The sequence below is a fragment of the Convolutriloba macropyga genome, chromosome 9 (genome assembly GCF_964194025.1).
Source record: "Convolutriloba macropyga chromosome 9, txConMacr16.3, whole genome shotgun sequence".
In the NCBI taxonomy this organism is placed as follows: Eukaryota; Metazoa; Xenacoelomorpha; order Acoela; family Convolutidae; genus Convolutriloba; species Convolutriloba macropyga.
Genome location: NC_134476.1, coordinates 27459551 through 27520498, shown reverse-complemented (window position 1 = coordinate 27520498; position 60948 = coordinate 27459551). Strand labels below are relative to the sequence as shown.

At 32.5% G+C, this 60948-nt stretch overlaps 1 protein-coding gene across 1 annotated transcript; it reads left to right on the top strand.

The window, feature by feature from the left end:
• The first annotated feature begins 7796 nt into the window (after positions 1 to 7796).
• On the top strand, positions 7797 to 54051 carry LOC142345702 (uncharacterized). Its single transcript, XM_075397949.1, has 7 exons — positions 7797 to 8532; positions 17017 to 17298; positions 19285 to 19417; positions 20207 to 20472; positions 40144 to 40324; positions 52384 to 52604; positions 53249 to 54051. The coding sequence occupies exons 1-7, from the start codon at positions 8055 to 8057 to the stop codon at positions 53575 to 53577; spliced, it is 1890 nt and encodes a 629-aa protein (XP_075254064.1). The 5' UTR covers positions 7797 to 8054; the 3' UTR covers positions 53578 to 54051.
• The last annotated feature ends 6897 nt before the right edge of the window (positions 54052 to 60948 follow it).

Genomic DNA, 60948 nt, shown 5'->3' with positions numbered 1-60948 from the left:
TTTCGAAAAAAATTTTTAAACAATAACCGATCAAAAACTTATTTTTGTAAGCTGTAAGTCAGCCTGAGTACTGACAGGATCCCCTTCCTTTCTAATGCTACCAAAACTAACTGTTTAGCGGTTTTATCTTCTAACGATTTGTTTTATTACTTCGATTTCACAAGATTTCAAAAACAATTTTTGGATATTTTTCTATTTTTGAATGCTTTTGAAGTTTTATCACAATATCCTAATTTAGATAGCTCCCGTTGGTTAAGGGAAGACGTTCAATGGATCATAGATAAAATTTTCAAGGAGAAGCTTATGATTTAAATGGCTTCGACACTTATTTTTTGGTTTTTGCCTGTATTTGTTGTTGTTTTCAGTCATAAGTGTTGTTTTCAGTGATTGTGTTTTCAGTGATTGTGATATTTTATTGACTACCCATGCAAGACAAACATCTTTTTCCTATTATCGGGTCATGACTGAGCGTATTTATTGACATGTGTTGAAAGCTATTGAACCTATTGTCTATTAAGACTTTTAAAGTAAATATTCAAAAAAATTTTTTGAACGTCAACCAATTTTAAACTTATTGTTTTTGATTTGTAAGAAACTCTCAGTAATGATCAGAACCCCTTCCATTCTTTCTACAGCAATCTGAATTATTCTGGTTGCCGTTTTCGTTAACTCCTGGTTTTATGACTTCAATGCCACAAGTTTTCAATTTTCTTTTAAACTTTTCGATATTTTGCCGAGTTTTGGTTCCTTTTGAAGTCTTATCATATTATCCTGATACTTACAGCTCCCATTGGTTTTGAAAAGACCTTAAATGGAGTACAGATAAAAATTTCAGATAAAAGGTTATGGTTTGTATGACTGCGACACTCTTCTCGCTTTTTTCTACTTAAATTTGGTTTGTGCCTGTATTTGTTGTTGTTTTCATAGTCAATGACTTATTGTAATGTTTTATCGTAACGATGACTTGTCAATGACCAACATCCTTGTCCTCCCATCGAGGCGTAACTCATATGGCCCATAGAGCGCTTTTATTGCCTTTCGCTGAAAGCAATTGAGTTTAATGGCGTTGATACTACCGGTTTTAACATAAGTTTCGTGGTTGTAATGTATTTGTTCATATTTATTGATATTTTGAATTCACAATGAAAAAAAGTCTCATCCATCATAAATTTAATGGATGATAGAAAAGTCGTTACCGAAAAGTTATTTTTTAAGGGCTTCGACACTTTTCTCGCTCAATTTTTTTTGAATAAGCGGTTTTTGCCTATTTTTTAGATCTTTTGGTAGGCGTAAAATGCTGACCGGTCTCAAAAACTTTTAATTGAGTATTCAAGGGTTGATTTTAACCAAGGCAGTCTTTTTAGGGCGAACAGTCACAAAGATTGTGATATTATACATTTTCAATGATTTTTTGAACTTTTCAGTTTTTGTTGTTTTTTTTCGTGAACTTGATCTTTTCAAATTCAACTGTTCAACTGATTTTTATGAAACTGAAGTTGTCTAAAAAAGTGATTTAGTTGGAAATAATTAGGCTTTTCTGTTCATGTATCAATGAATACGATCAAAATAAAATGAAAGATCTTCATAGATAAAACAGCCATTTTTTCTTATTTCAATGAAAATGTTAAAAAAGGTTGATCATTAGTCTTGTGAAATGTTTGTTGTTCAAATATTCCGTGATATAGTTCGACCCGACATGTAAATTATTGTTCCGACCCCACTTGTGGGGGGAGGAACTATATACTCAATTGGGGTTTTTTTTGTTCAGACAATTTTGGCCGATCAATATATTCTTCGCAGAGAAATGTGAGTGATACCATTAAAAAGCTGGTCCAGCGTAGAATTCAAGATTAAAAAGAGTTTTTTTATTTTCGTTTTTTTTCGAGGAATTAATGAGTTTTGAAATTTCGTGAAAACACGGGATATTTGTTCACTTTTAGTGTAATTTCTTTTTCAAATTAAGATACCTTCTATAAAAGTTGTATTTAAAATTTAAAATTCTCGCCACAAAATGAAAAATTTTTGTGTTCCTAAAAGGCTAAAGGCGATAAAAAAGACTAGTTCTGGTCTTATATGGAAACTCACTAGCAAAAAAAAAATCGAATTCTAATTAAGAGCACTTTTTAATAAATTTTTTCTACTTTTTTTTGCTTTTTTAAGTGACCTAGAGGCAAGTCACTTTTCATATCAAGGTTCCGTTAATTGCAAAACTCCTCTACAGCCAAATGAAGCCCAATGAATTAAAAAAAATTGTTTTCAAGGAATTGCTCATGTTTTGTTTGGCTTCTACTCTGAGTTTTCGTAATTTTAAATGAAATTTTGAATTTCTTTTTGAGCTTTTACTTATTTTTTGGAGTCCTATGTTATAGACTCATTGGCTAAAAGTGCAATTTGTTCCGTAATGAGCTTTGAGTGGACATATCTAGTGCTTTGAGTGGACAAGTAATGGCTGTTAAGTATTAAAAATTAATTTTTTGAAATTTTTGAACATAAACCTTTCATAAACTTATTATCGTGAGCTGTTATTCAGTCTCTGTGATGAAAGCGCCCTCCCCTTTCTTATTTTGACCAAATTAAATCCGGCTAGTGGTTTTATCTTCTTACTTTTGCTTATATGACTTCAATGGCTCAAGATTTCAATAATTTTTAAAAAATTTTCGGATATTTTCGTATTGTTGGTTACTTTTGAAATCTTATCACATTATCCAAATATTGATAGCTCACTTTGGCTTAAAGAATACGTTCAGTGGATCACAGATAAAATTTTCAGAGAAAAGCTTATGGTTAAAACGGTTTCGACATTTTCTCGCATTTTCTACTGAATTTTTGGTTTTTGCCTGTATTTGTTGTTGTTTTTTGTAGTCATAAGACTGATTGTGATATTTTATTGACTACCCATGCATGACAAAAATCTTTGTCCTATTATCGGGTCATGACTGAGCGTATTTATTGACATGTGTTGAAAGCTATTGAACCTATTGTCTATTAAGACTTTTAAAGTAAATTTTCAAAAAAATTTTTGAACGTCAACCAATTTTAAACTTACTGTTTTTGATTTGTAAGAAACTCTCAGTAATGACCAGAACCCCTTCCATTCTTTCGACAGCAATCTAAATTCTTTTGTAACCGTTTTGTTTCTAACTATTGGTTTTATGGCTTCGATGCCCCAAGATTTCAAAAAAAATAGTTTTTGGATATTTTTGTTTTTTTTTTGTTCCTGTTGAAATCTTATCACCCTGCCCTAATATCTGTCATTGGTTTTGAGAAGACGGTAAATGGATCACAGATAAGGCTTTTTTAAGTCACCTAGAGACAAGTCACTTTTCATATCAAGGTTCCGTTAATCGCAAAACTCATATACAGCCAAATGAAGCCCAATGAATTTTAAAAAAAATTGTTTTCAAGGAATTGCTCATGTTTTTTTTTGGCTTCTACTCTGAGTTTTCGTAATTTTAAATGAAATTTTGAATTTTTTTCAGCTTTTACTTATTTTTTGGAGTCCTATGTTATAGACTCATTGGCTAACAGTGCAATTTGTTCCGTAATGAGCTTTGAGTGGACATATCTAGTGCTTTGAGTGGACAAGTAATGGCTGTTAAGTATTAAAAATTAATGTTTTGAAATTTTTGAACATTAACCTTTCATAAACTTATTATCGTGAGCTGTTATTCAGTCTCAGTGATGAAAGCGCCCTCCCCTTTCTTATTTTGACCAAATTAAATCCGGCTAGTGGTTTTATCTTCTTACTTTTGGTTCAAGATTTCAATGGCACAAGAGTTCAAAAATTTTTAAAAAATTTTCGGATATCTTCGTATTATTGGTTACTTTTGAAATCTTATCACATTATCCAAATATTGATAGCTCACTTTGGCTTAAGGAATACATTCAGTGGATCACAGATGAATCTTTCAGAGAAAAGCTTATAGTTAAAACGGTTTCGACATTTTCTCGCATTTTCTACTGAATTTTTGGTTTTTGCCTGTATTTGTTGTTGTTTTTTGTAGTCATAAGACTGATTGTGATTTTTTATTGACTACCCATGCATGACAAAATTTTTTTTCCTATTATCGAGTCATGACTGAGCGTAGTTATTGACTTCTGTTGAAAGCTATTGAACTTATTGTCTGTTAAGACTTTAAAAATAAGTTTTAAAAAAAATTTTTTGAACATCAACCAATTTTAAACTTATTTTTTTGATTTATAAGAAACTCTCAGTAATGATCAAAACCCCTTCCATTCTTTCTACAGCAATCTGAATTATTCTGGTTGCCGTTTTCGTTAACTCCTGGTTTTATGACTTCAATGCCACAAGTTTTCAATTTTCTTTTAAACTTTTCGATATTTTGCCGAGTTTTGGTTCCTTTTGAAATCTTATCACATTATCCTGATACTTAAAGCTCCCATTGTTTTTGAAAAGACCTTAAATGGAGTACAGATAAAAATTTTAGATAAAAGGTTAAGGTTTATATGGCTGCGACACTCTTCTCGCACTTTTCTACTGAAATTTGGTTTTTGCCTGTATTTGTTGTTGTTTTCATAGGCATGAGACTGATTGTGATGTCTTATTGGTTACCTATGCATGACAAACATGCATGTACTCCCATTGGGTCATATTTGGGCGTATTTTTTGACTTCCGTGGAAGCTATTGAGTTTAATTGCTGTTAAGAGTTTAAAGATAATTTTTCGAAAAAATTTCTTAATAATAACCAGTCTTAAACTTTTTTCCTGAACTGTTAGTCAGTTTTATTATTTTTAGAACCCACTTGCTTTCTACTGCAACTAAAATTAATCTGTTTAGCGGTTTTTTTTCTAGCTATTGGTTATATGACTTCATTGACAAAAGATTTCAGAATTTTTTTAAAAAATTTTGTTTTTTTTTTGGATTTTTAGTTACCTTTGAACTCTTATCACATTATCCAAATATTGAACACATTATCAAACGATTATTCTATTTCTGATGGCTTAGAGAAGACGTTTAGTAGAACCGATAAAGTTTTCAGAGAAAAGCTAATTGCTTAATTGTCTTCGACCCTTTCTTCTCGAAATTTTCCACTGAATTTTGGTTTTTGCTTGTTTTTGTTGTTGTTTTCATAGAAGTCAACCTTATTGTGATGTATTATTGGTTATCTTTGTATGACAAACATCTACTTGCTCTCATCAGTTTATATCTGATTGTAGTTATTGACCTCCGTTGAAAGCTTTTGATTTTAATGGCTGTTAAGACTTGATATTTTTTCGAAATTTTTTTGAACTTTAACCAATCTTAATTATTTTGTAAACTGTTGGTCAGTCTCAGTACTGACAAGAACCTTTTATTCTAATGCACCCAAAATTAATCTGGTTAGCGGTTTTATCATCTACCTATTAGTTTTAAAACTTCAATGCCAGGAGTTTTCATAAATTTTTTAAAAAATTTCCAGGTACTTTTTCTTATCTTAGAATCTTTTTGAAATCTTATTACATTGTCCTTTTACTTATAGTTCTCAATGGTTCAGAAAAGACGTCATCCGATCATAGATAAAATTATCAAAGAAGAACTTATGATTTAAATTGCTTCGACACTTTCTTTCGGCTTTTTTCTATTGATTTTTTGGTTTTTGCCTGTCATTTTTGTTATTTTCGCATAGTCAATAACATGTTGTAAGATTTTATTGAAAAAATTTGCATGGTGAACAAACTTTTTGTCCCATCGAGGCGTAGGTTAGCGTATACACTGGCTTACGTTAAAAGCTAATGAATTTATTGGCGTTGATACGACGAGATTTCTCGAAAATTTCGTAGTTCTAATATATTTGTTCATATTTGTTGATTTTTGATGTTATATTTATAAAAAAGAGGAATCCCATTGCTGTAAACAATAATAGAAAAAAGAGAATTTGTTAGTGAAAAGCTCATTTTTTAATGCCTTCGACACTTCTCAATTTTTTTTTCTTGAATTTGCCGTTTTTGCCTGTTTTTGTTCTTTACGTAGCCCTAAATTGCTGACAAGTCTCATAAACTTGTAATTGAGGATTGAATGAATGATGTTTCCCAAAGGAGTCAGTTCATAGCGAATAGTCTTAAAGTTTATGATATACATTTTCAAATGATTTTCAAACTTTTCAGTTTTTGTTGTTTTTTTTGTCAAATTGTATTTTTTTTCCTCGATGAGAGATCCCATCCAATTTCTTGTATTTCAAAAATAACATATCTACTGGTTTCATTTGGCACTGATTCTTTGTTTGATGGACAATATGCTTTTTTAAACGTTTTTTGAGTGGTCAATTTTTGTCTTTCTTTTTCTCTTCTTTCAGAACAATCGCGTAATAATAGGTGCCAATGGTTTTCAAATGTGACCCAAGTAAACATATTTAATCTCTCAGTGTAAATCCTTCAACTGAATTAGTAGAACTAACAATTGAATTAAAAATATTGGCTAATGATTTTAATGGTAGCAAAAGTTTGTGTTTTCGGAAATCATTTGTAATTTTTTTTTTTTCGTATGGCTAAGTCTAATCAAAGACAAGTCTTTTTGGTTTTATAGGGCTCTTTTAGTAATTTATCAGGGGTTATTTAGTTAAAAGCTAATGATTTTTATGACTTTTGAAATTTCTTGGTTTAAAAAATGTTGATTAATTTTTGAATTTCGCCTCATTGTTCGTTTTCTTTGTCGACTTGTTACCTGGTCTCTTTAATAAAACTTTCCATCTGCTGTATAGTTAGAAAAAAGTAAATATGAGCAATTAAGGTTTTATATTACTGCTTTTTGACGTTGTTACTAGGTGCTTTTTAATTTAGATCTTCAGTTTTTGCCGTGAAATTTTTGTTTCTGCATATTTTGTTGTTTTTTTCTCGCAGTCTTTTTACTGCCAGAATTTGTTGGTGCTGTAATGAGGCATGGCATTATGTAATTCAATTAGTAGATAGGTTGTGTAACGATTGTTTCAAACTCAAACATCTATTTTTGTTATCTCTTTATTTTGTTGACAATTAAGTCAAAAATGTAGGTGAGCTCGGGTCGAAACATCATGTGCGAACGCACATTGACGAGCCTCCTTGTTGGTAAAATATTTAAATATTTTGTATCTTTGATTTTGTTTGTACTGTCTGACTTTGATAGGAGTAAGGCTTATGAAAATTTACTCCAATGCTGAATTTGACATATTTTTTTTTCTAATTATTTTTCAATTTGATTTTCACTTTTCAAAATTTGATTTGAGTTTCCAGTGAGTTGAGTTTCCACAATAGATTTGATTAGAAATTTCATGTAATCCGGTTTATCTGAACTGACGTCTAAGTACTAATTATACTAAAATACGCGATTCAACGTCAAACAGTTACTTCTTCATTCGATTTTGAATTTTCTAATAATAAACTTCTTGGCATGAACAAAAGTTATCTTTTGCTAATGACGCGAGATTATTATGTGGCATTATATGACGCTAAACAATATTGATGCGTATTATGTATGTTTTTTGGAGCATCAATCAATGTTGCTTTCATATATTTTTAATCGTATTCAGCGCTTCAGAAAATTATAAAGTATTTTCATAATCTCTTTTTGTTATTTGATATTCCTTAACAATTTTTCCAAAACTCTTGTTTTAAAGAGCTAGCGAAACATGCCTTTTGAAGAAATGCTAAATTCACAAATTGTTTGCATGTGTATATGATGGTAACACGTTACCGCATGCGACGTTCTAAAAACTAGTGACGTTTCTTGTTGTTAGATATTTGTTGTTCATGCATTTTTAAGCTAATTGGCACAGCTCTATCAGCTTATTTTAAATCACATAAATACATCACAGATAAATAATGCAAAGAAGAAAAGTGTGCATTTTTTCTCGTCAGCTTGTTATTGTAGAGATTGCAGTTCAATGTTTTGACGTTCGCTCATGTTTTGTTAAATTTTGCATTCTTAAAGAAATCAAAGCTAAAGCAATATACAAACATCCGGTGGTCGTGGTGGTGGCCATTGTTACTTGTTCTGAAAATAGACATTTTTTACCTTCTTTTTTAAAACCGGGAGTTATCATTTGTGGGCCAGTATCGCTGTTAAAATAAGGTAATTTTCATGGAAACTAAGCAAGATAATGATATAAGCAGGCGCAATGATACTTCTAAAGACGATGTTAAACAAAACAAAAATGTTGACGGTGACAAGGAAAAAACAAAATATATTGAGAAACTTCGTTACTTGAGTCTTAGCGAGGAAACGATGAAAAATATCATGGATTGCGGGGTTCTCACAGTCGGTGGCTTTGTCCAATTCACAACCGAGGTCGAGATCTACTACGATGACTGCATGAAATGTCTGGACAAACTAATACGCAAGTATGAACAGCTGCAGATGAATACTGTGTACGATAAACAGAAAAAGAAGTTCTATTGGGCTAAAATGGAGCCCGAGTTTGTTCACACGACTGAAGATTTGGGTTTCATGAACCAGGAGGATGCGCAGAATAAGTTCAATAAAGTGGTTAAACTCGGAATTCATGACGGAGATCCGATTTGGAAGTTTTATTTTGTCAGAATCATAAATTCCAGCTCAGGTTGGTTCGTCACTCATGTCTAGTGTTGTGTGAGACATTTCCTGTGATTAACAAAAGATTTTTTGAAAGGAATAGGAAATTTGAACGAATTAGAGAAGATCGCCGTGTTTTCAATTAACTGTTATTCAATATTGCGGCATCTTTTATTAAATCTAATTCATGAGCCTTAGGATTTAAATCAAATACATAGGAAGAAGTTTTGACATCACGTGGTACTAAAAGTACGAAAAGCATGTGTCCGCAAATTTGCTATTATTCCAAACGCGTCAACTATTTTATTAATTGCTCTCCAACGAAGTTTGAATTATTCACATTTTTGTATGTGTCATTTTTCATGCAAACTTTTGGCTTGACCGTTTTGTTCTAGAACATTCATTTTTTTCGTCTCTTGAGTGAGTTTTTCACGCTTGACTTCTTGATTTTTGCGCGACCTAATTTGCTCTTGTTCAAAAATTAAGTCTGTTGCTAAAACAAATGCGATAGTAAGATTAGCTATTTTAAGGTGATGAGATCTTAGAGATTACTGCATAAGTGTTATACGCCGGAGGTCGCAGGTCTGAACCCCTCTTTGGTTAGAATTTTTTTGCACCTATGAGAAAAGTTTTTGTCTAAAATTATGAAATAAATGGCCCCGCTGTCGTTCGAGAGCAATTGTCCAACTTTAGTCAATTTTTTTCTCGAAACGGCTATGAATTTTGTAACTAAATTAAAAAATATTTGATGAATAGCCACTAAGAAGTTTGGTCCAGAGCTTTTAAATTAAGATATTCAGCGAAAGGGTACAAGACTATTCCAAAATATCGCATGAAAGAATTAATTTTTAATTTGTGCCAATGTTGCCTGAATTGCAATCATGGATTTTGGTGCTATAAAAGCATCTGTAAGCATGACAATCAACAATGGTCCGATAGAGACCTTGTGGATATTTGTGAGCGTTTTTTACTTTTTTCGGTTTTTTTTCTTCATGCCAGATATTGGTTTAAAATACATTCTTATCATCTTTATTTTAAAGCATTGGAGCTTAAATGAATGTAATTACTTGAAATTGGCCTTTTTGTGCTCAATTAGCACCATTCAGTGTGCTTTCGATTTGGTTTACCTAGTTTTTCAATTGATCAATATTGGCTCTAAATTGGTTACCTTTTTTAATTTATTTTTTTTGCATATAAGTTTACCTAGCCATAAATTTTCTGCCTTTCTACGTTATTTAACTTTTATTTACCATCTGATTAGTTTTTTTTAAAAAAAGTTTGTTTATACATCCAATATGAGTTTTGTAATGGTCCTTGTGTCCCGGATTCAAAAGATTTTTAAACTTCTCGTTGTTTTAGATACACTTTTTGGTTTATTTTGCTTTCAATGAAAGAACAACTCTGTTGGGAGGTTGCTTGAATCTTTACTCTTCATACGGATAGACAGCTATTTGGTGGATATTTATCACAGACTTGAAATTACTGAATTTCCGCTCCTATCTCCAAAAATGTTTTGGTGTTTTTTTCTGCTTCTTCAATTGTAATTACTGTGTTTTTTTTGGGCAACTTTTCCTTTGCTTGATCATTCCTTAACTGCTTTTTCAATTGAAATCTTGTTACAACTCCCTTAAAATGATCTATGATAACCACAAGCCATAGGAAGTAGGAAATTTGACCTAATTAGAGAAGATCGCCGTGTTTTCAAATAACTGTTAGACAATATTGCGTCGTCTGTAATTAAATCTAATTCATGAGCCTTCTAATCACTTTGCCTTATACTTTATTGAATCTGACTTTGAAGTTTGAAAACTGAGGTGAAATACACAGGAAGAAGTTTTGACATCACGTGGCACTAAAAGTACGGAAAGCATGTGTCCGCAAATTTGCTATTATTTGAAACGCGTCAACTATTTTATTCATTGCTCTCCAACAAAGTTTGAATTGTTCACATTTTCGTATGTTTGATGTTTTATGCAAACTTTTAGCTTGACCGTTTTGTTCTGGAGCATTTATTTGATTGGTCTCTTGAGTGAGTTTTCACGCTTAACTTCTTGATTTTTGCGCGACCTAGTTCGCTCTTTTTAAAAAATTGAGTCTGTTGCTAAAACAAATGCGATAGTAAGATTAGCTATTTTAAAGCGATCAGATCTTAGATATTACTGCAAAGGTGTTGTACGCCGGAGGTCGCAGTTCTGAACCCCTCCATGGTTGGAATTTTTAGCACCAATAAAAATAGTTTTTGTCTAAAATTCTGAAATAATTTGCCCCGCTGTCGTTCAAGAGCATTTGTCCAACGTTATTCAATTTGTTTCTCGAAACGGCAACGAATTTTGTAACCGAATTAAAAATTTTTTGATGAATAGCCACTAAGTAGTTTGGTTCAGAGCTTTTAAATTAAGATCTTCAGCGAAAGGGTACAAGACTATTCCACAATATCGCATGAAATAATTAATTTTTAATTGGTGCCAATGTTGCCTGAATTGCAATCATGGATTTTGGTGCTATAAAAGCATCTGTAAGCATGACAATCAACAATGGTCCGATAGAGACCTTGTGGATATTTGTGATTGTTTTTTTACTTTTTTCGGGTTTTTTTTGCTTCATGCCAGATATTGGTTTAAAATACATTCTTATCATCTTTATTTTAAAGCATTGGAGCTTAAATGAATGTAATTACTTGAAATTGATATTTTGGTGCTCAATGAGCACCATTCAGTGTGTTTTTGATTTGGTTTAGCTAGTTTTCCAATTGATCAAATTGTGTCAAATATTGGCTCTAAAATGTTTACCTTTTTATTTTTTTTGCATTTAAGTTTACCTAGTCATAATTTTTCTGCCTTGCTACGTTATTTAACCTTTATTTACTATCTGATTAGTTTTTTGAACAGCGTTTGTTCATACATCCAATATGAGTTTTATAATGGTCCTTGTGTCCTGGTTTCAAACGATTTTTTAAACTTCTCGGTGTTTTACATATACTTTTTGCTTTTTTTTGCTTTCAATGAAAACAACTGTATTGGGAGGGTGCTTGAATCTCTAGTGTTGATAGAATTTTTGGTTTCGCTTATTAAATGTTAATTGTGAAGGAAAGATAGTTGCAGTGTTATGATAATCGTTTAGTCTTCTCTGTTGCCTTGTTTCGATTTCCTCGAAGGTTTTGAGCTGAAAAAATTGTTGGTTCATTAGTATAATGTGCGGTTAGACAGCTATTTGATGGATGATTATCTCAGAATTAAACTTACTCAATTTTCGCTCCTATCTCCGAAAGTGTTATTGTGTATTTTTTCCGCTTCTTCAATAGTAATTACTTTGTTTTTTTTTGGCCAACTTTGCCTTTGCTCCAATCATTCATTAACTGCTTTTTCTATTGAAATCTTGTTACAATTCTTTTTAAAAAGTACTTTAATAATTACAAACCATATGTTTCAGTTTTTTGGGTCAAATGGTACATTGGTCGATTTTTGCTCTTCGAACATCTAGGCAACTTTATTAGCTTGATCTCAACAATGAACTCATTTTCTCACTCTATTTGTTTTTAATCAAAATTTTTTTGCCAAAAGTTGTTTGTAAGACAAACTCTTTTGTTTGTTTTTCAAATTTTGATAGATTTTCTTTGAGATGTCCACTTTTGTCATCTTTGTTTGTGCTGCTATAGTGCTGAAATGTTTTCTAGTTTGAGTTTTTTCTACTTAGTTTGGTAAAACTGGCCAGATGAGTGTTCAGCTACCATTTCATTGGAACATTAAAATTGAACTATAAAAAGTCTGTTTTGTTTGAAAATAGGACTCAAGTCAGTACTTTTTTAAACAATATTTCGTTACTTTTACGTATAATTAGAAAAATTCACCAGAAAGTTTTAATCGGGCATGAACTTTATGAGATTTGATCAAAGCCAAATCTCGTCCAATTTGTAAAACTCCAAACAGAAACAAAAGTGGTGAACAAAATCAAGTCAATCGTCAGCTAAATGTCATTAAGCTTGCTTTTTTATTCCCAACAATATAAGCTCTCCTAGTTTAATTCCCAACAATATAAGAGCGCTTAACGCTTATAAAACTACTAAAGCTGACTTAAGAACTCAGCTGCAACTTGAAGCTCTTGGTGTTTACTTGTTAATTCTTTTTCAAACGTTCAAAGTCATCGAGGAAATGTTTGAGTAAATTTTAAAAAAAAAGCATAGCAGAAAAACTCCTAAAGTAAGTCTCGATGGGTTTATTTAACCACTAGAGAAGATCCAGACTGGGCAATTAGACCAGTCTAACCTGCAATTAAAAAAGGAAATTAAACTATACAAAGAAGGCGGACACAGAAAGACAAAAAGGAACAGTTCCTCGAGTTCTAAATAACAAAGTCTCTTTTACAATAAATATAAATAGTTACTTCAACGAATTATTCAAAAGGCCGAAAGAAATTACAGTGTTGCTTGGCAATAAAACGATTTAAATCAACATCATCTTACCAAAAGTTTATTTTGACCATTTAGATGCAGAAAGAAAAAAATTGTTAAAAAAACACATAATTGAATAAAAATTACACATCTAAGGAAATTGTTGCTACTCTTGCTGTCAATTTATCAATCATTATTATTTATGTAGAACTGAAAACTTGGCTTTGCGCCCAAATCTTGTTTCTTTCCTTGGTCCAAGTAACAGAAGGACAAAATGCTCAAAGAAAGTGGAAATTCTCAACTTTAACCATCATTAAATCAAGCGTAAGATGTCTTCAAGTTCAACACCTTCCTGCCACAAGGAGCGGGATCAATGGTTTTTTGGCCAGTATCAACTTTGTTTACCTGACTTGAAAACGACGCTTGTGGGCAAAACTAACAAAAATTGCCAAAGAAGATTTTTATTAACAAAAATTACCTATATTTTACTGAAATTTTTTGTTAAATGCCCTAAAAACCATTTTCAGGTTAAATTTTTTCATTGACCCATCTGCACGGTTTATGGAGTTTTGTTGACCTATTTCTATCTAGGTAAATACACCAAATCACAACTACTAAAAATTAAATTTTCTAATAGTTTCTGTTAAAGTCCAACGGTTATTTAAAGTTTATAATTTTTCCCTGGTAACTTAAACTGCCAGGGTGTTTTTAAGCTGCAAGGGTGTTTGCTCTTTTACATCTGGCTCTTCAATGTTAGTATTGACAGGTCCTGTCAACTAAGGTCTTATTAACCGTCTTGGGATCAGGCCTAATTTAATCAATTCAAGGAACTCAATTGCGGCTGATGTTTTGATTGAATTTGAAACAATTTTTTTTCGTTTTTTTTTGTCTTGGAAATAGTCCTGCCCTCAGCTGTTAACTTTGTCTTTTGGTGTTTGGTGTCTGAATAAATTTGGTAAAAGACTCTGTTTGCTTTTTCGAACTCTTTGTGAACTCTTTTGTTTGTTTTTCAAATTTTGATAGATTTTCTTTGTCATCCTGCTTTGTGCTGCTATAGTGCTGAAATGTTTTTTAGTTTGAGTTTTTTCTATTTAGTTTTAATTGGTAAAACTGGCCCGATGAGTGTTCAGTTACCATTTCATTGGAACATTAAAATTGAACAAATTGAAAAATTCATGTTTTGTTTGAAAATAGGACTCAAGTCAGTACTTTTTTAAACAATATTTCGTTACTTTTACGTATAATTAGAAAAATTCACCATAAAGTTTTAATCGGGCATCAACTTTATGAGATTTGATCAAAGCCAAATCTCGTCCAATTTGTAAAACTCCAAACAGAAACAAAAGTGGTGAACAAAATCAAGTCAATCGTCAGCTAAATGTCATTAAGCTTGCTTTTTTATTCCCAACAATATAAGCTCTCCTAGTTTAATTCCCAACAATATAAGAGCGCTTAACGCTTATAAAACTACTAAAGCTGACTTAAGAACTCAGCTGCAACTTGAAGCTCTTGGTGTTTACTTGTTAATTCTTTTTCAAACGTTCAAAGTCATCGAGGAAATGTGTGAGTAAATTTTTAAAAAAAGCATAGCAGAAAAACTCCTAAAGTAAGTCTCGATGGGTTTATTTAACCACTAGAGAAGATCCAGACTGGGCAATTAGACCAGTCTAACCTGCAATTAAAAAAGGAATTTAAACTATACAAAGAAGGCGGACACAGAAAGACAAAAAGGAACAGTTCCTCGAGTTCTAAATAACAAATTCTCTTGCAATAAATATAAATAATTACTCTTACAAATTATGAAAATTTTTGTTAACAAAAATTACCTATATTTTACAGAATTTTTTTGTAAGATGCCCTAAAAACCAATTTCAGGTTAATTTTTTTCATTGACCCATCTGCATGGTTTATGGAGTTTTATTGACCTATCGCTATCTAGGTAAATACACCGAATCACAACAACTAAAAATTAAATTTAAAATAGTTTCTGTTAAAGTCCAACGGTTATTTAAAGTTTATAATTTTTCCCTGGTAACTTAAACTGCCAGGGTGTTTTTAAGCTGCAAGGGTGTTTGCTCTTTTACATCTGGCTCTTCAATGTTAGTATTGACAGGTCCTGTCAACTAAGGTCTTATTAACCGTCTTGGGATCAGGCCTAATTTAATCAATTCAAGGAACTCAATTGCGGCTGATGTTTTGATTGAATTTGAAACAATTTTTTTTCGTTTTTTTTTGTCTTGGAAATTGTCCTTCCCTCAGCTGTTAACTTTGTCTTTTGGTGTTTGAATAAATTTGGTAAAAGACTCTGTTTGCTTTATTATGTATAATGTATTTTATTTTGTCAATTTTAAAAAGCAGAGTTCCAGTTTAAAAAAGTTCCAACATGTTCTGTTTTTGGGATTTTAAGTTTAACTTGAAATTCAGATAGTACAGCCTGACTTCAAGAAGAAGCTATACTTCAAGAAGACCTAGAAAATTTGGACTTTGACCGGAGAAGAAAGGGGGTTAACCGCAGGGAAGAAAATTAGCAGAAGATACAGAAAAGTTTCAAAATTTCAATGAACCTTTTGAACACAAATTGTCTTAAAATAATTAAAACTTTAACAACAATTGAGCTCATTGAATTGTAAATTTATGTTCTTGTCAAAAACTGTTAATTATGCCGTTCTAGAAGGGTGATTGAACCTATGAATACTAACACTAAGACATCAGATACTAACACTCAGTAAATGAACCGCCGATTTACGAGCCAAAAATTTTAAAATGCTCCAAAGTTTTTCAAAATCAAAGTTCCGACGTCTCAAAAACAGATTTCAACTTCATTGAAAAAGTCTTTTTATGACTCACGCCACTGGAGCATCACATTCATAACAATTAATGATATGACGACAGAATGATCACGGAAAACGAGCAAAATAAAAAATATTTGTATTTTTCTAACACAAATGCGACCTGCCATCATTAAGAAGAACAAAAGGATGGGCTTAACTCAAAAATTCACAAAATCTTGTGAAAATCAGCTTTAATTTCCAATAAAGCAGTATGAGATAGACTGAAGCTATTATATTTTCTCACTAATGACTCATTAGAAAGTGACGTTGTTAGAACTAAATGACTTTAAAAAATGCGGACACCACAAATGTGGGCAAAATTGTGAAATTGTAGTTTTTTTCATGAAATTGTTTAGTCAAACTCATACAAATTTTTGATACATTTTAGACAACAGATTCGCACTTAACTTCAAACGCAATTTGAAAAAATTTTACCCGTTTCAAATCAAGGTTTTCACTTTTTTTTATTTCACTGATGTGACAGAAATCGCTACAGACTAAATATTAACTTCATTCTATAAAAAAGACAGTGGGCCATACATACAATTATTTTATGTTTTGAACTATGGAAGAAATCAAGAGTACTGCAAGGCAGCTATGCGGTTTTTAAAATATTTTGTAATTATTTCTTTTTTCTATGTGCAAACTTGGGTTTTTGGCGTTATGTGCATACCTTAAAAGCACGTCAACTTTTCGAGAATCTGAGTGTGTGTGTGTGTTTTCGTGTGAGTGAATGCATGCATCTGTGCGTGTGTGCGTGCGTGTGTGTGTGTGTGCGTGGTGTGTGTGTCTGTGTTTGTGCGTGTGTGTTTGTGTGTGTGCGTGCGTGTGTGTGTGTTTTTTTTGTGTGGGTGTGTCTGTGTTTGTGCGTGTGTGTGGTGTGTAAGCGTGCGTGTGTTTGTGTGTGTGTGTTTTTTGTGTGGGTGTGTGTTTGTGTGTGTGTGTGTCTGTGTGTGTGCGCGCGTGTGTGTGTGTGTGCGTGTGTGTGTGTGTGTGTGTGTGTGTGTGTGTGTGTGTGTGTGTGTGCGTGTGTGTTTGTGTGTGTGCATGTGTGTGTGTGTGTTTGTGTGTGTGTGCGCGTGCGTGTGTGTGTTTGTGTGTGAGCTGGCGGGTCTGGGTTTGTGTGTGTGGGGGGATCTTTAATTGATTTGAAGAACTTTTTCTCATTTCTCCTATGGTACCTCTTTTTATCTCTCTAGGATGCTTAAAAATTTACTCTGTGGCCTGGTTTTCACTCGTGAAATGTATTTGCGGTCGGAAACATCTCTGGGTGGTCAACCTAAACTTCTTTTAGGGAATCAGGAAATCGAATCGTCGGGTGATCACACAGATTTAATATCTTCCACTGGTAATAGTGGTTGCACCAATCAGAACGATAATAAGGGCAATTCACATCATGCATCCAACACCACAGCAGAAGAAAGAAATGGTATGATGAGATACAGCATATTCTTCGTTCTGTCACACGCTCTGGTTGATGGTATTGGCATGGCTACTATGGTCCAGGACTACTCCACGTTTGTGTGCCAGGTGCTAGAAAGAAGGAAGCGGAAATTACCAGTGTTTGTCGACGAAGGTTGGTTCAGTTATTGTACTTGTTAGCCAATAGCTTCGGCCAAAAGACTAGTTTTGACAGAATTGAACCGATCAGCAATTGACAGTATAATCGACGAAAATGATCTTTTCAATTTTTTTAAATTGACCGATTATAAGCAGACATCGCGTTGGTCTTTGGTTTAGTAGATGGTGGATTGCTCACGCAGAAAATAGTGGACTCCATTTTCAATCTCGAACCGATCTCTCCTGAACTTGAATTTAAAATAGCATATTTTTCTATCCAAAATAATGCATGTGTTCAGCAGAAGCAGCTCTACCCATCAAAATGCTGTCTTAGTTCAAACATTTTTTTTTGGTGATGAGTATTTCCGCAGTAAATTTTATGCTTTTTGTTTAGCCGGTTTTTCAGAAACGTTTAATACATTCTCAAAACGACCGCAAAAGCATGCAAAAAAGAAAACATATCTAATTTATGCTTTGACAGTGAATTTTTCCCTTTCTTTGAATAACTTGTTTTAACAATTGAGCTCTGTGAATGGCGCTAATATTAAAGAAACGGGAGAAGAAACTTTTAGGAAAGGGTTTAAATTCAGTTTGATCCTTCACCTTTAGTTTTTGAATACGTTTAATTTTAGCGTCATTCTTGTTCAATTTGTTTGCCAAATTATGTACGCGTAGATTCAGAATAATTGATAATTGGTTTTTAATTTCGCAATCAAGGATTTTTATAATCAAAATAATTCGGAATAAATTAAAATCGTTTCAAATTTTTCTACTTTTATTCATGTAAATTAGAGACAAGTAAGTTTTCATACCAAAGTTTTATCAATGACAGATCCTGTTTACGTTCAAATATATACTATTTTTTCAGAGAATAGGTCATTTTTTACGTCTTCGAGAATTTATTTGCGTAAACTTTTTAAAATTTCTTTGATTGAGTAACATTTGATTACATTTGTGGAAAGACATAAGTAATTATATCTAATGGTTTCATTTGATAACTGCTGTCTCTGCTGGTTCATATGACTTTGAATAGTTTTTTTCCAAAGAAATGGATTCTGCGCCTCTGAACCATATTTCTCTCAACATGTAATTTGGTCTCATTACTCAATGTTCCCATCATCCTTCTATTGAAACCAAAATTAATCTGTTTAGCAATTTTATGTTTCAACTAATAGTTTCTTTGATACTACCAGTTATTACAAAATTTTTGTTCGATTGGGGTTGTGACGTTTTAATTGAATAGATTATGGTTTTAGTTGCTTGTTTTTAAATGTTTCTCGCGCATTTTGTTGACTTCTTGGTTTTTACCGGTTTTTCTTGTTCTTGTCAACTTTTAACTGGGTTTCATTAATCACAGGTCCCAATTGCGTCTTCAGGATTTATGTGTGAATCTATCTAATATTTTTTAGGTTAAAAACTGATGGTTGTTATGCGCTTTCAATCCATTGGCTTCTAAAAATTTCAATGGATTTTTAACTTTGCCCCTCTTCGTTCTTCTCCTTTACCCAGCTTTATTAAGGACAGTTTTCAAATGCTTTTTAGTGATAGACAATTTAATTTGTTTATTTTAAGTTATATCTGATGCTTTTTGACTGTGTTTCAACTTTTTTTATGAGAAAGATTTTGAGTTTTGGCCGTAATTATTTTTTTGGTTGTTTTGTCTCGTCTCATTAATGCAGATCTCGTCGTCCCCCTAACTCTGCATTATATAAATATGTTAGTGGTTTGAGTTTGTAACGATGTTTTTTCTTACTCATACACCATTATTTGTGGAACAATGTGTGAATTTTTAGCAGTTTCCTATCTCTTCTTCAATTGGTAGAACGAAGTCAATAATATGGATGAGCGGGATCAGAATAGTATGTGCGAGCGCAGGTTATCGATCATCTTGTTTTCGATTTGAGTTTTAGAAAGATTTTAAACGCTTGAATAGATTTTTGAATTGTTCCTTTTATGAAAATGCGAACTGTCTATATTCGGTTATAATTTTTCCTTTTTTTAGAAGAGTGCGTGGAGGTGCTGAAAATTTGTCCCCCGTATGAGAAGTTAGTACCGAACCTGCTAGTGTACAGAATAGCCGCATTCCCTATCTGCATTGTTTCAGACGTCTGTGTCCGACTTCTCTTCAAGTTCGGGTAACTATCTATGAAATTAGATTCTTATGAAATTATAGTTTTGGTTCCTGGTATATAGAGTATATAGAACAAATGTATAGCTGATGTTTTTTGGCCTAAGATGACCTTTATTTGAACCAAATTTTTAAAGTTATTCATATATTTCGCATATGGAAACAATTCGTTTTTGTGAAACCCTTTAGATAATGTCAAATTATATAAAACAAGGTTGTTTTCAGAACAAGGTTGTTTTCAATAGTAGCTTTCAGAAAACCCAAAACACGTGCATATTTTAAAATGCCGAAAGTCTGCAGTGCTAGAAGTTAAAATGCCAAAAGTTCCTACTTAGCCAGAAGTTGACTACCGTTTACTTTCGTCATTTTAAAACGAGCGCGTTTCGTGTTTTAAGCATGGCTACGTGACTCTGCCGAAGTCACCTATAAATTCTGACTTATTATCGCGAACCGCTTCGCGGTTATCGATAAACGCCAGAAGTTTTCAGTGACCTCAAGCAGAGTCACGTAACCATTAACTAAAACACGCACGTGCAAGTTTCAAAATGTGGAAAGTCTAGTGCCAGAATTGAATTTGCTGTAATATTTCTGTAGACATAGCCAGAAGTTTATTTACTATATTTTTTTCGGCATTCTCAAATTGTTTGTTGTAAGGAAAGTTACGTGAGTATACAGAAGTCACTTTGAAATTTCGGCTTAGCATCTCGAACAGTTGCGTAGTTCTTGACAAACAGCAGATGTTCACCGTGAATTCAAACAGTCAGGTGACCTATATTTAAACATTGTATTTCTTCAGCTACGTTCCAGTGAATAGTCACGACCTCTTCAACTCAACAAGACTGAAGCCGATGACCAGCTCTATGAGCCAAGACGAGCGACTGAATGTCGAGTCCTTCCTAAGGACAGAATGCGTACGATTCACACCCCAGGAGTGGGCCAACTTCCAGAAATTCAGAAGACAGAATGGCCTCACAGTCACTGGACTTGGACTGGCTCTCTTTGCTGTGTCATTGATGAAGTTTGCCTATGAGGGACTCAAATGGCCCAGGACTTATTTGGGAGGTTGAGTACTGCCTTTTTTTAGAAAAATGAATCAGAACAGATGTTCTGAAGCGTTAGCAGCTGTTCAGTCTTCTCTGGCACGCAAAAGATCAGAGTAGATGTTTTGAAGCGTTAGCAGCTGTTCACTAGATAATATTACAAAATAACTGATCTTCAGTTAATATCAAATTATTCTTGAAAAGCGACCTGCTGAATGAATGCTAGCTGGCAACTTTTGACCAATTTTCAGAGCTATGCAAATTCAGTTTTGGTCTAAGTTCTAGGTTAATCATTCAATTAACTATAATGAACTTATACTAGAACTTAAAAGAGCTTATGTTTGATAAAACCAATATTAATTCTCTTTCTTTAATACAAAGAAAAAAGGGGGAAATTTTATTTAGCATTGATGATCCTGCCAAAACCAGTTCCCCACAAAATCAGAATCTATTAAATAGTTGTCTAGTTGTCGAGGAAGGAATCTAACTATTTCTTCAGTATATTTTTTGCAGCTTCCTAAAGTTTTTTATATCGAAGTCAAATTTGGCTAGGCTATTTTAGAGTGTTCTTAACCGATCTGAAATTAAATTTCGTTTTTTTAAAATATTTCTATGAAGGGTACTGTGTCAATTCTCCGATCTGTTTCGAATGATTGGTCGATTTCTCTTTAGATAAAAACCAGTTAATATTTTTTATTTGAAAGTTCTCCTCTGATAACTTTTTATAAGAGCGTCAGAAGTTCGTAAACGTGAAGCTCAAATACTGACGGAATTTGTTTTTCCTGCAGCTACGAATCTCTTTATTTTCCGTTAACCCACAAATTATTGCGGAAGTTGCATTTTTTGAATAACACTTTTGTTTGTGGTACTACAAACGACAACTCTCTGCTGATATTGTGGTTGTGCAAATTGCTTATAAGTTTCTAGTAGTAAATTGCTTTTCAGATATATCCGTGATTTGATAGAAGATTGAAATGTTATGGCTAAACTTCTTTTAAACAAAATCTGCGTGCTCTGAAAATTTAACTTTGCTTTCAAGTTTTACACCTAGATATTTCGCACAATTGCTATATTTCACTCTTTCCCCGTTCGAAATAATGCTTTTGTCTAATGAATGATTGGATTCTAACGGAAGTTGTTTTTTTGTGAAAGGAGTTAAAGTTTTTACTCTCAAAACAACTGGAAATTGCAGTGATATCATTTATGTGTCGATTGCAGTGATATCATTAATATGCACATTTTTAGCGATTTTTTCGTGTCATCTGCGTAGCGTTAAATTTGATTGTGCTGAGAAATTTCTGCAGTACCGTTTATGTTTATTAGGAACAAAAATGGTCCCAGAACTGATCTTTATGGGACCCAACACACAACTTTTTCGTTGACGAATCATGTCATTAGCGTACAAATTGTTCCCGTTCTTCAAGATAAGACTTGGGTAATTCTCCAATTTGGCCTCCAAAGCCATATTGGGAGCATTTGTCTAACAATATTGTGATCAGCAGTTAAGAAGGTTTTTGAGAGTACAATCCTGTTTTTGCATCCACGGCTGATCCCCTACGCAGAAAGCCGCATTGAGAGAATTTGTTCTTTAGCAAGAATGACGTCATTCTTCGTTAGATAATTTTTTTGTCACAACCTTTGACGTTTTCAGGAGAAGATTTTGGGATACTGGGTTTCATCAATGTTTTTCTTATAGATGTGGGTGAGGTATCCAGTTATGACAGGATTCTTTGTTTTCAGCAGATGGCTAATTAAAACAATATAATCCGAACCATTTCTATCAATCGCTTAATTTCAAACATAATGTCATCCTTTTTTATAGGCCTTAAGATATAGAACTGATCACACGATTTATTTTTCCTTACCATTTTTTGAGTTGGCTATTTAGTGTGGGACCAATTTTTACAACAAATTTTGTTTCAGCATCTGTTGTGTTTATTGCTTCAACTTTCTTGATCGTCATTATTTTTCAGATACCGAAAAAAACTGTTGCCATTTGAATCACTTTCTTTGTGAAAGAGTATTTCTTTTTGGTTTTCTTACTAATCTTTTTGTTTTGTTGTCTTGTAAGTGGTGTTGTTTTTCTTATTCTGGTGCTTTAGACTGCAAAATTGTGTTCCAGAGACGTTGTTTCCTTGAGCAGGCTACGTTTTTAACTTCGTTTGCTACAGAACGATTTTTTTGGAGTGATAGTATCCAGACAGCTGTTCATTTTTTTCTTAAGTTGTTTTGATAGCCCAAGAGTTAACTACAGCGCGTTAGAGAGGTTATTGAAAGTGTTAGATTTTTTTGTTTTTTTTTCGGTTCATCCACTCTTATTGTGTTAATTTGTCATTTTCTGATCTCTCCTCCAACTAAACTCTTTCGAGATTAGTAGATTTTCTGTTCCTTATTTTCTGGTTTCAAAAATGTGGACATTCCTAGCGTACAGTCACCGTTTGCCCAACCATAAAAAAGAAATGAATCTGAGAAAAGAAAAGAATTGAATGAAAAAAATAGAACTCAGTAAATTTTGTAAAAAAAAAAGTGTTTTTGTCAAAAACAAGTTTGTTTCCGGTTCAAGAATTGTGTATTTCTTCATCAAAAATTTTAACGGTTTTTTTGAATTCAATAGTTATTTTTATGATTTTCGACAAGCTTTAAGCAGCCAATAAATTTTTTTTCAACAAATTTTGTTTTTGATCTTGTTTTTACTGAGGATATATTTTTACTTGATAAAAGGGGTGAACATTAGCTGTTTATTTTGTGATTTGATTTGTATCTCACTCATTGTGTGGGGAGATATTAACCTGTTGCTGCCGGATGAGGGACTTTTTATTGTAGATGAATGATGTTTTGCAATTGACCTGTTATTCTTAACTAAGTTGCTTTATTAACATCTCATTTAGCTGATGTAAGACTTTTCCGCGCTAATATAAGACAACCATCTAGAGTTGGCAATTTCATTTTTCTAATGGTACCTAAAATGGTGACAGTCAGTCTTCCAAATAGTGTATGTGCTCAATTATAGATTTATTACGCCTATTAGATTCCCTTTTTCTTCTTCCGCTTCGTTTTTCTCCAATTCTCCTTCCCATTCCATCCACATTTTTGATGCCCAAGCAATTCTTTTTCTGCCTAGTGATATGGCGTAGGTCAGAGCGGTTGATTTATAACAGTTTACAAAAGTGTGGTATAATCGCGCAAATATGCGAAAAATTGAGTGTGGATGGTTAATTTACACGCAAAAGAAAGAATGGAGAGGTTTGTCATTAAAAATTAAGAAAAATCGGATCTGGTCTGTTTCGCCTCTCTCCAAACAGAAAACACTGGGGCGCCGATACAAAATAGATCCGAAAAATCAAACTTAGAGATAGTAGTGGGAAAAAGGTGCTATTCCGCCACTTCCTAATCGGAAGATGACTAAATACCACCTTTTTCCCACTACTCTATATACCTACTACTTGCTTATACCCCCATTTTATTCACTACTATATATTAGCTTGTTTTATCCACTACTACAAATTACCTTTATATTCACTCAAAATCTATCATTTCTTGTCTCACTTAGTGCAAACCACTAGTTTCGAGTTAAGCTGGTAACTAACTGTTATCAGACGGATAGTTCGGGTTCTATCCCCACTGACTCCAGTGGACGTATCCCAGAAACTAGTATAAAACTAGTGCGACCGTGTAACAAGCATGTAAAACCAACTTGCGAAAATTGATGTAACCACTTCGCGGATAACCTGAATAAAAAAACCAGCTTAACTCTTTTATAATTTTTAAATTTTTCTAATATTTTGCGAATCACTCTTTAAGAGCGATTCACTCTTATTCGGGGTGATCCCCCAGTAGAAAAATCGCTCTTAAAGAGTGATTCCCTCTTTTTTGATTTTTTTTATTAATAGCCGCACAGCGATAGCTGGGGCTATTATTGGCCTTCTCTTGGTTTTTTTTATTTCGTCGTCATGATTTTTGTTACGACCATATGACGTCACAGCCATTTTTTGTTCATTCGTTCATGCAATTTCAACTGAATTGCATGTGTGTCGTCATTTTTCGCTCCTAGTGGAGCGAGTTTTTTTGTTCATGCGCGTGATTAAATTTTTGGTCACACTTGACTTACCTCACTCTCAAAAATGACTTCCTCAATTTGAAATTGACTTTTATTTACTTTAATTCAAAGAGATAAGGTCAAATGGGTGTGTGTCACTCTAAATGAAGGTTATTTGAGATCAGCTAATAGAGGCAGCAATAACTTTTACAGATTTTTAATCAAAATATAACAGATCAGCCTTCCATGAAAAGACGGATTTTTTCGGTCTGTCTTTTTTACTGTTTTTTAGACTGCCGATCTACGAATCTATTGCGGCTATTTTCTGGCAATCTGCCAGCTATGTTCTTTTTATACTTTTATTTCAAATTATCTATACTCTTTAATAATTTTATATTTTCTTTTACTTTTTCTATATTTATCCCATTATTAATAAGAAATGATACAAAATTATAATATTTACACGAACAACTTTCCCCAGTTTGGGTAATAACTAAAGGACTTACAGTCTTACTTGGCCAACTAGGATTAATTGTTTTCTCACTCAAATCAGTGTAACTGCTTGGCTTGCCACGGACTTCGTCCGTTCGCAGATTTCTACTAAATCCTCTAGGCAATTCTACATCTGGATGTTGTTTCTTTACATGAGCCCGTATCCCATAATATCTCACAACAGAAGCACAATATGGACAATTAACTTTAGCTGAAGTATAACTTCTACATGTGTACTTACTCTCATCAAAATCAATTAGTGGTTTTATATAATTACATTTATTACAACTTCTAATTAAGACTTTTGGGCTAAGAATAAGGTTAGGGTTAGGGTTAAAGTTAGTGTTAAGGTTAGGGTTAGGGTTAAGGTTAGGGTTAGGGTTAGGGTCTGAGTTAGAGCTAGAGTCATAGATAGAACTAGAACTAGAGCTGGAAATAGAACTAGATTTATTTTTTAAAAAACAACCCCATGGAGAAAAATTATTAGCACAAATACCACTTAGTATTATATTACCACACATACATTTATCAGTTTTATCTTTATGACATGATTCATAATGATATTTTAAAACAGCAATGTTTCCATATTTATAGTTACACTCTAAACATTTTAAAAGCATTTATAATAGGGTAAACTATAATATTTACCTAATCATTTCGCGGGGTAATATTTAACCATGATTTCAAATAAATCTTTAGTATTATCTTTAGATGTGATACACTCTGCTAAATATTTATTTCCTAACGTATTGAGTGTATTAGTTTTACATCTCCTATCTAAAATCAATTCAAGGTCTAATTCTTTTTTATCTCTAACAAAATTTATAATCTCTTCTCTAAATTGTTCATTATTTCCATATAGTCTTGTTAAAAACTTTCCTCCCTTTCTATTAAAAGTCCCATCCTCGTCGTTTATATAATTTTCTTGTATTGCATTTCATAGATCAGTGAACGAACTTTGTTCGTGGTTTACCAAACTGCTTCGCAGATTGGGCTTTGCCCATGTTTCACTATCAGCAAAGCTACTTGGCTTGCCATATCCAACGTTTTCTAATGTATTTACTCTACTCAACATTGTGCTTGCTCCAATTGCTACACCCCCAGCATTTCTTGATATTATATCAGGATAAATATAACTAAATATAATTAAACCTGAGCTTATAATTCCACCAATAGTTGATAAACTTTTTATACCCTTTCCCATAATCATTTCTTTAGTTAAAACATCATTCTGTATTTTAATATTATTTATTTTAAGAATTTGTGAAATTTTAAAATTTAAGAATTTATTTTATTAATATAGAATATATAGTTATCGTGATTAATAACATTTCTATCTGTTGAATTTATCATGAGTGGTTTCATATTTGCTATAAGTTTATTTATATCTTCTTTTTCTAATTCACCTTTTAAATTAAGAGCTTTTAAATCAAGGAAACCAACTCTTGAATCATATATCATTGTTCTATTACTATTATTAATAATAAAAGTATTTTCCTTCTTATTATATTTAATTATACCATATCGAAGTTCATCTGACATTCCATCTGTACGATTATAATAAATAAATAGTATCACAACTCATTCTTGCTGTATTAGTTATTTGAGCTGGTTTATGACACATTACAATCATTTGAATATTATAATGTCTACCTTCAGTAAAATAATAAGCTATATCCTTATTTAACCTATCACCCATATCATCAAGTACTATTACACAATTTTGAAAGTTATGCATATTGTTTTTTGTGATTATATTTATATCACATTTATTAAACCCAGTAGAAAACTTATCAGACTCAGGATCTATCCAGTCTCTGTCATCTTTACACACTATAACTATATTTTTAGCTTGGTCTTGGTCTAAGTCTAAATATAACTTTAAATATTGTGTAATAAAATATGTTTTGCCTGTACCAGTTCCACCATAAACAATAGTATGTAATGGTGACTTTTCATATTCAAATCTAACTAGACTCCTATTCATAAATCCACCAAAGCTTTCTTCTAGTTTTGTGTATTTACTCGGTATTGAATCATATATTAAATAACAAATTCCAATTAAGAAAATAAAGATTATAACTGCGCTACCTGTCTCCATTTTTATATATGAAAACATAGATAAATATAGACTTAGACTTAGACTTATTAAATTTATATATAAAAATGCTTATCCTAACTTTTGAGGAATTCAATAATAAATTTAATATTGATAATAATGCTATGAGTGATATCAGAATAAAAGATATAGGAAAAGATATAAGTCTAACACCAATTGAAATAGTAATGAGAGATCAGACTCCAGATAACACAAGTGAACCTAACGTCAACATTATTGTAAATCTACATCCAACTGATGGTACACATTGGGTTTTAGCTATAAGAAGAGAAGGTGGTCCTGTGTATTACTTTGATAGTTTTGGTGTAGAAACCCCGCCATTACTTTTAGAAGAATATGTTGATCTAGGCTCTAATGAGAGAATACAACAAAATGATGAATCTTATTGTTTATATATGATCTATCTTATTGATAGAGGATTTAGAATTAAAAGTGCTTTAAATATTCTAGTTTATCAAGTTAAATGTCCTGAAATATATAATGAGTGTTTTTGTTTAGGTTGTAATGTTAATTAGGGAACCTGCTTCGCAGATGATAATGTTAATGTTAATGATTATGTTATTGATAATGATAATGTTAATGATAATGATAAAGATAATAATAGTGCTAAAGATAATGTTAATGATAAAGATAGTGATAATGTTAATGATAATGATAAAGATGATGTTAATGATAATGATAATGTTACTGATAATGATAAAGATAATTTTATATATCTATTTAGTGAAAAACATCAATGGGGTAAATCTAACAACAAAGAATGTCTTAGTAACAATATCTCTGTAAACAGAAATGAAGATCTACAATCATGGCTAAATGATGATGATATAATTACTGAAGCTGAATTCCCAGATAACTTTAGTAGTTAATCAAGTTAAATGTCCTGAAATATATAATGAGTTTTTTTGTTTAGGTTGTAATGTTAATTAGGGAACCTGCATCGCAGATGTTAATGTTAATGTTAATGATTATGTTATTGATAATGATAATGTTAATGATAATGTTAATGATAATGTTAATGATAATGATAAAGATAATAATAGTGCTAAAGATAATGTTATTGATAAAGATAGTGATAATGTTAATGATAATGATAATGATAAAGATGATGTTAATGATAAAGATAATGATAATGTTAATGATAATGATACTGATAATGTTAATGATAATGCTAATGATAATGTTAATGATAATGTTAATGATAATGATAATGTTAATAATAATGATAAAGATAATTTTATATATCTATTTGGTGAAAAACATCAATGGGGTAAATCTAACAACAAAGAATGTCTTAGTAACAATATCTCTGTAAACAGAAATGAAGATCTACAATCATGGCTAAGTGATGATGATATAATTACTGAAGCTGAATTCCCAGATAACTTTAGATGTATAATATCTGGTCCTAGTGAATGCGGTAAGACATTCTTATTAAAAAAAACTAATTCTGGCTAGTATATATTTTGATAAGCTATACATCATTGGACCTACTGGTGATCAATACAATGGATTGGAAAGAAACCCAAAAGCAATTATAGAATTTATTAAAGATATAAAAGATTTGCCCTCTCCCGATCAACTGCCCAAAGACTTAAAGAAACTAATGATATTCGATGATGTTAGAGTCAAAGAACCAGTTATTAATGAATACTTTTGTAGAGGTAGACATAATAATTGCAATATGATATATCTTAATCAAAACCTGTTCTCTCTGGATAGGCAGAGTGTTAGAAAGAACTGAAATCTATTTATTTTGTCTGAACAGAGAGGTAAAGTCCTAGCATCGATATATCAAGATTTTTTAATAATATTGAACTTAGTTATAATGATTTTGCTAATGTATGTAATAGGGTATGGAAAGAGCCTTATAATTATATTGTCATTGATATAACTAAAAATAAAATATTAATGGTAAACTAAGAATTAATTGGGATCGGAGAGTTTTGTAGTTAAATTATTTCTATGTCCAAGGCTATTATTATAGATAGAGATTGAACTATAACCATATCATTAACTATAAATATATTCTAAATCAAATGCAAAGTGAAACTTAATACATCGCCATTAAAGTCTATAGGTCTTCCATGCTCATCTTTAATTTGAAACTCTATATATTCTATTCTATCTTTAGTTACATTTTGATACAAGATATTAGTTGGTATAATATTTATCAAGTAACCTGGTGGTTCTGTTAGAGTAAAAGTATATAGTATGTCTGTGTTATTCCCATTATCTTTAACACCAGATATCACATTACAATGAATGTTAATAGTACTAAAACCCATAATATCAACAATTTTCTGAGATGTATATTTACCTTTTTTATTAACTATTTTTCTAAATCCTAGTAATGGGGCTATTGAATTTTCTATGTCAAAGATAATTGCACCTTGTTTTATTTCCATTAAACTTTTCATTGTATTCTTATCAGGTTCTATTATAACATTACCATTAGTTTCTTCTTTTATTAATTCTGCTATTTCGATTAATTCATATGCACCTGGTATAACAGCTAAAATACGGGTATCTGTCCATGTTTTACCTCGGGTATCATATAAGAATTGATTGTTCCTTCTATTTACATTAAACACCGAATTATAAGCAGATAATCTAATTAAATCTAATTTTGACGAGTTAAGTATAGGTTCACTAAAGTTAAACTTTGTTGTTGGCTTTATCATTCTAAAGTTAAGTGTATGTTCTTCTTTAGTTTTAGTAAGCGTTTCATGTATCTTTTGTAGTTCATATAGAATTAAGTTATCGGACATTTTTTGACTTACAAAAATGAATTTTAATTTGAACACAACTTATGGTTATAATAATGATATACACAAAAGTAAGATTATAAAAAATAAACCAAATAATCTGGCAACAATGATTACAATCAATACTAATATTAATATCATACTCAATAGAGAAGAGAATCATTTAAATTTACATGATTCGTATCTAGAGATAGAGTTTGTTGTATCAGATGATGCTGGTGGTGTATTTGCTAATGATGCTAATATCAGATTAGTTAATTATGGTATGATGGCATTGTTTAGTTCAATTAAGCTTGAAACTAGTGGTGATAGGACTATTGAATATATAGATCACTGTCATCCTAATCTATTGATGTATAAGTTATTAAATAGTATTGGCGATGAGTATGAGAGTGGTTTTGTTAGAAATCAAGGCAATAGAGATAGTCAACTTAAAGGTGACCATATTGCTGCACAACGAAGTCATATGTATATGATGATTAAGATGAGTGATCTATTTGGTTTTGTAAATGATTTAGAAAAGATTATATATAGTTTAGGATTTAAACTAATATTAAAAAGAAATAATAATGATAGAGCTCTTTTTAGAGTTAATGCTAATCCTGGTGCAGTTGCTAATGATGGTAATATAGAAATTAGAGATATATCACGGTGTGTGTGCCTAGTATTGATCCTAGTAATGATAATAGAATTATTGTGCAAAAGGATTTAAGTAAAAGAATAATGTAGACTTTAGCTATTATGAAAGAAAGACATTTTATAAGAATGTACCCAATGCTACTAACTTCTTGTTTGATCTAGGTATGGAAAGCGGAAAAGAAAGACCACAATATATTATAGTTGGTTTTGAAAATAATAATGTTAATGAACGAATTCATGATGCAAGTACATTTGATATAATGAATGTTACTGAATGTTATTGTAAGATTGGTAGCGAGTTTTATCCTGAGGATAGAATGAATATTTATTATGGTACCAATAATTATAATGAGGCTTTTAAAGAGATTGTTATCTTTAATAAGGATTATAATGGGCTACCACATAATATAAAACCGTATATAAATCATAGAAAATTCAAAATTAGTTATAGAATATATGTATTTGATACTAGATATCAAAGTGATCATATAGGTCCACAACCAATACAACTTAATTTTAAATTTAGTGCTGCAGTTGCAGATGTTATGTGTCATGCATTAGTATTAACTAGAAAAGTTATTAGTGTGAATAGTGATGGAAATAAGATGATTGATATAGTATCATAATTATAATTATAACTATGGCCCGAGTCATTATTTTAGATATATGTCTAGCTATAATCATCTGCGAAGCAGTTCCTGATAATTATAATTATAACTATTTCTTACTTGTCTTAACAAAACCCCTAGCATAAATAATATCTAGTTTCTTTTTATACTCTAGAGATAAGCCTCCAGCTTCAAGCTTAATCTTAGCCTTGGGCCTAACCTTAGGCTTAGGCTTAGGCTTAATAACAACAAAGGGATTATACTTTTTAACTTCCATTATTTTTTATATGTAGAAATGAGTCTTTTAAATGAGTTCAAAACTAATTCATTTTGCGTAGGAGGTAGACATTATAGTGGTACTAATAACATAAGTGGAGCTATTACTTCAAAAGGTACTAAAATGCTAAAGGGTAATGGTGTTAAATGTAAGAGAAATAAGTCAATGACTGTTAGTGATGCAAAAATAGAAGCTGAGGGGTTGAAAGATTTCTTTAAAAGTGTTGGTAGGGCTACGGTTAATTTTGGAAAGAAAGTTGCTAATAATCCAGTAGGAGCATTAGAAATAGCAAGTAAAATAGGAAGTGCAGCCGCATCTAGAAACCCTAGAGCTGCTTTATCAGCCGCTCCTGATTTAATTAAATTTGCAACTACTGGTGAAGGTATAAAGGTAGTACAAAAAGGAAGAGGTTTTTACTTAGGTACCAAGAAGAGATAATTGTTTGATTATGATTATGATTATATTATGTTTATGATTGTGTTTATGATTATGATTATATTATATTTATGATTATGATTATATTTATATTATGTTTATGATTATCGATAAATATTAATATTAATAATATTATTACTAAACATAATATTATTACTAAACACTATTAACTTTAGTTTAAAAAAATACTCAGCTTTTTTTTCTTGTTCTTCTTATATTCTTCATATACCTTAACTAATTCATTATACTCATCATTATCTATTTTACTATCTTTCATTGATTTAGTATATAGTTTATTAAACTTGTCGCTAAACTGTTTACTTAAAATATACATTTGTGAATACTTTATAATTTTATTTCTTAATTTAGTATTAATTGTTTTTGATAATGAACCACAAACAGTTGCCGTAGCAAAAGCTGTTGGTATAGAATGAGGTAATCCTATACCAGTTAATGCAACTGATGTTGTTGTTGCCGTTGTTGCTATTGATGATAATACTATGTCTGTTATCTCAGCTATGTTAATATAATTTTAATATCTATTTATATCTACTTGCCTTCTTATTATAGTTATTAGTTTCATTTTCATAATAATTTCTAATATCTTTTATAATGTTAATATTGTTGTTAAATTTATTATTGGCTTGAATCTTTTCATTTATGTATTGTTCATTAACGGTTGACAAGTTGGGATATAGTAATCTCTCACTCGGTGCTGTTGTATTGGTCATGGACTCCGTTATAGCTTTGCTTATTTTAATAAGTAAAAAAAAAACTTTCCATTTCTTTCGTTATATCTTCTTGTTTAAAACCATAATGCTTCTCAAACCTTGCTGGCTCTTTATTATCAAATAACGAATTCGTAAAAGTATAGCAATTATATATTGTACTATTGTCCTTTTATTTCATATAATCTAGTTGTATGTTAGTGATATTCTGATTAAACTTATTATTATCAAATTCTTGTTTTAATTGATTATATTTAGTGATCTTATCAGCAGCAACTTTATTACAAAACTTAACGGTATTTGTGACTTCAATTGCTGATTTAATAACTTCTTTAATTAGTTCTTCATTAACTTGTGTTTCATTCAGTTGTAATGTTTTAGTTGTAACTTTATCAAAGTCAGCCTTTCTTAGTTCAGTTATGTTTCTACTTAAAATGTTTATTTTATTAGAAGAAGATAATACGTTATTGTCACAATACTCTTTATTAACAACATCTTTTTCATCTGTAGGAGGATGTACATTCGTAATTTTATAGGTATCCTTCATATCAATATTATCATTATCTTCTAGGAATAACCCACGAGCCTTACTTAGTGTTAAGTTGTTTCCATTCCCCATATGATGTTTCTCTTGGTTAAATCTTTTTCTTGTCATTATTTATACTAAGAAATAAATCCCGCTTGCCGGCTTAGGACCGTAGGTCTATTTAATGATTATGAAACCTTATTATTAGATTCAAAGTCAAACTCGGACTTTAATAGTTCCTGTTCATAGTATTTACCTTCTATTATCTCTCCATTAATATCTTCTATTTTATATGTTGGTGGTTGTGTTTTTAGAACTTCATTAACTTTAAATAACTCGCTATTCCAATTAGAAGTGTAACCTTTAGAGAAGATATTACGTTTATCTGCATTTCTAACATAATCACCAACTTTAAGTTTGGGTGTTGCTTTGGTAGATTTAATCTGCGAAGCAGTTTCACTGATATAGTATCTAACTTTATCAGGATTATTAGAAGCATCAACTGGTGTCATATTAATTGTTGAATGAATGTTATTGTTATATGTTACAACAGCATCATTAAATATATTTACCCAATTACCATCGCCATTGATGAACATTGGTTTATTTATTATGTGTAATAATGTTCTACTGAATCTCTCTATAAAAACAGCCTTTAAATCACTATAAGTAGAATATAGTTTTGTTTCATATTCTTTAAGTAAAGATTTAAATGTTTTATTGTAAAACTCACTACATCTATCTACCCATAACTTTTCTGGTTTTCTATGTTCAGAGCCACCTTGTGGACCTTCTGAAAGGATTGTTTTAAAACCATTAGTTATAGATAAAGCAGATTTATTCTTTAATGGAATAGCCCATGCATATTTTGTGAATATATCTATAACAGTTAATTTAAACTTATAATTATTATTGTATTTACTTAGAGATGACTTATCAATTAAATCAGCTGACCATGTTTCATCTTTATATAATGGTATTATTCTTTCTCTTCTAAACTTTGTTATTTGAGATCTGAATGCTTCTTTAGCTAATAGTTGTTGTTTTTCCATTCTTTATTTACCATAGTTAAAAACAAAATTATCTAGTTGCTCTTGATTAATAATATTCATAGATAATAGTTGCTTAGATATATCTAGCATTTCATCATATAATCCATCATGACCAGCTTTTGTTTCTAGTATTAATAATTCTAATCTTTCTATTAAACTATTTGGGTTGGCTTTGCTATTTAATCCACTACCATATACTTCATCTTTTACCCCTATTATACGTTTTATTGCTCTATATCTAGCACTTTTCTTATCCCCTTTTCCTAAATCATATTTAATATCAAATGAAAACCTTTTAATTTTGTTTTCATCTTCCTCGATTTCACCATATTTTGTATTTGGGTTAGTAAGAAAGTTTATAAACACATCTGAAAATTCATATATATTATCCTTAACTATAAATGAATTTTCTTGGTAAATTAGTTTAACACCGTTCATTTCAAATTCACCAATATCTAAATTTACGAACTCTAACTTTAATTGGGAGTTAGATTGAACTGACATTAAATTAATAATTTGAGCTGTGTCTTTATCTACTAACATTCCTGGTTTATCTCGAGCTTTCTCTACAGCTTTGTCGTTGGACTTCACCAATGCTTCACCATTGTACTTCATTAATGCTTCATTCAACTGGGAGCCAGCTTGCTGGATCATCCTAGTTTGTTTATCTAACTCTTGATTGTGCCAATCTATTGCTCTTAATGTTTGTTCGCTTAATGCTAGATTGAGTTCACTGTTCGCATTTTAAGTTTTTGTTAAAGGATCAAATAACTCTTCTGTTTCACCATAATATTCTTGTTGTTTTAATTTATCTTCTAATCTATTCTTTCTGTTTTGTTTCTCTAGATAGTTTAATTCTGTAAGTGTTTCTAGTTTAGTCTTTTTTTATATATATAAAACTATTATTATATTAAGTAGGTAGGTTATTATATAATCTAATAGCGGTTTCAATTAACTTTCTATCTTCCTTAATTGTTAATTCTTTAATATTATTTGTTAGTGCTTCTAATGATTCTTTACTTACATCTAACCCTAATTTTATTAATAGCTCTAAAGTAGTACTATTAATCAGGGAAGGGCCTTCGGCCTTGGTTCCCCAACCTGCTTGGCTTGCCACGGACGAAGTCCGTTCGCAGATTTTATTTACTAGATCTCTTTTGAATAGATACATGTTCTCATCTAGGGGATAACTTTTTATATTATTTACATAAAATCTTTTATCATCAAAATTACTTAAAATTCTTTTACTTATCTAAATTGTGGCCATACAACTTCCTACTTTTTGAATCCTGCTTTCCTGTACTATCCTTTCCTTATTATCTATTAGAGCACTATAATATTCTTCGTGCTTTCCATTACTTTCTTTCTTTATTCCTTTCTCTTTTGCCCCATAGTTCTTTATACTATGTTTTGGGTTTTATTACCACGAATTCTTCTATAACCTTACTACCAAATTCGTGTTTAAATTTACCCGATATTATTAGTTTTTATTGGTTTATCTAGATTACTCAGATCCATGTGCTCATTGTCGACATTGCCCTCGCTAAAACTTAACACGAAGCTATCCGTTTCCATGTAGTATAACATTAGATCTTTAAGCGGGGGATTTAATACATTGTAAAAGAATTTATACATATGAAGCTTACTGAGCTCTAGTACTGTAGATCCTAAATAAATCGGTTTATCATATTGTTTTTCCTTTTTATAGAATTCTATTAGAGTACAGTTTTCATATCTAATTACATCTTTACATGTTGGTTTACTAACAGCTTTAAGTATTTCATAATCACCGGTTAGAATCTTAGCTTCTAGATACTTTAATGGATTCTCACAACTTTTACCAAACAAAGAATTATTCTTTAACTTAAATACATCTTTCTCAGGTTCAGTTTTAGCTTCAGCTCTCATTTTAGTATTAAGTTCAATGTAGTCTCTAATTATATAATCTTGTTTAAGTTTAATTATTCAATGGACTTTAGTAACCTTTATACCCATCTTAAAAACAAACTTTAACATCCGATAGTGTATTGGGTATTCATATTTATTATTCTGATCTAATATTAGTTTCTTGCTTTTTGATGAAGTTGGGGGTCTTTGTTTGTATCCCAGTTCATTATTCTCTACTTCTCTTCCATGGGGTAGTAGTTGGAAGTTGCTAGTTCTCTCTTTACATTCATTAGTATATTCTAAATCACAGATAAGCCAATAGCCATAATCACTATCGTCTGAATTATTTAATACTTCATCTAGAGTTGTATTGGAGTACTCAAAATCTTTATATGGTAGCTTTTGCATTAGTGCATAACCGTATAAGTTATTGGCATCGATGTACCAGATAGACCTTCGGTCATGCTCTGCCATTGGGGAAACCACTTCGTGGATCTGCAAAGCAAGTTCCCTGATGGATCTTTGACTCTGACTCTGACTCTGACTTTCAATATATCTGTTACCCATAACACCACATATGCCACCTCTCATTGCACTAATTAAGTCTTTTAGTATTTGCTCATCTTGTATTGTGTCTAATTCAACTTTGCTTAATTTTTAGGAAACAATCGAAGCTGTAGCTTGGTAGACTAATATAATGTAGAGGATTGAGTTAATATGTATTCATGTTTAACTTAACAAATGGATTGAAGCAATGTCCTAATATGAATATATCATTTTCCATATATTCTAATGTTATTTCTTTACCTGTTTTATTACTATTAGAATTACTAAAATCATCTACTTCATCTTGCGTTGGTAACTTAGTTCTTAGTGATGATCTAAAGTCTTGAATTGATAGATTACCTAGTTTATTATTATAGCTATTCTCATCCTTAAAGTATTCACAAGGATATAATGTTTTATTTTTAATCTTTTAAACCTTTGCTATTTTATCAGGGACATTGTCAAGAAACTGTAACTATCTATAAACTTTAATATACCCACTCTAAACATTCTAGCTTTACCATTAGTACTAGGTAAGATATCAATTCTTCTCCTGCTATTATTCTGTTTAAATATCTCATTAAATAATAGATTGAAGTCATAGCCTTTTCCATTATGAAATATTACTGGAATGAAGTTTTGATTTATATAGTTTAAATTACAAATATTACATGCTGGGCCTCTATATCTACCTGTTTGGTGACAGTGATCTCTAACTTTATTAACTCAGTTTTTATTACAAATGTGACATATCTCATCAGCTTCATGATACAATTTATCTTCTTCTGTAATTATCATTGCTTTGTTTATCTTAATACTATGTTTTGTTTCTATTTCTAATAATTCTCTAACATAATCTTTGATGCAGTCTGGACCAAAGTATGATCTGTTATATACTTCATCTTTGCTAAGCACTTCATCTTTGCTATGCCAACTATAACCAATAGCAATAGGTGCATGTTCAGATATCTTATATGTATTGCTACCAATCTTTTCATCTGTTCCTTTCATGTAACATTCAATATCACTAAATATAACATTATTCACTTCTTGTTGTATATGTTGATTCTTGAATTTAATTTGTTTTGACTTAGGGTAAACAATCTTTGGTTTGATTTGGACACGGCATTCATGAGTTTCATATTTATATTGAGAGCTAAACCAATAGGTACAATTATCACCAAACCAGAACTTAGCATGTTTGGTATTGGGTCTTTCTAGTAATACTTCTACATTTTTAATTAGAGCACAATGTTCATTCCAGACTAGAATCCTAACATTTTGTCTATCTTTTACAAAATTAGAACATTTCTCTAGGCGTTCTACTTTTGCTATGTTACTATCTTGAGTAGGCCTGTAAAACCAAATATTGATATTATATTTGTTTTGGATTTTTGTTATATAATCATATGCAGTTTCATTATAATCCCAGTCATCGACTAGATTATTAATATACTTATTTTCTCTAAATGCATGTTCAGTTACAGGATGCAATGCAGCTGTAATACATAATCGTAGACAGTTAAATTTATTACTTCTAATATTTAAAATCGCTTTTGTTTTATCTCTTAGAACTGGTGGCAGTTCAGTATATGATCCTAATGATGGTTTAGTCCTTTCTATATTTATTTGCATGTCTGTTATTCCAATAAACTCATAATTGTAGCCGTAACCCTCATACGTTTCTCTAACATGATCAAGCCATTGGTTTAGATTCAGTCGATGATCTTTATCCATATATTCATCGGTTCTAAAGTTTTTATTAGTAGTCTTTTCTTCTTCTGAGTCTCTCTTCTTATATAAGCAATTGGCAGTAACTTTATATTTAAATGATTTAAATGGTTTAAACTGGTCTAATATGTAATCTACTGGTTCATTAATATCCTTGATAAAACTACCATAAGATTTAGTAATATATAACTGCCTTTGATTAAAGTTTGATTTAATATTACAATTATCCTTTAAGACAACGTTTTCTCTCCAGTGTTTATTCATGTGAGTTTGTAGACCTATCTCTGATTTTTAAACTTATCGCCACAAACCCAGCATGGTTCAGTTTTAGTTTCAGTTTTAATAATATCCTTAGTTTTAATAATATTCTTAGTTTTGGTCTTAGTTTTAATAGTATAATCATCTTCATCCGAATTATACACCTTCTCCAAGATTTCTTCTTCTTCAGACTCAAAAATTTTCTCCAGTAGTTCCTTATGTTTGAGATCGTATGATTGATGCCTGTATAAACTCTTCTTTGATTCAAAGGATAGATTACAGACTTCGCAGAAGTTTATGACAGTAGTATTAGTCGATTGTGACATGATGTATTTATTTATGGAAAATAATCGAAAAATAATTTTTCAAAAATGAAAATGAAATGGAATAAGTGTATAAATAAACCTTGGAAAGAATGTTGTAATAACTGTAAAAAATTAGGATATTCTTGTTATGTATGTAAAAATATGGTTAAAGTGAAAGATTATATAGAACATCATTATTCTGATCCTGATCAGTATCTAACATGTAGTATGTGTAATGTTTATGAACATACATCACTATATAGATTTAGAAATAGGAAATGTAGACTATGTATTTATTTTCATAGATATATATATATGGTCATACTACAAATCAATTCAGAGAGCATGTTTGTAAGTATAATGTTCAAATAAGCTAATTCTTCTTTTAATTTATCTGTCATGTAGTTTTGGTTTTTATTGATATTAATTTTAGATTCAGACCTTTTTTCTTAGTTAATACCAGATTTAGAATAAATAAAGAGTGAAAATCACTCTTAGAGTAATTCATAAAATAATGATTGATTTTGATTGATTTTCGATTGAATATAGAGCTAATATATAGTAGTGAATAAAATGGGGGTATAAGCAAGTAGTAGATATAGTAGTGGGAAAAAGGTGGTATTTAGTCATCTTCCGATTCGGAAGTGGCGGAATAGCACCTTTTCCCCACTACTAGAGATGACTTGTTCAAATAATATAAAAGTGAGCTATAAAAATTGGGACTATAATGGTTTGGGGTGAATGGTGGCATTAATGGAGAGGTTTGGCATTAAAAATTAAGAAAAATTGTATCTATTATGTTTCGCCTCCTTCCCCCTCCCCTCCCCCAGCTTAGTGGGCATATAACTTTTATGACCCCCAGGCGCTCATGCTATTTTTTGCATAGTAACATGCTAATGAATTGTAATTGGGGGCATAGAAAACACTGGGGTGCCAATGCAGAATATATCCGAGAAATCAAACTGGCAGAGATGACTTCTTCAGATAATATAAAAATGAAGTACATAAATTAAGACTAATGGTTTGGGGGATAAGGTTTGGGAATAAACGGTTACGTAGCGTTTATATTTCTAAAATAAAGCTGGGATTCACAAAAATTTCGTTGTTTTTTGTAGTCTGGTATTTCTGAAGAGAGTAGTCCCCACCTCTTGTCACGATCTGCTAACTATTAAGAGCAAAATCAAGTGTTCATATACAAAAAAGAACATATCACAAGAAACAAGTCTGATCTGAGGTGCTTTTCATATTTCACTGCTTCTTATTAACCAAGTATCTGTTTTGTGCAGCGCATGTATTGCGTGACCCCCGTCTCTACTTCAAGAAAGGAGAACTTGACCCCCGGGCCCTAGTGGGCAACTACATTGCAGCTGGTCTGTTGTTGGTGCTGCCCTTCTTAAGGAGACAACACAAGAAGCCACTGCGCAAGATTGTCACCGACACAGCCCGACTTATCACGGAACAGATACGGTAAGTTTCACTTTGTGTTTTCGAACTATTTCCATGGAACTATTCCATTTTCACCGACGGATTATCATCAATTGGTAAAAAAAATCCCACGTTTTTAGTGGCATTTTTTAACTTTTATGGCTAGCCTCACTTTTTGGTTCTATAGAACACAATTTATACTGAACACTCAATAGTTTGTTCATGCATTGTTATTAAAGCAAAAAATTTATTCGTGATTAAAAAGCAAGCTAATAATTCTAATGCGAAATAGGGACCAATAAGGAATAAGGTCTAGAAGCAATTAGGCGAATAAAAAATCGAAGTGTTAGTAGCTGTTTTTCTTGGTAGCTAAACATTCGTAATTATCAGAAATATAAGGGGTGTCATGGTGTCTTTTGAGTTAAAAAAATACTGAAAATGGCCGAACGCTTTTAGAAAATTGGAAGAAGGAACGTCTGTCACATACATTATGTCAAAGCATCCATATCTGATTATTATGCTACATTCTCTAGACGCTATTGTACTCTTCTCTGTTTTTTCACCTAATAGACTCGTAATGTTTCGGATCTGTTTTGTTTTGAAACTAATTTTTAGTAGTTTTATGAGTTTATTTTCATATATGTGATATCAGGTTTACTCTACTCATTATGACAAATTGAAGCAACTCATTCGTTTTAACTCTTCTCGTAAATTTTTATGTATTTTTTTATTTCAATCGCAAAGCTATAAAACGTTATGGTTTTTCACAGCTAATAAAGCAGATCGTAAAGTATTTCAAACAATCAAATTTGAGATTGGCCTTTTTTTTCAAGTAATGATGCACGACCCAACTATTTTCCATTGAAGCCATTTAATAATGCTCACATTTGCTTTATTTCCAAGAAACATGTGTTTTATTGTAGCATTTGTGCGTGTGTTCGGTTATTTACCGCTTGACATGGGTTTTTTTTAGTCCCCAGTCAAGTTCATTGATTGATTCGAATTGCGTGCACGTTGAGCTTCAACAGATGATCGTACAACCTCTCTAAACAAAGAATTAATCCATAATTTGGCGTCAGCTTTGAACTATGGAAAAAATTAATTTGGAAACTTTTATTTTGTTCTTTTCGATTTTATGTGTTTGCGATCATTTTTTTAAAATTCAGAAGCAACTGTTCTGACAGTCTGAACACGTCAAAGTTTTTAGAGAAATGTGCATCATCTTAAATTTATTTTTTAAAATAAAAGATTCAAAAATTAGGTTTGTGGAGCAATGCAGATCGAAAAGACCTTATATTTTACAGTTTGCCATTTTTGTCAAAGAAATTAAAATCTTTTCCGCATCTCTTGTTATGTGTCGTTTTTTTGGCTATTTAATGAATGCTTTTTAAAAAAATTAATACATAGATTAAAAAACCATACATAGATAGCTGGGGTTATTGCTGGCCTGCTCCTGGATTTTACAATCAAAGAATTGGGTTGTATAGATGCTCTGTCTTCTTTGCAATCCAGGAATTCGATTGTATTGGTGCTCTGTCTTTTTTGTAAGATGTTTTCGCACATTTTCTTGACCTTGATCCCTCAAAATGAGATAAACAGGCAAACCGCAGTGGGCATTAAAAATCATTAGAGCCCCAAAGCCGGCACTAGTAGTCCTTCAAATGCTAAGTGAGGTGCAGGTGCTAGTAATGCCTTAATTCACGGTTAGATGTTATTTTTAGGATCTTCAGCTCAAATTGGTGCAATTTTTTGTTTTTTCGTCATTTTTTGAGTGTTTTCTATTTTGAGTGTTTAATTTACGTCTATCAGAGTTGATAAAGGTCTTTTACAAGATGACACAGCTTTTTGTGACCATTTTATCAGCTATTTGTTTCGGTACTGCAAACATAAACTTGAAAATTGATAATTTTTGCAGTTTTGAAAATTTTTGTAATTTCATGAGTTTTTCGGCCTTGGTAGCCATAAAATCTTTTTTTTTTGGGTTTGATAAAAAGTTAGTGCATTGGGGCATTGGAACGGTTTCCAATTGGGGCATTGGAACGGTTTCAACATTTTAATGTCACAAATTTGAGCAATTTTGTGATAAAATTTGCATTTTTTTCAAGTTTCTCTAAAATATTTGTCATTTGTTCAGTTAGTTTTGTCATATTGGCCAGACTTTTTTCATAAGTATAGTTATTAGGGGCAATAAAATGCTTTTCAAGTTTTTAATATCACGAAATTTGCAATTTTTGATTAAACTTACTTTTTTTTCAATTTTCCTGAAACTTATTGTCATCTATTGTCAATTTTTTTTTCGAATTTTTGTCATTTTTCAAATTTATACTAGCGACTAAAATATTTCTCCTTTCAAATATGTATTTGGCTAGATTCCAATGACAACAGTGGTTTTGAGCATCTCAACTTGGCAAAATTAAGGAATTTTGTTTGCAGTTTTCAATTTTCAAGCATTTGTCATATTCTCAGTTTTTTCTATCTTTTTTGGCCAATAAACCACTTTCAGGGTTTTTACTTGTGTTAATGGGTATATTTTAAGAGATCAAATTCGGCCATCAGGTTAAAAACTTCAAGAGTGTCTGCAATGATTATTTGTTTATTCAGTTAGTTTGATTATTTCAGCTTCTGAACTTTCCAGATCTGGTCAGGTACTTTAGTTCTAAGTTCGTCATTCATTTTTTTAGACTTTATTTCAAGTTTCGTCCTGCGATTATTTTTTTCTGAGATGTTTTACTACACTTTTCATGACTTTGATCATTCAAATCGGGATAAACAGGTGAGGACCAATGGGAATTACGTTTCATTAGGGGCCCAAAGCCGGCTTTAGTGGTCCCTCAAGAGCTTAGAGTGGTGCGGCTGCTGCGAGTGCCCTAATTCAAGGTTAAAAAAAACCGTTTTAAGGAGTTTTCAAGCCCGAAATGACGCAATTTTCTTACTTTTTTTCTTAACTCCAGGTTTTTGTTTGATTAGTTTTGAATTGGCGTTTATCAAAATTGAAAACTGTGTTTTGCAAGATAGTTTCTTTTCTAACAGGCAAACCGCAGTGGGCATTAAAATTCATTAGAGCCCCAAAGCCGGCGATAGTAGTCCTTCAAATGCTAAGTGAGGTGCAGCTGCTAGTAATGCCTTAATTCACGTCTAGATGTTATTTTTAGGATCTTCAGCTCAAATTGGTGCAATTTTTTGTTTTTTCGTCATTTTTTGAGTGTTTCCTATTTTGTGTGTTTAATTGACGTCCCTCAGAGTTGATAAAGGTCTTTTACAAGATGACACTGCTTTTTGTGACCATTTTATGAGCTATTTGTTTTGGTACTGCAAACATAAACTTGTTTCCTCTTTTTTTTGAAAATATTTTTGTTCAGTTTTTCTTGCCTCAGCGGCCAGGCAATTTTTAATGAATTGAAAAAATTTTTTGAAATTTTTTGTCAGTTTCCTCGTTTATTGATCTTTATTAGCAAATTAGATTTTTTGTGGCTTGAGTTTGGGCTACTGGATAGTCCCTGGAGAGTGAAATTGTTCTGAAGAAATTAAAATCACAAATTTCAGCAATGTTTCATTAAAACTTTCAATTATTTTCAAATTTTATCATTTTCAAAGTTTATCTACCTCGACGAGCCAATTAAACGCGTTTAGGTCTTGTAGATGGGCAACTTTAAAGTTTTAAGAGACAAAAAATTGTTTAATTTTGCGAAACTTTCTTTAATTTTTGCAATTTTCTTCAAGTATTTGTGAGTTTTTTTTCTGATTTTTTTCGGTCTTCATTGGCCAATACACCTTTTTCAGGGCTTGTGCATGACTTATTGGTTATATTTAAATGGATCAAATTTGGCCTTGAGAGCAAAAAATTTAAGAGATCTAGCAATGATTATCTTTTGTTCAAGTTGTTAGTTATTTTATTTTCTCAGCCTTTGATATTGTTTTAGCTGTCGTTGCTCGATTAACCTGCTGGTAAGGTACAGTGGTTCTAAGTTTGTCATTCATTTCTTTCAGTTGTATTTTAGGATTTGTCCTGCTATGTTTTTTCCGTCGTCAATGTTTTGTTGATACCATATGACGTCACGATCACTTCAAATCTGCTTTTTGGTCGTTCGTTCTTGCAATGTTAAACTGAATTGCATGCGCGACATTATTTTGCTCTCTTGGTGGAGCGATTTTTTAGTTGATTCACGTGATCACATTTTGTGCGACTTACTTCACTCTCAAAAATGATTTCCTCACTCTGAAATTGACTTTTTAAACTGTAATTCAGAGAGATAAGGTCAAGTGTATAACATCTCAAGTTTTTGAGATCTAAGAAGCTATTGCGGCTTTCTGTTGGCAATCTGCCAGCTATGTTTGCTGTTGCGCGGTATTCTAATTTGTAGTTGATAAGTTTTCGGCATTAATAGGTTAATTATTTTTGTTTGTTTTTTTCATTCGGTTCTTTTTTTATTTTAATGCAAACAGACAGCTGAAAAGCTTCCTTTATAACTATTTTTTTCCTGAAAACACATTCCTTTAATATTCTATTCTGTTGATCAATTTTTTTTTAAAAAATTATGCCAAAATTTTTACTTGCTCAGATGAAGCTACAAATGCACAGTCTTTTATGCTTATCTGCCAACTTGGCAAAATTAAGGAATTTTGTTTGCAGTTTTCAATTTTCAAGCATTTGTCATATTCTCAGTTTTTTCTATCTTTTTTGGCCAATAAACCACTTTCAGGGTTTTTACTTGTGTTAATGGGTATATTTTAAGAGATCAAATTCGGCCATCAGGTTAAAAACTTCAAGAGTGTCTGCAATGATTATTTGTTTATTCAGTTAGTTTGATTATTTCAGCTTCTGAACTTTCCAGATCTGGTCAGGTACTTTAGTTCTAAGTTCGTCATTCATTTTTTTAGACTTTATTTCAAGTTTCGTCCTGCGATTATTTTTTTCTGAGATGTTTTACTACACTTTTCATGACTTTGATCATTCAAATCGGGATAAACAGGTGAGGACCAATGGGAATTACGTTTCATTAGGGGCCCAAAGCCGGCTTTAGTGGTCCCTCAAGAGCTTAGAGTGGTGCGGCTGCTGCGAGTGCCCTAATTCAAGGTTAAAAAAAACCGTTTTAAGGAGTTTTCAAGCCCGAAATGACGCAATTTTCTTACTTTTTTTCTTAACTCCAGGTTTTTGTTTGATTAGTTTTGAATTGGCGTTTATCAAAATTGAAAACTGTGTTTTGCAAGATAGTTTCTTTTCTAACAGGCAAACCGCAGTGGGCATTAAAATTCATTAGAGCCCCAAAGCCGGCGATAGTAGTCCTTCAAATGCTAAGTGAGGTGCAGCTGCTAGTAATGCCTTAATTCACGTCTAGATGTTATTTTTAGGATCTTCAGCTCAAATTGGTGCAATTTTTTGTTTTTTCGTCATTTTTTGAGTGTTTCCTATTTTGTGTGTTTAATTGACGTCCCTCAGAGTTGATAAAGGTCTTTTACAAGATGACACTGCTTTTTGTGACCATTTTATGAGCTATTTGTTTTGGTACTGCAAACATAAACTTGTTTCCTCTTTTTTTTGAAAATATTTTTGTTCAGTTTTTCTTGCCTCAGCGGCCAGGCAATTTTTAATGAATTGAAAAAATTTTTTGAAATTTTTTGTCAGTTTCCTCGTTTATTGATCTTTATTAGCAAATTAGATTTTTTGTGGCTTGAGTTTGGGCTACTGGATAGTCCCTGGAGAGTGAAATTGTTCTGAAGAAATTAAAATCACAAATTTCAGCAATGTTTCATTAAAACTTTCAATTATTTTCAAATTTTATCATTTTCAAAGTTTATCTACCTCGACGAGCCAATTAAACGCGTTTAGGTCTTGTAGATGGGCAACTTTAAAGTTTTAAGAGACAAAAAATTGTTTAATTTTGCGAAACTTTCCTTAATTTTTGCAATTTTCTTCAAGTATTTGTGAGTTTTTTTTCTGATTTTTTTCGGTCTTCATTGGCCAATACACCTTTTTCAGGGCTTGTGCATGACTTATTGGTTATATTTAAATGGATCAAATTTGGCCTTGAGAGCAAAAAATTTAAGAGATCTAGCAATGATTATCTTTTGTTCAAGTTGTTAGTTAATTTATTTTCTCAGCCTTTGATATTGTTCTGGCTGTCGTTGCTCGATTAACCTGCTGGTAAGGTACAGTGGTTCTAAGTTTGTCATTCATTTCTTTCAGTTGTATTTTAGGATTTGTCCTGCTATGTTTTTTCCGTCGTCAATGTTTTGTTGATACCATATGACGTCACGATCACTTCAAATCTGCTTTTTGGTCGTTCGTTCTTGCAATGTTAAACTGAATTGCATGCGCGACATTATTTTGCTCTCTTGGTGGAGCGATTTTTTAGTTGATTCACGTGATCACATTTTGTGCGACTTACTTCACTCTCAAAAATGATTTCCTCACTCTGAAATTGACTTTTTAAACTGTAATTCAGAGAGATAAGGTCAAGTGTATAACATCTCAAGTTTTTGAGATCTAAGAAGCTATTGCGGCTTTCTGTTGGCAATCTGCCAGCTATGTTTGCTGTTGCGCGGTATTCTAATTTGTAGTTGATAAGTTTTCGGCATTAATAGGTTAATTATTTTTGTTTGTTTTTTTCATTCGGTTCTTTTTTTATTTTAATGCAAACAGACAGCTGAAAAGCTTCCTTTATAACTATTTTTTTCCTGAAAACACATTCCTTTAATATTCTATTCTGTTGATCAATTTTTTTAAAAAAAATTATGCCAAAATTTTTACTTGCTCAGATGAAGCTACAAATGCACAGTCCTTTATGCTTATCTGCCAACTGTTAAAATGCTTACACGCTTCTGAGCTAAAAACGAACTTAAAACTAAACAAGAATTTTTTTTTTTTCGAAACTGCAAATTTTAATTTTGAAATATAAAAATGCATTTCTTTAAATTCTACCTTTAAAGTGTTGCTGACTATCATCTCTCACCTTTATGATGGAAAATGTACAAAAACAAGACGTCTTATGTATATATTAAAATTTCGTGACTGAAATCAGAGCAGTAGAGTCAATGATATAATGAACAAGGAGGATCGGTATTATGTGACTGCAATAATCAATAGTAAACGGCTGCAAATACAAACAATGAAGGTATAGCCGTAGAGGTTTTTGTACCTGAAGTTAGTCTTCAATAGCTTTTCGCTTATTGAAATGGCTGCTTGACAAAATATTCATTAAGTCGAGAAATTAAACAGAAACTAACTATTAGTCATTTCCTAACAAAAAATACTCAGCTTCATGAAGAAAATTATCATGCATAGCGAGCAATTACCGGAGTATGATTATAAACTGACTATTGTTTATGTAAAAAGGGTATAGTGTCAGCAAAGATTTTAATCAAGGCTGAACTAGAAAAAGCGGCATGCATTGCTGAGCTAAAATTTTGCTATCAGTTGAAAGAATTCTGTTCAATTGTTTTATTCAATCAGACATTGAAATTCTTGGTTTTCCATATTCCATTTCATAATTTCATTTTCCCAAATTAATTTTTAAATTTGAAGGTGGGGTTGACATAAGTTCAATAGTAATTTTCGAGATCATTTTGCATAAGCTGTTGTTGAAACTTTCTTTATCTAATTAACTCATGGAGCCAGTTAACAAATTTCTGTTTTATTAAAGACTTAAGTCCTATATCTTTAGTTTGGAAAAAAGTGTCGGAAACAGCTATTTCAATTTTGAACAAATTAGAGTTTTCTAAGTCTCAAATACCAATCCATTAAGTCAAAATTGAAAACTGTGTTTTGCAAGATAGTTTCTTTTCTAACAGGCAAACCGCAGTGGGCATTAAAATTCATTAGAGCCCCAAAGCCGGCGATAGTAGTCCTTCAAATGCTAAGTGAGGTGCAGCTGCTAGTAATGCCTTAATTCACGTCTAGATGTTATTTTTAGGATCTTCAGCTCAAATTGGTGCAATTTTTTGTTTTTTCGTCATTTTTTGAGTGTTTCCTATCTTGTGTGTTTAATTGACGTCCCTCAGAGTTGATAAAGGTCTTTTACAAGATGACACTGCTTTTTGTGACCATTTTATGAGCTATTTGTTTTGGTACTGCAAACATAAACTTGTTTCCTCTTTTTTTGAAAATATTTTTGTTCAGTTTTTCTTGCCTCAGCGGCCAGGCAATTTTTAATGAATTGAAAAAATTTTTTGAAATTTTTTGTCAGTTTCCTCGTTTATTGATCTTTATTAGCAAATTAGATTTTTTGTGGCTTGAGTTTGAGCTACTGGATAGTCCCTGGAGAGTGAAATTGTTCTGAAGAAATTAAAATCACAAATTTCAGCAATGTTTCATTAAAACTTTCAATTATTTTCAAATTTTATCATTTTCAAAGTTTATCTACCTCGACGAGCCAATTAAACGCGTTTAGGTCTTGTAGATGGGCAACTTTAAAGTTTTAAGAGACAAAAAATTGTTTAATTTTGCGAAACTTTCTTTAATTTTTGCAATTTTCTTCAAGTATTTGTGAGTTTTTTTTCTGATTTTTTTCGGTCTTCATTGGCCAATACACCTTTTTCAGGGCTTGTGCATGACTTATTGGTTATATTTAAATGGATCAAATTTGGCCTTGAGAGCAAAAAATTTAAGAGATCTAGCAATGATTATCTTTTGTTCAAGTTGTTAGTTATTTTATTTTCTCAGCCTTTGATATTGTTTTAGCTGTCGTTGCTCGATTAACCTGCTGGTAAGGTACAGTGGTTCTAAGTTTGTCATTCATTTCTTTCAGTTGTATTTTAGGATTTGTCCTGCTATGTTTTTTCCGTCGTCAATGTTTTGTTGATACCATATGACGTCACGATCACTTCAAATCTGCTTTTTGGTCGTTCGTTCTTGCAATGTTAAACTGAATTGCATGCGCGACATTATTTTGCTCTCTTGGTGGAGCGATTTTTTAGTTGATTCACGTGATCACATTTTGTGCGACTTACTTCACTCTCAAAAATGATTTCCTCACTCTGAAATTGACTTTTTAAACTGTAATTCAGAGAGATAAGGTCAAGTGTATAACATCTCAAGTTTTTGAGATCTAAGAAGCTATTGCGGCTTTCTGTTGGCAATCTGCCAGCTATGTTTGCTGTTGCGCGGTATTCTAATTTGTAGTTGATAAGTTTTCGGCATTAATAGGTTAATTATTTTTGTTTGTTTTTTTCATTCGGTTCTTTTTCTATTTTAATGCAAACAGACAGCTGAAAAGCTTCCTTTATAACTATTTTTTTCCTGAAAACACATTCCTTTAATATTCTATTCTGTTGATCAATTTTTTTAAAAAAAATTATGCCAAAATTTTTACTTGCTCAGATGAAGCTACAAATGCACAGTCTTTTATGCTTATCTGCCAACTGTTAAAATGCTTACACGCTTCTGAGCTAAAAACGAACTTAAAACTAAACAAGAATTTTTTTTTCGAAACTTTGCGAATTTTAATTTTGAAATATAAAAATGCATTTCTTTAAATTCTACCTTTAGAGTGTTGCTGACTATCATCTCTCACCTTTATGATGGAAAATGTACAAAAACAAGACGTCTTATGTATATATTAAAATTTCGTGACTGAAATCAGAGCAGTAGAGTCAATGATATAATGAACAAGGAGGATCGGTATTATGTGACTGCAATAATCAATAGTAAACGGCTGCAAATACAAACAATGAAGGTATAGCCGTAGAGGTTTTTGTACCTGAAGTTAGTCTTCAATAGCTTTTCGCTTATTGAAATGGCTGCTTGACAAAATATTCATTAAGTCGAGAAATTAAACAGAAACTAACTATTAGTCATTTCCTAACAAAAAATACTCAGCTTCATGAAGAAAATTATCATGCATAGCGAGCAATTACCGGAGTATGATTATAAACTGACTATTGTTTATGTAAAAAGGGTATAGTGTCAGCAAAGATTTTAATCAAGGCTGAACTAGAAAAAGCGGCATGCATTGCTGAGCTAAAATTTTGCTATCAGTTGAAAGAATTCTGTTCAATTGTTTTATTCAATCAGACATTGAAATTCTTGGTTTTCCATATTCCATTTCATAATTTCATTTTCCCAAATTAATTTTTAAATTTGAAGGTGGGGTTGACATAAGTTCAATAGTAATTTTCGAGATCATTTTGCATAAGCTGTTGTTGAAACTTTCTTTATCTAATTAACTCATGGAGCCAGTTAACAAATTTCTGTTTTATTAAAGACTTAAGTCCTATATCTTTAGTTTGGAAAAAAGTGTCGGAAACAGCTATTTCAATTTTGAACAAATTAGAGTTTTCTAAGTCTCAAATACCAATCCATTAAGTCAACAACTACAGACATTGGTCCTGCTCTAAGGTATATAATTGAAACAAATAATTATTAACGATTATTTGCAAAACAAAGCTTTTAAGGAGAAGCTCGATTCGAAGCAATCTTTTGAAGAGGACAAACTCTCAGTGTTTTCTATTTTTTCCTCGCGGTTAGATTTGCAGACTTCAGGACTGATAAGTTCCTGTTTTTATCATGATAATTTTTAACAAGAACTTCTTGAATCGCATTCTCGTTAATATTGCGCAAGCTACTACTTTTGACATTTTTAACTCACTTGTTAAATCGTTTGTTGCAACCTTTTATCAATAGAAATCAGGTGTGCAACACTTAAAGCAGATGTCACTTAAATCAAAAGCAGTCGCAAATCAGAGCTGAAAATGGCCGGCATGTGTTGAAAGAACAAATAGCTCGCGGTAAAAAACTGTGTAGAAATTATTTTTCAGACAATTTTTATAAATTGGTTTAAAGTTACTTTTGATGGCCGTTTTCTTTTTCCTTCGCACTTACTACTAGAAACTGACTTCTAAAATGGCAAACACTTTCGGTTCATCCTAATACAAAGAAAAAAGTAACCGTTCATTTGTTTTTGGGAAAATAGAAATTCGGCGTGATAGCCGAGAGGTAAGGTGTGTCATTGACACGCCAATGATCGAGAGTGCCTACGTGAAGTTGTCTGTGTGAGGAAGAGCGCTTACTTAACCATAGCGTCCTTCTGGTTGACTGTAGCCTGACCAAAAAAGTGGCCATAGTCACCAAAAAAGAGCATTCAAGCTCAGAAAATGAGCAGTCTGAGATGTGGGAAATAATAGAAAAAGGACAGCAGAACAGGCTACTGGTAATGCAGACTAGGAGCCTGATGATATTCCGCTGCGATAATGCAGAAACAAATTAATAAAAAAAATGTTAAGTAACTTTTTATAAGGTTTAATCTCTACTTCATTTCTTATTCCGTACTGTCTGTTGGTGCTAAACTGACGTCTTTTCAGTTCACGAGGTGACAACTGCTGTTGATGAACCGACTCGTTTGCCATCCATCATTTTACTGTCCCTAAAAAATTGACAAACAGAAGGTTTTGAATTCCGTTTAACAATCTGATCTGGAAAGCATTTCTGAACATATTAGCAGGCACGGCTAGCCTAATGTTTTGAATAGTTATTTTTCTGTCAAAAAGTCTTATTGTATCATATTGAATAATAAAGTTTGGAGGATTAGTGCGACAGTGGTGCATCCTTTTCCTCCAAATTATGAATCGATTTGTGGTTGCTTCTCTCTATTATGCTTTTACTGGATGAGTATCAATTGATAGTAACGCTAACTTACTTTGCTATCTCTTTTAATTTGGAAAAATAAATAGCTTCTGAAGGTTTTTTAATTGTTAGTAAACATGCAGTCAAAAAATGCAGTCAAACATGCAGACAAGCGACGCTTTTTAGATTCTAGAAATAACTGCGAGAGCTATCAACCTCCTAATGGAGTCCTACTGATATTCCAAAACCATAGAGAACCAATTAACCATTAATTTCAGAGTTTTTCCCCCAAAAGTTTGTTCCACAATAAATTTTTGTTTTATCAGAACCAGTTAAACAACCAACATAATTATGTAGAAAGTGAAATAGACTACGTAGATTAAAATTAATTCAGTTTTTCAATTGCTTTTGAACGGTACCCTTTTTCTATCTCACAGGAAAAGATATCGGTCGGCCAAAATTGGCTTAACGAAAAAAGGCGGGCTAGCTCCTAGCCCCTCAAATAAATTTGGAGAGTTAGAACAACAACATTGAGTGTGTTCAGAGGCAACTTCAAGAACTTCGCTTCTTTCTTCAACGGAGAGCTACAACACAGGATCTCTCGTAATCGCAAGTTGGTTAAGAGGGCAGTTGAGGTCATGTCCAATGACAAGAGGTCAGAGGGCAGATTCACAATGATACAGTTCTCCAATGTGGGCGAGGTCAACTGCCTTGACCCCGAACTGTGCGGAGACTACAATGCTGTCACGGTCGAAAAATCCATTGGTAAGTTCTGACATTAGACTGAAAAATGCATCCAATATAGACAGAGATAAGCTACAATACACGAGAAGAAATCTTTATTTGGCATCGGGTTTATTATTTTGATCCGATATGCCTTTAGTTGATATAGTTCTGAGGTATAAATTCTGAGGCAAAGTTTTTGTACGAAATCGTGTCTCGTCAAGCATCAAACAAGATGTCTGATGTTGATGAAATGTGGGCTTAACTTCATTAATTAAGTACATCAGTACATTATTTTTAATGGCTAATTCAACCTCCATTTTTTCCATAGAAACAATTATGAATTCAAAAACACAAATTAGTCTGATTACACTAGTAAATGAAAACAAAAAGTTTAAAGCCTCTGTTTCTGTGTGAACCAATTGTGTATTTGTGCACATTTGATTTGATTTCTCCTGATTAAAAAAAGTAATTTAAACCTAAGGCTGCTCAAGAAGCTTAAACAAAGCTGAAGGAAGTCATCTCACAATTCAACAACTTAACAGGAGGTGGAGCCTGTCATTACAATTAATTTTTTTGGTTATAAAGGTGTCAATAAACCCTATTAAAATGACCATATTCGTATCAAATAATTGATACGTATATTTGATACGTTAAAAGAAACTTATCAATTATTTTTATTACAGGGGTAGCGGACCAGTCTAAATGTGGGGACTGTTTTTGCCTCATTCTCAGCACTGTCCAGGGCAGTCTCTTCTGGAGCATCAGCTACCCTGGACAGTTATACTCCCAAGAGACAGTCCACGCACTCGGCCAGGAACTCAGAAATGTCTGGACTGAAGTCATACAACCAGAACCGGATCTCGAAGATCTGGAATCAGAACATCACAGCCATCATCTGGTGCATACCGAGCAAAAAGAACCTAAAATTTCACCCACGTCTAAAAAGCAGAAAACGAGCAATTCTTCAAGGCGGAAGAATAGTAAAGAAGCAAAAACTAACACCGAAGCATAGTTTAGGAAATGTCTTGATAGCAACTCTGAAATCAAACCTAACATGTGAGACCTAATTCCTCCTTTTCTCATGAACAAACATGAACATGCAAATGAACATTCGTAGAAAGCATTAATACATGTTTTACAAACACAAGCTGTGAACAGCCATTAAATATGGAAAATGTGTACAAAAATATAAAATGATTTACAAACGATACTTGATGGTTCAATTTGGTTGAAGTAGGGAAAAGGACGAAATGATGCTCAAAAATTGCCAATTGTTGCCTTGATGCTTAAAAATTCTTTCTTGTCATTATTTTGTCTATAATAATTGTTCAAGGCGTGCTAAATTGTATCCTATTAGATTTAAATAACAGTGACAAAAGCATAATTGAAAAAAAAAAACATCTTTAAAACTGTAAAAATTGACCGACCTCAGTTTATTGATTTCTTAAGTGAATATTATTGAATTAATTTTAACTTTTTAATTGAAGTCTTGCGAGAGGTGTCATTTATGTTTACAAAATTTAAAAAAGAAACTGGACCAAGATCTAATATCTAGGGACAAGCAATTCTCTAAAGCAATGATCGCGTGATAGCCAAGAGGTACGCCGTGTGCTTAGCGTGCTGTTGATTGACGGTTAAATCAACTGCCTTCTTGAAGCAATCTACTCAAGGTTGAGATCTGAGTTAGCCATAGCTCTAGGTTTACCTTATCTATGCAGCTGTGATGGTACCTGGTAAAAACTTCAGAAGTATTTAAAAAGGCCATATTCACAATAAAACTTTCACTAACTAGCTTCAAATATGAAAATCAATATAATCATTGACTCTTCTTTTCTGCACACCGTTGTCATATTTTAAAATCATTAGTGCTTCTTTTTTTGCTGCTGCTCCGGAAATACTTTTAAAAACAATCTATTTTTGGTTAGGTCTGCTTTGCTCACGAAAAACTTCAGTTTTTCAAAAAAAAATTGTGCGATTGATATAGTTCTATGAGAGTAAAAATTTTTACCAAGGATCGAATAAGTTGACTTGTTTGGTAGAAAAATTATAGATCAAAATTTTCAATTATTGTGTACGTACAGCTTATCCCACAAATTCCCATTTCTAAAACATAAGTTTATATTTTGGAAGTAAAATACTAATTTCCCCATTGTTTGCACCTTTTTCCATTCCCGTCGTTCTAAAAAAACTGCTATTTGTTGCCTGATTTTCGCAGACTTCGATAGATTCAATTTCGCATACGTATTGACTGACACAAAGTTTTTTTTGACAGGAAAGACAATAGGTACGTTTTTCAGAGTTGATGTACTATCTCAGTTGGTGATAGTATTAACATATCTTGTTCTGAACTTTATTGCTGTACGCAAGTTCTTATCAACATTGTTGCGGATTCATTATTTGATCTCTGCAAAAGTGGATAGATATTTTTAAATATTAATTCTAACTGATATTTCCAACTATTCTCAAAAACTTGCTTTTTAATCTTATTTATTATATTCCTTTTTTTCATGTATTTTTTGCATTTAGAAGTGCTCTGATTAGACATGCAAATTTCTTTAAAATAATAGTTGCCCTGCAAGAAAACTATAGAGGTTATTTACTTGTTTCAAGAAAAAGTTATATTAGTTGATTTGAGAACGTTTTCAGCCATTTTTTTGGCAAGTGCAAGAAAATATTGATTTTGAGATAGTAAATTTTCCCCAAGAATATATATTTTTTTCAAATAAGGTTTCCTGAGTTTTGTGTCTTCGATCTTTTGTGCCATTTAATATCTTGAGATTTGCAAATTGCGTTACATTATTATTTTGTTTGGATTTCAGTGCTAATTTATATGCATTCGATTTTGCTGCAAATATAGAATCTGAATATTTAAGGTGGAGGTTTTACCCTGTTCACAATTCCACAGTTGTTCCTAGAATCTATCTTTAGAGAAAACTTCTGGACTGGATAGTAACTTCACAAAACTACTACTCTTAACTAGACTAAAGGGTTATACCAGGCCCTCCGTTCAAGTCCTAAAGAAAGTATTTTCAGGAGCTATAGAACTGTAGTCTATTGCCAATAATAATGATGATATTAGAATATGTTTGTAATGCCTCTCTATGTTGTATGATATTTTAGCTTCTAAGAAGTGTTTTACCAAATGAAATAAAGTGGTGACTCTAAGATTGAGAATTACACCAGGTCCTCAATTCACTTTCTAATTAATCGATCAACCAATATACTTAAAACAAATAGTAGATGACGTGAAGAGCTCGTCGGTGTTCACTGCACAACCCAACCAGACGAGTATTAACCAACTTCATAGAACGTTAAGACATTGCCCATCAGGTACTTCAGGTTACTGCAGACCGTTTTAATTGTCTACTTGGTTCACCATTTCATACTACATGGGTTAACTTAACTTGCCAAGTCTTCTACTAGCAGGCAGGCCTACCCTCAGAGTGGCTTCACTATGCGGTCTCCTAGAAGGAGCTCGGCCGATTAATACTCTCAGAAATCAATCGTCTGGATGTTGTCCGGGATTCGATGCTGTCATCCAGTTCGTTAACCTAACTTAACCTAATTAATGATTGGTTGATCACTCCTTTACAAGTCACCAAACTAATTTAAATCCAATAAATTGACGCTAGATTGAGTATGATTTCAGATCCTTAAAGTTGTATTGTGAAGTTACTAAAGTTGTACAAATACAGTGTTGATTAACAGAAAACCGAAAGAAACTATTAAGTTTTACCCAATCTTAATTATTACAAGGCTATGGTTCCTTCAGAACCACTAGTTACAAATGCCTATGAGTGCCAAGTATCGAAGCGTTTAGCAAATCTCTACTGGATACCAGTTTAAGCTCTACTAAGTTATAAGAAAAGGTCTAAAAAGAGAAAGTAGTGGAAAATATGCTAAGTTAATTTAACGAAAAGTACAGTTACCAGAGTATACTAGTTCAAACAATTTTTACAATTTTCAGTACCACGACAGAGATCTGTTAACTCACTTGTCTAATAAAATTTACTCCGCAATTCGGATTATCACAATATAATTATTTTCAGACTGCTTTCGGTTACAAAAATTGGCTATAATTGAGCAGTATATATACTGCTTATCTATGTTTGGTTATGATAGTTTAGTCCTATTTTTACCAGATATTCCGAGTCTTTGTGTGAAAAATACCTTTTTGGGAAAAGTTTTCAGAAGGTCATTCATGATTTTGATAACCTAGGCCACTAATTTGGGTTTCTAATCCAATATTACGTGGGTGAGTATTTTGGTGTTCAATCTTTGATATAATCCTTATCAGAGTCAATATTTACTTATTCAACCGTTCTCATCAGTTTAAAATTCTTCACCGTTATTATCTTTGTACAATTTCAAATTTAGATTTCGATTTTGTGTTGGGAATAATTCAAGGTCAGTATTAATTTGGTTCTTTTCCGAAAAACGCTTAAGTTTAACTTTCCATTCCTACATCCCACCCATCCGGACTAAACTATTCTCCCGAATAGTACAAATTAGTATAACGTAAAAATATATAAAAGCACCATCACCATATGTTGGTACGACATTTTCTTTTAACCAGCGTTTGTCTCCTCATTGCGCATTCTCTCAACTAAGTTTAGTCTCTCCTCAAACTGCATGTCATTTCCCATATCTCGGTGATCATCGTTGAACAAATTGTGAATGTTTTGTAGTGTTCTTGGACTTGTAACACTTCTTCGCTGCCCAGACAGCCAAAATGACAAATGCAAGACACCATAAGGAGAAACCAAGCAGACCAGCCAGCTCTTTAAATGTATGCAGTGTTGACCCATGGCAAATGGATTTGAAGGTGTTTTCCTCAGAAAGTTGTTGATGGATTTTGTCTACCATCTCACTGACTAATTCAGGCTTGACATCAAGCGTAGGGAAATCCTTGAGTGCCGATCTGATCTTATGCAACATCAAATTCTGACTCTCTTCTGTAGGACTGACCGCTGGAATGCTCGGGATGTTGAAAGCGGTATCCAGTAGTTCGGGAGTTGTGATTGCAGTTATTAGTCCACTGTGTTGAAGACAATATGCTGGATCGGGCAACATGACCAGTCCATTCTTCGGGTGAACCAGTTTTCCATCGCAGGGGGGATGTAATAGGCAACTTTTACAGAATGGTACACGGTTTGAAAACTTTCTGCCCCCACTGTACGTTATGTTATAAAGAAATTGTTGATCGTCTGCCACGAAAGTACGCAGAGTTCCCAAGGTAGATTTCTGTCGGTAAAATTGGCAATTCGGTTACTTCTCGTGTGCAAGTCTTCAAAGCAGCCACTTCGTGATTGTATAGGAGGGAAGTCAAGCAGAATTGATCTTGCGCGCTCACCAACGCTACTGGCTTGGTGCAAAGTATCAGCAATTGTGTCCCCAAACAAGACAGATATTCTTCACCCTTCATTTCGGCATAGCTTTCTTGCCTTGATACGATCAAATAGTTCCCTTCTAATTTTGCGGCCGTCGTTGTGTTATTGATTGGTTGTGGCAGAGGGATTGCTTTGTAGGCATCTTGAATTGGTTCACCACTGTATATTGGCACCTCCATTGTGATTAACAGTCCGTGTGGATTGGAAAAAACATTTCTCACTAAGGGCAGGCTGTAAAAGAACTTGAGTGGTCGTATGGAATTGAACACTTTTTATCTCCCAGTTTCAGAGTTGTAATTATTTTCCGTAAATCGTCGTAGGGTACTAGTGCGGCTGGCAGTATTCCCTTGGATAGCACTCCAATGCTTGTAATAAATCTGTTTCTCTGTTCCGTCAAATATAGTGTTTGTACATTAAGAGTATGTGTACATTGAGAGTCCATGATACTTTGTTATTTGCACTTTGGGCGCGAAAGGCATACATAAAAACATCAGACCTTCGATGATCACAGGCTTGGGCTTGTTGTATTTCTTCCATTGTTTTTTGAAGCATCTCCAGGTTTGTTTGCAGAATCTCAAAGTTGTCATCTGAGTAGTTGAGCACTTTTCGTGTGTCGTAATGAAGCTTCAAACTACTGCTGGCCATGACCTGAATAGACTCTATTTCTTCGTTGTGCAGGTGAACCATTCTTGATTCCAAATAGTGCAATCGTCCTTCTAATTGTTCCATCTTTCGCTTAGAACTTTCGCACAGACCAAAAATTGAGAGTAGTCTACAGCCTGCTTTTTCCAGTAAGGGTTCTAAAGTTATGGCCGTCGCAGCTCCCATTGCAAACAGCACTGGTGATTGTCTCTGTCGCTGAAGAGTGGTAGTCTGGTTTACAAACGACGCTACTTCTTTGACAAGCGTTGTCCTCTCTTTTTCTGCTCTTTCGTATTCTATCTGAATAGATGAGATTATTCCGTCAAATTGGTGCTGTAATAGTGCGCTTATTTCTGGGTTGTTGCAAAACTCGGAGCTCTTCCACGTTTTCTGTTCCAATTGCTGAAGTATAGAAGAGAATTTATAAATTGATGGGTGATCCACGTTCAACAACTTTGGAGGTGGGACTGCGATATCCACAGTCAGATATGAGTCGGCTAATGAAATTGGAGTTTGAGGTTGAAAAAGACATGCGCAGTAGTTTGTGCACTCTCCGCTGTTTGCTGACGTACCGCAAGTGTTAATATAAATATAACAGAGTTGTACATCTAACCATTATTATGGTTAATTACTGCGCTAAACCTAGTTAGCATTTTTACTGTATTAGAAAGAGTGCTACCTTCTCTAATAATTCCCTCCAAATTCGCTGAAATTTATTTGATCTAATTAGCTCTTTTCCTAATACCGGTGATATATTAAATTGCATTATTGTTTTTTTGGTGCTACTTAAATATGTTTTACGATCGTCCCCATCTTTAATAAAAATTTCGGCTCATCTTTTGATGTTTACATTTTTTTAGGCAATGCTATATACAGAAAGTTAATCAAGTTCCTTTTTTTATTTTTTCTAAACATATATATATATATATATATATATATATATATATATATATTTAGTCGTCGTCGATTTCGAATCGTTTTGAGTACTTCACTGCAGGTCTTTCTCGTGTTTTAGCAATGGAGTTTACTGCTTCGTCACTTTTGGTTCCCAAAAGTTCTGCACATGTTTTTGGTTTGCACATTTCCCTCTTGGCGCTTGCAGGTGTTAACTGTGTTTCACTGAGGTCCTTCAAGACATTTTTTGGCTTGTGTGGTCGTTGGGGCAGTAGTGTAGAGTCAATCTCCTTAGCTGGGGTTACAAAAGCGGTCTGGTTCTCTTGGGTTTTGTCTTGTTCCGGAGTGATCGGTTCTGCTGGTATGTTTGTCTTAGCGGGCCTTTTGGTTGAATGTTCTCGCTCTGCAAAGAGATCGTAGAAAATTTCTTCATCCTCGTCCATCCTTTTGAAGGGAGTCTCTTGTTTGGTTCGTCTTGATATAACTTCTGGTGTGAAAGCTTGATTGTTTTCTTCAATGTGAACTTTCTGGTCATACGTATTTTGGCGGTTGGGCCATTTCTCCTGCTGAGATGATCTTGTTTCCATTCTGGGTAACTCGTCTTCCTCCTTCACAGGCTTCAATCGATTGTAGGGGACTATCTCTCATTTCTTGGTTTTCGTGTCTTTTGAGATTTTATAGTTGACTTCTGAGGTCCTTTCGATGATGTTATATGGTCCGACCCAGGGAAGAAAAAAAACTTCCTCGATTTTGCTTTTTGGGGTGCAAAAAGCCAAACTTTCTCTCCTGGCTTTAGTTCCTCTCCAACGACGTTTTTCTGGTACAAATCTTTTTGTCTTTCTTGTCTGTAGCCAAGTGTCTCTCTGGCATTCATATGTGCTTCCCTGAACTGTTCATTGAGCCATCTTGTGAATTCGTAGTTGGCAATTTCGTGACCAGGTGCTTTCGGGAGTAGCAGGCCAATCAGGTATTTGCATTCTTGCCCAAACTCAAGTGAAAATGGAGTCTGTCTTGTTGTTTTGTGTACGGTCGTATTATAGACGAAGTTGAGATAGGGAATCATTTGATCCTAGCTACTTGGATTGTTTGCGCAATATTTGGAAATAACATCCGCAACAACTCTGTTGTAACGTTCTACCATACCACTTCCCTGCGGGTGATATGGAGATGTTCTTGTCTTCTCTATTCCAAAAATTTTGCACACTTCTAGTAGTAGTTCGCTGCAGAAGTTTGATCCTTGGTCGGTGTGACGGCAATCAGGTGCTCCAAACGTCAAAAGCCAGTTCTCCACGATTGCTCTAGCAACATCTTCGGCCGTAGTTCTTTCTAAAGGAACGCAAACCACGTATTTCGTGAAATAGTCCGTCAATACGATTATGTATTTTGCGCCGCTTGTCTTTGCTCGGGTAACAGGTCCCAGGATATCTGCTGCCATTTTGCTGAATCGGATCCCAACG

Excerpts from the sequence above, each read along its gene's own strand:
- LOC142345702 (XM_075397949.1), top strand. The coding sequence starts at position 8,055 with ATGGAAACTAAGCAAGATAATGATATAAGCAGGCGCAATGATACTTCT. Across the intron at positions 8,533-17,016 it reads AATCATAAATTCCAGCTCAG|GGAATCAGGAAATCGAATCG; the intron begins GTTGGTTCGTCA and ends AACTTCTTTTAG. Across the intron at positions 20,473-40,143 it reads GCCCAGGACTTATTTGGGAG|CGCATGTATTGCGTGACCCC; the intron begins GTTGAGTACTGC and ends TGTTTTGTGCAG.